Source organism: Silene latifolia, chromosome 4 (genome assembly GCF_048544455.1).
Source record: "Silene latifolia isolate original U9 population chromosome 4, ASM4854445v1, whole genome shotgun sequence".
Classification (NCBI taxonomy): domain Eukaryota; kingdom Viridiplantae; phylum Streptophyta; class Magnoliopsida; order Caryophyllales; family Caryophyllaceae; genus Silene; species Silene latifolia.
Window position 1 is genome coordinate 15413024 of NC_133529.1, and position 70638 is coordinate 15483661.

Consider the following 70638-nt stretch of genomic DNA (forward strand, 5'->3'; position numbering starts at 1 on the left):
CAGCAACATTGACGAGTAATTTCATCCTACTTCCAGGTCATTTTCAGTCACTTTGGCTATGGTCAAGTCGTTTTGTCATGGAGTCTAAGTATAATAATTTCATGATGCATTTGAAGTCAGAAGCAATAAATGAGACAACTAATATCACAATTCCCCATGAATCTTATAAACTTGAGTTATCATTAAAATTCGGTTAATCGGACTTTTCCCCAAATATTCTACCAGAACCCTAAACTTACAAACAAAATGGCCACAAAAATCTAGGAGATTAGTTTAGATTAGTGTAGAATCCAAGTTACTCTAGCAAGCATTAAACCTTACAATAGATTACACCCACTAAAGACCAAATTGCTCGGAATCACAATGGCGTACGCTGCAAATAACATCAGAAAATAAATTTTCAGGAGACATATAGCCAGGTAGTCTGCCCTAGAGCAGTATTATGAAAAAATAAAATTTCACGTGACGGAGTTACGAAACATAACAATTACAGTCTCAAAGGCCAAGTATAGTTACTCTAATTGGTAAGTTCTCCAATCATGGATGCAAACAATACGGCTAGAGCGATAATAATAAGATAAAGGGATTACTTGAATTGCAGGGACACATCCCGATCAAGCTCACTAATGTGACAAGCGGGAGGGAACCTCCTCCTTTGCCTTTGCTAACTTCTTTTTCAAAAATTCATGCAATTGAAATTTTCACACAGATCGTAAGATTGTGTTGACAGTAAGACTCTTACAATAGTCCAGCTAGCTAGCAGTGTAAACCAGAATATAAACTGAAACTGGCGGAAAGAACCAACTTCAACCAAGCATAGAAGTTAGGGTGAGATTATCAGTAAGACTCTGCCATATCAGCTTTCCACTAACTTTTATTGTTTCTTTATTATTCAGACCCACCTCAGACTCACCTCAGACTTTATACGTAAGAAATATGCGTACCTTAATAGCGGAATAGGTACGATGATCGACGTGCCGCTTTCTGCCCACGAACTGAAACCGAGACCGATACCGGTGGCTACTAGAGTCACCGTATGTGTTCACACCCCAAGTTCCAAAGCTCCAATTTGATGGAGAGCTTAACCGTAGCGATAGTATATCTTTCTATTTGTTGTGTATTGTCATTGTATGTCGATTCACATAGAATCAATCCAATTTATAAAGCTCTAAAAGAGCAGTTACAAGAGGATGAATTAAGAGAAATAATGACCATTAATATCTGATTTAATGGCTCATTACTCACGTCTTAATCTCACCTTATTATCACATAGATAATGTAGTAACAACCACAACTAATGTGGCCGTTTATTACTTGAATTTCAATACTCCCACTCGGCCACACATCCAAGTAAGAAGCTCCCACTTGGCCACCCAACCAAGCACATAAAAAAAACACAACTCAATAAGAACTATCAACCACGTCTCATACAGGAAAATGGGGCGTGCGACCAATATGTAACAAGTAGTGTTATATTAAGCCTCCATCAAACTGACATAACACTTTCACAATAATGATTCCCCAGATCCTTCAAACAACACCGTAGCATACACTGTCCCTTTATGCTATGACATGTCACGTAGTTATATACACAATATAACCGCCGGCCGGGCTTAACATGGTGTAGTTGAATTGATCATTCCTTAGACACTAATGAAAATCCATCTCAACTAGACTGCTTTCCTAACATGACCCGTTGAACCAACAACTTTATAATTCTCCGAAATCACGCTAAAGTAGCAACATCAAATCTCAATTTCATCTCACAGCTCCAAGTCAAAGGGATTCGTACCAAAATAGGACACACAAGTCCAAAAGGGCTCACACAGCAACAGATTAGGGAATCATCTGTCACTCCTTACGGTCGACAAAACACACATAGTATGATATATGTGTCACAACATAGCTCCCACTATGATGGGCATATCACGCTTCTATGTCGTGCGAATCATAAGTCTAGATACTACTCAGGTATCTAACCCAAGCCACTAGATTGATATACTCAATATTCAATCTGAAACTTGTGATTCGGTTCAAAACTTTAGTATGAAAATAGGGTGTCTTCTCATACTTCGACTACAAAAGTCTCATCTTAGACTTACTAAGGCGACTCTATAACGAGTCAATATCTTTTCCATACAACTTATGTACAAAGATAATCTCAACACTTACTAAGTGTTAAGTGACCCAGTCTCATCTTGCCCACTACATAAGTGTCAAGGCGATTACCTGTGTGACTAGGCAATCTAAAAGCTTGGTGATATCTTATATGTGCCTTATCATGCAACGAATGCATATGAACATTTTTCAAAAGATACAAAATCTTAATCCAAAAATGTCCATTATCAAACACGTCCACAACTCAACAAGATTAAAACTTAAGTTGACTATTTCACATAATTAGCTCGACACATGAACTAATTAAGAACACATCTTATAAAATAATGCGCCAACCATCTTGTTAGTTAACCTTACTTGATGACAACACTTAGTCCTACACAAGAACTAATCTACTCTTACCACAAAGGTAAAAGTTAAAATCACTTGATTACATATCATTGTAGTGTATAGGATCGATTTCGTAACAAAGTACTTATCAATCATAAAAGTTGACGTTCAACTATGTACTAAACAAGGTACACATCAAAATAACAACTGCACTAGAACAAGAAATAATACTCTAATTATTTCTTGCGCTTAATCGTAGGTTTAGACATAACCAAAATATTATTTTCTTCTAAATACCAAATCGTCATCAATTAACAAAGAGAACTTATTCTCCTTTATAATTTGACATAACCATATTAATTCCACCATTCCAACTAAATCATCACACAAATGACTTATGAAATTTGAATATATATGAAAGATCATTCAACGTATGAATAAGCTTAAAGGACACTAAGATTTCTCATCTTAATCATTTGAGATAAACTCAATTGACATATCCACATATATAGGTTTCTCGAGAACCTTGATTCGAGAAAATAGTCCTTACATCTATTTGAAAACAAAATCCAAATAGATGACCAAAACTTAGAAGAAAAGGCGGAACAGATCCGAACATTTGAGAACATATCTCATAATAGTCTTAAACCTTACTGTCATAAACACACATTGTCACAATGTCTATATGCTCTCAGAATAACCATCCATTTTTATTACTTGATGAAGACTCTCACTTACTAAAAGTGATAGCTCCCACTTACTAAAAGTGGTAACAACAACTGAATAGTTAGGACAACTCCCACTATCATAATGAGCAAAATATCTTAAGGATCGACCTTATGTTAATCCTTATAACTTGACATACAAGTTAATGTTTACTCTTTAGTAGACAAACTCTCATCTTTACCTTGGATCATGGGACTACTCCCACTATCCAAAACTGAAGAGAAGTTAAACTATCCTTGGTGTCTCAGTTAGATCACAAATTCTCCCACTCACCAAAAGATAGTTTTTGCATTGTAACGAATACAAGACAAAAGTCTACTAATCTTCACCGAACACTTAGGAACACATCCAAGTGAATATATATTGTGGGTCACTTAAACACAAAGTCTAACAAATGTTAAGACATGAATGACCAACCTCTATATTATCCAAAACTTATTTTGGAGCGAATAAAATTCCCTTAAAACACATTTAAGGAATCCTCCTATAAACCAAAAGAAGGAAAACTTGATCAATGTCATACTTCACTTAATTAACCATGTCAAGTGATGTACAATTCCTCAATTAAAACAACCTCTTGTCATAGCGATTAGGAATTGTAAGATCAAAGCACGTATTTTTCCTCATTTACACTTTGAACATATCAAAGAGTTATTCACAACCAACATATTTACTAAGAGTTCTGACTCTAAATTCAAAGTCGGTTTTTCACTATTATAAAATGTTTGAACATATCAAACACGTTATAAAATGATAGAACAATGAATACACGGCCATATGGCATGAATCATCTCAAATTTAGAGGTAAAAAAAATGGTCTCATGATGCTCCTTAACATTTAATTACCCACAAATAAAATAAAAATAGATTGAAATATAAAGTTAAAGACAATAAACGTATATTAACATGTAATCAAAACAGATAAACAAAGTAAAGCGGTGAACATATACATTATGACCAAACACATAGCCATAATGAACTATTAACAAGAGGTTAAATAAAAATCCGGTGATTTCCAATAAACTAATTATTGAAAAATAATCATGCACTCCAAATGCATAGAGAATTAACATATCAAAGTAGCACAAAGCTTCTTTGAAACACAGTTTAGCATAACTAAAACTGAATAATCCATCGACAAACAATAGATTAAATTACTACGAGTTATAAATATTCCCGCTCTGTTTCTAAATCCACAAAGGACAAGAATTAGCAGTAGATGCAAGAATCAAAACATGTAACTCGAATTGATGGAAATGATGTCATTTAGCTCGAATCTATCATGAACCAAATTAATATTATATCCACATTATTCTCTTGTCGACACTAAGTCAAACATATTTAACAATACCGCATATTTGTCTTTAATAGTAAGAAAAAAAAAATAGACCATTAATAATCATTTTGGGAGTCATTAACGCCAAGACAAATTCTTCTCCCATTTTAATAAGTTTGAGACTTTATTAAGGATTGAGTATACTGACAACGAAACATCAAGAGTTTTCCATTTTTCCTTATCCCATAATCAAATGGCAAACGAATCGCCATGAGAAAATAACTCCTTATGTCAGTTAATCCCGTGTTTAAAAGGTTCATCGTTATCTCACGTAAGAAAAAAAACGACGACAATCCTTAAAACACTTTTGGGTCAAGACACACAGTCTTGTTGTACCCCACATCAAAACGAAATTGACTTACACCTAGTCTTACGCTACATAAGCTGTAAGGCACATCTCAAAACTAATTTAATTGGTCTACATACAAAATACACAATTTTGCATGGATCAAGCTTACTATATTTGAACAAATACTGGAAAAAAAACATAGATTTTCATAATCCTACTTATTAGTAAGATACTTAACCTCGATCATGTAATAGTGATCACAATTTCTCCAAATTGTGATTATTAATAAGATACAAAATCTTATCACTCTATTTATCAAAAGTTCAAACCGCATCACTATGGTGAACAAATCACCAAAAACACTTGTTGTCAAACACAAGTATACGGATTAAGGCAAAAATCCAAATTAAATTATTAAAACCCCATCATTTATATTGTTCATTCGAAAATTTCGCTAAGCTCATAATCATCACAAACGCCATAAACGAGAAATTTCAATAATTTAATTAACAGCTTAAGATTAAATGAAACTAAATCACTTAATCCTTAAAAAAAACAGCTAAACAAAATTAGCTATTCACCCTTATAATATCGGCTAAACACATTAGCACGAATAATAATATCACATAGATATTGGACAAACACTGTGCAAAACAAATTTGCGTGTCGTTAAAACAAACTTGATCATAACACATATGATAGTTTTAATGACTTATTGATACACAACTACTATGTATTCAATTCTTTCTCATCTCACATGTAAAACTAAATTTACACGTTATTATATATCACGAATATATAAATCATTTATGTAAGACACATTTACATAAACTAATAATCTAATATATCACGAAGATATAAGTTATTTCGTAAAATAAATTTACAAGAACCCTATATCAGAAAGATATAAGTCATTTTGTAAAACAAATTTACAATAATTATCATATCACTAAAATATGAGCCTTGTATGTAAGTTATAAAATATCACCAACAACAAATGTCAATAAGATATTTATTTTTCTATGTAATACAAAATTACACAATTTCACAAGATAAATAAACGAAACAGATTCGCAAGTTCTAACTTTATCTTGCAAAACACAATATAGAGATAGTAATGAGTAGCATTTACTAAATTGAACACGGAGTCGAATAATAGTATTTCTCATACCCATAAATCTGCTAGCCAAAAAACTCAAAACAGAAAATGTCACTAAGACAACTAAAATTTACAAACAAGGATAAAATTACGTGACTTGTAAAATATCACTTAGATATTTACCATTTATACGTAAGATAAATTTTATGAAACACACTCATAAAATATATTTAACATCACGAAAGATATTATTACCCACATAAAACAAATTTACGTGGTCCAAACCCAAATATATAAACGGAGTATGAAACACATTCATAAAATATCGGGTGTAACTAAAATCATGTAAAACAAATTTATATGACTCACGTTTAACTTTGTAAGGAACATATCCACACATTTATAAATCTAGCTAAACAAATTAGCAAAATTTAATATCATTATGATTATAATATGTAAAACGAATTTACATAATCTAAAAAAAAATTAAGACTAAACAAATTAGTATTATTTAATGTCACTGAGACATTAACAATGGTATGTAAAACAAATTTACATTACCCAATTATTGATGAAACATATTCACCATAATTATAAATATATACGGTCTTACGTTGTGCAACAGACGCCACAACTCAGAAAACATAATAATATTCAAATGCAAATAGTACCCATGACACATTACCGACTACACAAAGTAGTCATAATCAAATAGCCTTATAACACCTTACAAGAACACAAGCAAGCAAAGGCAGTGTACTATGCATATAAATATACTTCGTACATACTATACGGGTTACCAATTTGTAAAACCATAGGACAATAAAATTATGTCTAACTGGCAACAATATTCCCATGTTATCTTACACAGTCATAAACAATAAAGCAAATGGAGTAAGAGTTCCACAAATATTTATATAAAAAAAAACACATGACTCCACCTATACAACATCAGAAACAAAAGTGATGAGTAAAACTTCACCCCTACCAAAATGAAAACGAGAAAACAGAAAAAAAACACCCCTTTTTGTTTCCTCTGTAAACAACTAAAACAAGGATTTCTTTCCTTAAAAAAAACGAAGAACCAATCTCCATTTTTTACACAAATATTGAGAACTCCACATAGAAGCCAATATTGGTGATTCATAGCCACGATCACAAAGATCGTTCATAACCAGAATTATTAACTCAAATCTGACGCCATCTCAAAAACTTAATCGACAACCACCATCACATAGATCGGTGCTAGACAAGTCGATTGAGCCGACTAACGCGCTCAACGCGTCTTTGCCGGTGTGGGCGCGTGACACATACGCGCCTCTGCGCAGCATCAATGGTGGTCCGTGAAATACACGAAGCCTGATCATGAGTAAATTTATCACATGAGTCAGAAATGTAATTCAACATATGAATTATAGATATGTACACATTCTTAACGAATTCAACATATGATTCATAGATGTCGGTTTACAAAAGTAACATGGTCGGAGAAACATGATACGAATTTTAATTTAATCATGTTATTAAGAATCGGGACAGAAGCCAAACACGATCGGCTCTGATACCACTGTAAGAAATATGCGTACCTTAATAGCGGAATAGGTACGATGATCGACGTGCCGCTTTCTGCCCACGAACTGAAACCGAGACCGATACCGGTGGCTACTAGAGTCACCGTATGTGTTCACACCCCAAGTTCCAAAGCTCCAATTTGATGGAGAGCTTAACCGTAGCGATAGTATATCTTTCTATTTGTTGTGTATTGTCATTGTATGTCGATTCACATAGAATCAATCCAATTTATAAAGCTCTAAAAGAGCAGTTACAAGAGGATGAATTAAGAGAAATAATGACCATTAATATCTGATTTAATGGCTCATTACTCACGTCTTAATCTCACCTTATTATCACATAGATAATGTAGTAACAACCACAACTAATGTGGCCGTTTATTACTTGAATTTCAATAATACATTATCCGTCAGACTCACCTCAGACTCTACTTTTCCACTTTACTCCTTTTTTTTCTCAAAAAATAAATGACACATAGAATTTACTCATTGGTTAATTTTACTTTACGGTAGGGTCAAGACTCACCCAAAGTCTTAAGTTGAGTCTTGGATTTCCAAGACTTAACTTAAGACTTTGTTAAGACTTTGGTAGATTATTGGTAGTTTTGAGTGAGTCTTGTCTTAAGACTTAGCAAAGTCTTGTCTCAAGACTACCAATAATCTTACCCTTAAAATATAATAATGACCGCCTAAAGTTTGTCCATGTAAAAGGCCCGGCCAGGAACCTACCACACTACACTGGGCATATGTACATTTTTCATAGTTTGGTTAGCAACTTAGGTCCCTTTGACCAAAAAAAAAAAAATCTGAAGACAATTGGAATTTTTTAAAAGGAAAAGACCGTAACTCCATTCCTCTCCTATCCCTTACTCCTACAAATTTGTTCAATCAATCCCTTAAATGCTCCACAATCTAAAACAAGAATGTCAAACCGTTTTACTCTGACTCTTTCTTTTTGTTATTACTATTCCTAATGAACAGTAACGAGCCATGTTACTATGCTCATTTTCCCTTTGAAACTCTACGTTTTATCCCCTCATATACAACTTACCTCTCCCCTCAATTATTCTCAAGAAGGACATGAGTTTTCAATTAAGGTGCCCCATTTCAATACAGTGAAGGTTTCTCTCACCTCTAACTCCTCATCTCCATCTTTGCTCCTTCCTTTGTCCTTTCTATTTCCATATCCATTCTAACCCACCTTATTCCCTTAATTATTCTCACTCTCAAACTAATTCCCCCTCTCAAAACTTAAACTATATCTACACACCTTACTACAGAAGGTCAAGATCCTCAAGATCCCATCCTCCCTCTCCACCTTTGGGAACTCTATCCTCTTCGTCTAAGCCGGACAATTCATCTCCGTTACCCTCGACATCCAAAGGTTCAAAGAAGGCGTCGGATCAATTGATTGTATTTTTTTACACATTTACACAACTAATAAAAGTGGCTAAGGGGGGCACTATTCAAATGAATAGTGTTCTCGTGATGAATAGTTGAACTCAATTGGGCGGGTAATGGTCTTGTGTTGGCGGGTCTGTGCGATGAATTGCTTTTTAGCCCGTTTTCGAATTGTCATTAGCTTTGGGATTCCTTTTCTTTTCAACCTAATGCTCAACGAACTACACACTGTCATTCTTCACCCTATCCTAATTTCTCAGCCATTCATTAGCCATTCATTCTCCTTCTGAGTCCTCTCTTCGTCTCTCCATTTCCCTCCTTCCTGTTTTACCACTCATTCACCTCTCCATTCCCTCACTTACCAACCCCTTTCCCCTTTCTCCCTTGAACATCACAATTTGAATCTTATTTATCATGCTATTATTAAAGTTAAGCGTATATATAATATTAATGAAGAAAAGAGGAAGTGCAAAGGAGATTTACTTGCTTCACATCAACTTCCTGAACAGCGCCCATAGCCATCTTCAATCAAGAACTTTGTTGCTTCATCAAGTGAGATCAGCTCGACCTTAAAGTGAGATGACAATACTTGAGGCATATAATAATATAATATATTATTCAAGTACTACATAAAAATATAGTTCTAATCATATTATTAGAACAGATGAACAACTTGACAAAGTTATGTGTCAGAAACACCAAAGACTTTTCCTTTCTCTTATCCGCCCAACTATCAATCAAGAAGCCATTGTTTCTATGAGCTAAACTTCAAGAAATAAGTGCAGATTCACTTGCTAAAGAACAGTGTAATGAATTCCTCCTTCCATCCATTATTGTCTTCCAACATTAGTGTCAAAGTTAGGTACTGTTGTAATTCTATCTTAATATATACTACAACTGCATCAAAAAGCTAAAGCAAAAATATTTGCTTTGAATTCAAATAGTACAAATTAATACCTCAAGGTGAAAGAAAATAATGTCCATATCAGGACTAACCCAAGCATTTGATTCTCACTACTTTAGCGCTTCGCCGATGAGGCAATGAGTGTGAATGTCACCCAGCATGTTATGCGTAACTCTATCCCTCCCTAGAAAATGATAAAAAGAATGAGTCATTCGCAACAAATCTAAATGAGATTATTAATGATCCATAAAACACGAGAGAGCATTTATTCTAAAACACGAGACAAACTATATCTTCTTCTGTGTACAACTCACCAAAAATATGAAACAATTTAACTACCCAACAAATGCATGGATTAGTTTTATAGCAAGGTGAGTAGGTGCCTTTGTTAGTTTGTTCCGTAATCCTTGCCGATCAGTTCCCAACCTATCATTTAAAACATGCTCAACAATATCATTTAGAACGGAAAACTAAATCACTGAATCCTTAATCTTTTGTAAGGGAACACGCACAACATATGCCTCTCGACATATTAATTCCACTCAAGTCTACATTAGAAGAGCACCATGAAATCAGGGTCAAAGTGGCCATAATAAACCTGACATACTAAGCAGACTTTATCCCAAGACCCACCCAAGACCAAAGTTGGGACTGAGCATCATACACAAGCCTTATGCTATGACAACGGATAAAGTAGGGGAATTTTTTTGGGCCTTCGAAATCCAGACCTCAACTTGAGACTCGTGGAATAGTGAAATGTGAGTGGTAAAGTGGATGCTACATATTGTTATAGTCTATGGAGATTTTTTTAGTCTTAAAGGGGTACCGTGGAGGAATAAAGATAGTAACAACATAGGATCCTATCTATTAAACGAACAACCACAGAGCTGGCGTGTCAGCCTGTGGTTGAAAGTGCATTCTTTTATTTATCTAAAAAATGGCCCCCACCCACGTTGCCTCAACCTCTTTCATTTCTTTATTTTTCATTTACATAGAGATATGACGGCGGAGAATTGCTAATGCTATATTCGGTATTTATTTGTAACATGAATATGCTATACAAAATATAAGAATAAAAAACAACAAATAAATGGCTGAAAAAAATCCAATTAAATTAGAATACAATTAATGTTACAATTAATATACACAAATTATTATAGTAGTATACTACGATCGCAAAATAGGGTAATAGATCAACAAAAAAATGACAAAACTAGAAAAAAATGACAAAAAGCTTATGATTGAACATTCACATAAAAATTTCTGAAATTAAGGTCTAAAATAATTAAAAAGTGTTCAATTTGTACGAAATGAAAAAATCAAAGTCTGGACAAATTGGTAGAATTAAAAAAAGGCAAAATTAAAATTAAAATGATCCAAAAAAGGTGTTAATGAAAAATATGCATATACAAAAATATCAATTACTAATGTGGGATTATCGTCTTTAATAGCCTCACATCGTCTGCAATAAGATCCATCAATTTTTTCTTCGAAATCCTTATAATCTACCCTTGATGAGTTGATGTATGAAGATCAAATGATTTAACGGAGGCCTTGACGGTGATATGGAGTAAGGAAGAAAGAGGTCTATAGAATTTTGTATATTATAAAGAGTAAACGTGAGAGCGGCGGAAGGGTGTGAGACTGTGAGAGAGATTGATGGTTCATGTTGGGTAATGGGATTTTGAGCCATAGGGGGATGAAACAACGAGGTTATTTGGAGAGAATGGTCCATGTGTTTATAATGGGTTGAGGTTTAGGTTTCTTATATGGGCTAAATAGGTAGGTTAAAATATAGAGTACTTATTTTTACACAAATTCTCATTTAAGACGGTTATTTCATCTTAAACTTAAGATACGTCAAATAATTAAAATAAAATAAAAGCAGAAGACATGGGTAAAAGCTGGGATGATACCTGAAACATTTTATTATTAGGGCACACATTAATAACCCATATATGATAAGATTAACAACATATTCTCATTAAATATGGTAAAAATGAGAATATACTTGAGTATCTCAAGTGAATTTGTTGTTAATCTTACCATAAATGGGTTATTAATGTGTGCCCTTAGGGCACACGTTAGAAAAACCCTTAGGGCACACGAGTTTTTGAATTGATGTGGTTTCTGATAAAAAAAACCATATCAAATACGGTTTTTAATTATTTTTTAGTTTTTTTTACAATAACAAATTTTCAAATATTAAACCCGTACAATTGATAGTACATTTTTTTATTAAGCACCATAAATAATAACGTTATTTATAGTGCATTCTAATAAAATCTATGAACTATGTAACAATATTGTTTACTTTTTATTTATTATATATTTGTATAATAATTTAACGGGTTTGAATAATTAACCATTTGACTAAATCTTTCAAAATTTGCACAGGTCACAATTTTCATTTCGTCCTGTTTCACTAATTAACATGTACCAAATGAACGGGTGAAAATTATCATTTTAAACGTGCACGGGTTGAAATATCCATGATTTGTGGTGCACGATTTATACAAACGTGAATGCGTTTGACTAAATAAAAACAGGTTTAACAATTTGCACGGGCACTCAAATTTAGTTAAACTATAGGACATACTGGATTACAACAATACTCGACAAATTGACCCTCATGCATCAATTACGCTAATTACAAATGAAATTTATAATTCAATTTTGAAGACTTAGATAAAACATTGTAAAAAGTAAAACAATTTTATTGCTTTATTTTAAAACATTATTTAAAAGGAGATGATATAGCCAGTTCCCGACGAAATTAAAGCAATTATTGTTAAAATATCGTGCCCACATAAATGTCGAATGGTGTAATCAAGCTCGATCAATCAAGTATTTGTTCAAGTACATAAATAAGGGGCCTGATCGAGCCACAATGCAATCTTCTTATCGTCGTCGAAACGAGGAGAATTCCGACCAAATAGATGAGATACAGAGGTTCCATGATTGTCGTTATATCTCAGCATGCGAAGCCGTGTGGAGAATCTTTGGCTTTGAAATACATTATAGGACTCCTCCGGTTGAAAGATTGCGCTTTCACCTTCCTGATGAGCAAAGCGTTGTTTTTAACGACGAAGACCCTATTGATTCAGTCATCGATAATCCCACAATCGGTATGACAAAGTTCTTGGCTTGGATGGATTGTAATAAATCTAGCGAGGAAGCACAACAACTATTATATAGCCAGTTCCCGACGAAATTCGTGTGGAAACAAGAAGAACGTGCTTGGCATCCTAGAAAAAGTGGTTTTGCTCTTGGAAGAATGCATAATGTTTCCCCTAATTGTGGTGAACTATATTATATGAGAACTCTATTAAATTTCGTCAAGGGTCCTAAATCTTATGAGGATTTAAGGTGGTTTGATGATGTTTTGCATCCTACATTCAGAGGTGCATGTTATGCGCGTGGGCTGCTTGGAGATGATAAGGAGTACATTGATGTTATAGAGGAAGCAAGCCGTTGGGGTTCCGGGTCTTATTTAAGAAACCTCTTTGTCACTTTATTGTTGTCTGCTGCTATAGCGATGCCAAGTAAAGTGTGGGAGAAAACTTGGAAGCATCTTTCAGATGACATCCTATATCAACAACGTAATGCGCTTCAAAACCAAGGTTAGTTGTTAAATGAGCATTTTGTGATTTTGTAAATTCATATAATATTATACTAACTCCCCTTTTATTTAAGCACTACCGTGTAATAATTGCTTAATATACTTTTAAAATGGTGTGCGCCTATTAAATTCACAGCGTTGCGATTAACGGAGGATGAACTTAAGAATTATGCATTGCTAGATATTGAAGCATGTCTTCAACGTGCGATAGCTTACGTAGGTTTGAAGACATGCCTTTTCCCGAATCATCCACACCTCATCCCGTGAACACGTTAGTATCCGACGAGCTATCTTATGACAGAGTTTCCTTAGGGGAAGAACATGTGCACCTTTTATCTTCCATGACTAACGAGCAAATGGGTTGTCTAATGAGATAATGGACGCAGATCCATAATAATCATGAGAGGTGTTTTTTGTATATGGATATGGAGGGACGGGTAAAACTTTTATTTGGCGAACCTTATGTGTGGCATTGAGAAGTAGAGGACAAATTGTGCTTCTGTAGTAGCATCCGGCGGAATTGCGGCTACCTTACTTCCGGTGGAATAAGCGCTCATTCGAGACTTAGTATCCCACTCAATGTAGTTGAAAATTCTACGTGTTCAAGGATTAAACCAGGAAGTGATTTAGCCGAACTCTTAATTAGGACAAAGCTTATTATATGGGACGAAGCACCAATGACGCACAAATATGCTTTCGAGGCTGTTGACGGGAGTTTAAGAGATGTCATGCGTTTTTCGAACGACGGAGATATCAATCAACCATTTGGTGGTAAGGTTGTCGTATTTGGAGGTGATTTTCGACAAATACTTCCCGTTATCCCTAAAGGCAGCAGATCGGAAATCGTGAATGCGTCACTATGTGCTTCAAATTTGTGGCCTGCTTGCAAGGTACGAAAAAAAATGCACGTTTTGAATTAACTATTCCATATGTAACGGTTAAAAATTTATTTACTCTATATAACCTCAGAAATTACATATTTGTTTATTCATACAAGGTGCTGAAATTGACAAAAAACATGCTCCTTCGAGGCGGAGATTCGTGTTCCGAACTTGCTCAGATAAAAGAGTTTTCAGAATGGATACTAAAAGTTGGAGACGGGGAAGCTGGAGATCCGAATGATGGGGAAGTTGAATTAGAGTTGCCGAATGACATTTTGATTCAAAGAGCGTCGGAGATCCTATCGCTTCGATTGTAGATGCCATTTACCCATCCCTCGAGAATCAACTATCGAATCCCGAGTATCTTCAGGAGAGGGCCATTCTTGCACCTACACATGAGATCGTTGATTTGGTTAACGACTACGTATTATCTCGAATAGATGCAACAGAGAAAATTTACTTCAGCTCAGACGAGGTTAGTAAAGATGAGAGTAATATTGGGGTCCGTGATTTGTACACCACAGAATTTCTTAACTCTATTAAGTGCTCGGGGCTTCCAAATCACGAATTAAGGCTGAAGGTTGGTGCTATAGTTATGCTTCTTCGAAACATTGACCAATCTCACGGATTGTGCAATGGCACTCGACTGATAGTGACAGATTTGGGATCACGTGTGATTTGAGCAACAGTTTTATCGGGTAGTCATAAGGGCGATAAAGTGCATATTGCCCGTATTACACTTACTTCATCCGATTCGTAAGTTCCGTACGGTTTGAAGACAATTCCCTGTTGCGGTGTGTTTTGCAATGACGATAAATAAGAGCCAAGGACAGTCACTAGCACATGTTGGGCTTTATCTTCCAAGGTCGGTGTTTACGCACGGTCAGCTCTATGTCGCTATTTCAAGAGTGACAAGCAAAAAGGGATTGAAGGTTCTGATTTGCGATAATGATAAACGCGTGTCCACTAGAACAAACAACGTAGTGTATAAAGAAGTTTTTGAGAAGCTATAGTTCAATTAACTTATGATTGTACCCCGTAACAACTTTTTGTTGTACTTATTTCTTTGCAATTTGTCTACTTTTGTTAACTCTTAGAATTTTGAGATTTTTTTTTTCTGTAATTCTAGAATTCCAAAATTAATACTACCATGAAAGAACATCTCCTATTAACAACCCTACTTCTCAACCCTAAACTACAACCCCGTGCAATTTGCACGGGCATAAAACTAGTAAAGATGAGAAAAAGAACCTTAATCGCATCATTTAATACATTTATGCTGCTCCGATATAGAACCTTTCACATTGTAGACAGATGTAGCACGTAAAAAAATTATATTACTACACCACCAATACGAAAAAGTTCAGTGATATATAGCTCACCACTTTGGTATAACTTCCCAGGCCCAATCTTACACTCTTCCTGGAAATGTAAAAAACTGAATTAAATTAAAAACCAATAAAAAGGCAGATAAATGAACAAGATCCAACACATATTTTCACTTAATGCATAACTAAAACAAATATCGTCGTTTGCACTATCAAACATGACAGTTTGACATTTTGAGCACATTGTCACAAGGTATAAGAAGCAAAAGTTATGAACACAATATCTTCAATAATATTTGATGTTGCTCTCGTGAAAGCTATGGGTCTCCTCCATGTATGAACCTCACCAAAGGCATAAATAGTTGGTCGAGGGATCAAATTATTATTATTATTAAACGTGTGGGTAAAACCGTAAAAACATTCTTATCATTGCAGATTTCCCATAAAAGTAAGACCCGGAAATCAGCCAAAGAAAGACTACTATTGTGAGTTTGTGGGTAGCTAGAAAGGTACATAACAAAACATTCGCGACTGCAATTGTGTTCCTAGATTATACATTTACACAACATAAACTCAACAATAACACAACTTCTTGTGTTCCCCATCCCACATTCAATGTTCAACTCGTCTAGCTGTCACACCGACAATCTAAAGAACCACTCTTTTAGTTGAATTTTCTATTGTCCGTTTATAAACTATTCTTATCGCACATTTTTTTCCAACTTACTTTTACTCCCCACAACTCCCCTAATAACTTCGAATCCTAGCTCCGCCACTAATCCAAAACCATTTACATCACTTTGCTCAACAAAAATTACAGCTCTCAACAAATCCATACAATACTAAACCATAACTAACAATTCAATACAAAATTAACCCAGTAAAATCAATAAATTAGAAATCATAAGTCATGATGTAAGACAATTAAGAAAGATATATGGCATCTCATATTCTCATAGCATCATAACTAAAAAAATCAATAAATCAGAAATCATACCATCATCAATTACTGGTAAGAATGGGCGAACTGAAGCATAAATTCTCCTTTTCCGTAACTTGTCGGCAATTCTCACATCTCAACTACACAATTAAAGGTCATAAGGACCCATCAATTAGAAGACAAAATAAAAACTACCAGTCAATTTAAATCAGACGATGATAAAAATAGATTACAAACTATCCTGCTATCTTAAAATCAAAAGGTACCAAATCAAAAGTGACAAACATTAACCGTTATTGTTGCCGCCTGTCCTCTCCGCCATTGATTTGGTGTCTCTTCTAAAGCATAGTTTAGGATGTGGCGTCATCGTAATTAGGGTTTGCGTAAGTGAAAGCAATCGGAAAACGTATGGTATGTGTGGGAAGAGATCGGAGAAAGTAAAGAGATGAGAAAAGGTGTGGGTAGTATGGGGAGAGGAATAAGACGGAAATGAATAAAAAAAAGAGTTCAGTGTAGGCGAGAAGAGTGTTTGAAGTTTGAACTGCAGGTGGAATAACTAATAAGGCCAATGGGTAACTTGTATTAAGGCCCAAATTGTAAAACCCAGCACCATTAAAGGCCCAGCAATATCGGGAAGTTGAAACGACAGAGTTTAAGTCGTTTAGTACTGTTCATTTGAATAGTGTTAGGCCTTGGTGACTTTTAGTGTAAGGTGGGTAGATTTGAGTCCTTTCCTACCATGAAACTGGTTTCTTAATGAGAAAACACGTTCAAATAAAGAGCTTGTTATTACGTACTCCCTTCTATTCACTTATTACTTCCCTCTTTCCGTTTTCATGATAGTTGGATTTTTTTTCTCTCTTTCCTTTTTTGGAAGGTTTTGTGTGGTCCCAATTCAATTATATGTGAGGCAGAGTGTTTTGTGTGTTCCAAAATCATTTTCTTATTTTTTTTGAGTTCCAATCATTTTAAAAAAAAAACTAGATTAAGACCATGTTCTTTTGGATTAAAACTGTCCGAACTGAATTTAATAGAACTGAAATGAACTGAACTAAATTGAACTGAAATAAACTAAGAGTTAATTTGTGAAGAAAAAACCTGAATTGAACTAAATAAAACCAAACAGAACTGAAATCGGCTGAAATTAAGTAAAAAAGAATATGGCTTAAGATATTTTGGGTATATAAAATTTACCAAAAGCTTGATCAAATAAAAGTGGAAGCTTAACGGGTAGACAACTTGGAGAGCAAGACGGTTGTTTAAAAGCTTCCGATTCCCAACTCTACTCTAATACTCTCTCTAGTCTCTACACAATCTACTTCTATATCTCACACTAATATTTCCTTGTAATTTCAATTCTCCTCAATTCTCTCCTTAATCCAACTAACCCTAATCTTCTCATCATATATATATATATAAATATAACTAATTAAATTATACTAATATTTAGATTTCTCTCGCTTTTCATCCATGGCTTCTCTCGTTATCAAGGTTAATTCTTCGAAAACCTCAATTTTTCGCTTCTTAGGTTTTTTTTTTTTTTTGCTTTGATTAATTAATTGCACAATTAATCAAACTTATGATTCAAATTTTAATGTACTTCGTCGTAATCGTAATTTAGTTTACGTGATTATTACTTGCAATTTAATCTTAGTATTACTGATTATTGATCAATTGTTTGAATTTACGTAATTTGAGATTGAGATTGCATGTTCTGTTGTATAATTTACTATTTCCGTTGCGTTCTCGTAATTAGATGATGAAATTAGCGTCAACTTCGTTGATTTTTGTTTTTGTTTCCGCTTCCGTTTCCGTTCTCGTTTCCGTTTCGTTCGTAGTTGCTTGTTTTGTAGTTAGTAGTTAATTGTTACCTTTGAGGCGTTGCAATTACTCCCTCCGTTCCAATCGATTTTTATTTTCGTTTCGTCAAAGTTCGCATCTTTACCTCGTCATAATCACAATTTAGTTTGTAGTCTGCTTGATTATTACTTGCAGTTTTATCTTTGTAATACTGATCATTGATCAATTGTTGAATTTCAAATTTGTGTGGTAGATTTGTATGATTAGATGTGGTGATGCACAATTTACTATTTCCATCGTGTTTTCGTAATTAGATGATGAAATTAGTGTATTTAAACTCAGTAATGTGTCGATTCACTTGATTCACTTCATACATACGTATTTACTCCCCCTATCCCGTTTATTTGTTCTCCTTTTTCATATTGGGTGTCTAAGTCAATTGTTATCCTTTCTATTTTAAGTATGAATTTGATGACCAATTTAATAATTTAGACTCAATTTGTTCCACTTGTCACTTATTAATTGACCCCTTCCTCTTTTCTTGGTCTTTGTGCCAAAACTAAAGGACAACAATTGACCGGGACGAGGAGTACTTGTTTATACTCCGAATGTTCATAAATTACCCAGTTCAAGCCAATTTCATACGTTTGTTCAATATATGTAAGGTGTATTTACCAAACATATGGAATTGGCTTGAACGGAGGTAGTAGTTAGTACTTTAGTAGTTACCTTTAATTTGAGGCGTTGCAGTTACTCCCCTAGTCCAGTCAATTGTTTACTTCTTATGAGAACTTTGAACAAAGGATGAAAGATTATGTTGTTAGCATGCGTCTGCGTAAGACTGGAGTTTGCTATTGGTATGTTATTATATACTCCATTGTCTAATGTTATCTTATGCCAGGTTAAGTATGAGGAGACGCTCAGGCGTTTCAATGTTGCTATTAATGGAGACCGGCGGTTAGACCTTAGCGTGGAGGGTCTGAGGCTGAAGATATGTTCTCTTTTCAACTTACCATCAGACTCTCAATTCCGTCTTACATACAAAGATGAAGATGATGACTTGGTTGCTCTAGTAGATGATGATGATCTTCATGATGTAGTGAGGCAAGGTCTTGATCCTGTTAGGATTACTGTTCACCTCATCTCAGACCAGAAACCTCATTCTTCTTCTGCTCATCCTAGTGGAAGTTCTCTAAATCATAATGGCATCAAAACCGTGAACTCTGACGAGAATGGGTCAATCCGTAGTGATATTCCCGAAAGTGTGACCTTGAGATTTTTCAAAAAACCCCAGCCAGAACCTATCAAATGTTATGGGTCGTCAAAAGTGGGAGTTTTACACGAGAACGCAATTCTTTCTAATTTTAGTGTTGGCAATGATACCAAGCCTAGCTCAGATGGCAGGAAACATGAAGGTGTAAAGTCCGATGGCACTGAAAAGAGAAGCCAAGTGACTGGAGTAGGGGTGTCTGTTAAGGCTCCATCTAACTCTTCCATCCCCCTTTATTCGAGCTATAAGTCTTCTTCTAGCAAGTGGTCTAAAAGTGCTCATGGAAATAAGAACAAGGATGATAGAGCTGCGGGATTTCAATCGTATCCTGCATTTCAACAGTCGTTTAAGCAAATTCATCCGCCCAATAGAAACATGAACAAGACTGATAATATGACCTCCATAGTTCACACAGGTATCACCTGTGATGGTTGTGGGCTTCATCCTATTTCTGGACCAAGGTTCAAGTCGAAAGTGTAAGATTAATGCTTATATTCGCTTTTTGGGACTTGACTATAACATAATTTTACCCCAAGTTTTTGATTGATTCTAGCTGTTTTTTTGCTTGCAGGAGGTATGATTATGACTTGTGCCGCGGCTGTTTCTTACGCGTAGGAAATGAAATGGATTACAGTCGAATTGATTTGCCCTTGGGCTACAAACCTCCTCAGTTTGTCAAGGCTTCTGATGTATGATTCGAAATTTACATTTTTTTTCTTGTTTTTCCTAGTTCTGTGTTTTTGGAAACAGTGCTTACCTAATACACAATTGTAGGCTGACAATTCGGGCTCCATATTCCACAACGGTATCACCTGTGATGGGTGTGGAGTTGTTCCCATCTCCGGACCAAGGTTCAAGTCTAAAGTGTAAGCTTACTTTTACGATTCTCTTTTCAGCACTTTACTTAAAACAAAATTATTGGGGCTAGGCTACTTTAGGTTACTGATTGAATTTTTAATTTTGTATTGCAGGAAATATAATTATGACTTGTGCAGAATCTGTTTTTCACAGACGGGAAATATTTTAGAGTATGCTAGGATTGATATCCCCTTGACATACAGCCACCTTGACAGGGCTCCTGATGTAATAATACTCCTAGCTTTCTTTTATTTTCTTGTTTATCTCGATTATGTATTGTTGGAAATCTTTCTTACTTTTGATACTCATTTGTAGGTTGATCATCTGGGCGTCATAATCCACAACGGTGTCAGTTGTGATCGGTGTGGGGTTCTTCCTATCCGTGGATCAAGGTTCAAGTCTAAAGTGTAAGATTGATGTTTATTATTCGCATTCAGACCTTGACTAAGCTAGATTTTATTTTGGGCCGAGGCTTAATTTACTTTCTTCTTTCTTGCAGAAGATATGATTATGACTTGTGCAGCGCCTGTTTTACATGGATGGGAAATTATAACGATTACATTAAGATCACTAGGATTGGATCCCCCACGGCATACACACATCCTCGGTCTATTTGTGTCCCTGATCTGGTAATCATAATGTTCCTTTCTTTTCCTCTTTTTCTCAATTGCTTATTGTTGGAAACATCTCTTACTTAGATACTGTTTGTAGAAGAGCCCCCACCCATATATGACGGCGCCGTGGAAGTATCCTATCCCCAAACTCGACAGTTGCTTTATTAAGGATGTTAGTATTCCGAATGGGACAACAATGGCTCCATTAACACCTTTTACTAAAATATGGCGGATGCGTAACAATGGCACACTTTCTTGGTTTCGTGGAGTGCATCTTATCTGGGTTGGTGGAGACCGATTCCACCAATTCAGTCCTTCTGACTCAGTTGAGATACAGGTATGTGAATGTCATTTTAGTAACCTTTAATTTGTTAGGTTGTCAGATACTTGCCCAGTGTTCCATTTATTTTCTTCCAATTATGTTAGGTTCCCGCTTTTGGTGTGCATAGCGGCCAAGAACTCAACATAGCTGTTGGTTTCATTGCTCCTGAATTCCCTGGGCAGTACACCTCTTTTTGGAGGATGGTGTCGGGTCAAATGTTTGGACAGAAAGTGTCGGTCAAGATTCAGGTTTGTTTCTATATTCACAGTTTGTTCCATCCTGACTTGTTCGAGTTTCCTTTTGGCACATAGATCCACCACTGTAGCGAGAATGTTTTCAGGAATATAAAAAAAAGGGCAGCCCGGTGCACGATGGCGTCCCCGCTAGGCGAGGGTCCGGGGAAGGGTCCCACCACAAGGGTGTGCAAATTGCTATCAGATAAAGGGCACACCAATAACACGTGTTGTGCAGTAAAATAGATGGCAAATATGTCATTGCTCCTGAATTAACTTGGAATCTTGGACGGAAGAAGTATTTTGTTAGTTGCTCTGTTGCTCATATAGATGGATCTTTGATTGCTTCCATTTTAACCCATTCTATTGTATTTCTCGTTCAGGTGGATCATTCTGTAGACTTGACCCGTGAAACCTTGCGGACATTGGACCTGAATCTTCCACCCAGTAGCAGCAAAACCGTGTTTCCTGAGGTTGCTAATGTAAAGGCTGAACCTGGGTTGGACATTGAAGTTACTAACTCTAGTGCGCCATCCATTGTTGACCAGAACCGTAAGATTCAGATGATTGCCCTGAATTTCGAGATCAATGATGACTTGCCACCTGTTGCTAATTCAGACGGGCCTGGATCTCCTGTAGGACCCTCATCCGTCTCTTATCCTGAGGCTGATGCCTCTTCCTACAGCATTCCAGAAGCTTCTACTCCTATACAGTCAGATCCCACCAGTGATAATCATGGAGAACTTTTACCATCATCTGTCTCTTATCCCGAGGCTGATGCCTCTTCCTACAGCATTCCAGAAGCTTCTACCCCTATACAGTCAGATCCCACCAGTGATAATCATGGAGAACTTTTACCTTCATCCGTCTCTTATCCCGAGGCTGATGCCTCTTCCGACAGCATTCCAGAAGCTTCTACCCCTATACAGTCAGATCCCACCAGTGATAATCATGGAGAACTTTTACCCTCATCCGTCTCTTATCCCGAGGCTGATGCCTCTTCCGACAGCATTCCAGAAGCTTCTATCCCTGTACAGTCAGATCCTACCAATGATGGAGAATTTTTGGCGGCCGGTTTAGATGCAGGAAATCTTGTATGAATCCTTGTGTATTACTCATTTAATTTATAGGAACAATGGGTTGGTGTGTGAGTCCCTCTCATGTAAGCTTTTGTGCTTCAAATGTGCAGGATAACAATGCCACCCTCGACAAGAACATCAACCTTGAGCAAGTAAATGAGAAGACTGAAACCGCGGAGAAATTGGTGGAGGAACTAGAGCAAATGGGTTTTAAACAAATTGAGTTGGAGAAAGAGGACGACTCAGAGCAATCTGTGGACGATCTATCTGATGATTCTGATTCTGATTGGGACCCGATCCTTGAGGAACTGATGGAGATGGTAAGTACACTTCCAGTAGCGTTCCTATCTGTGTTATTACAACGATTTGTCTTATTACCTTGCATAGCCGAGTCTGAAACTCAACACTTGGATATAGCTAAAAAACATGAAGTTGCGTAGTTAAACTGATCATTGAGATTGTTTAGAGGTCTTGACGGAGTATGATTTTGCTTGCAGGGTTTTGAAGACAAAGACGCAAACAAGAAGCTGTTGGCAAAGAATAATGGCAGCATTACTCGTGTGGTTATGGATCTCATTGCTGAAGAGAAAGCTTAGTTCAAGCATAAATGGCTCCATCTGTATATATAGCGTTTTATCTATTTTAAACTATCGGTTAGAATTTCTTATGAATAATTGGTTCCTAGCATGCGGATTTTTCTGAACCTTTTTTGGTTGTGAGACTGGAGCCGGACCTGTGTGTTATTTAATTTTACCCGTGTTATTTACACGTCACCAAATTTTGTCATTTTAGATTGCCACTATAGTATGTTATCATCTAAATGACCGAAACATCATCAGTTTCTATCATTTTTTTCTCCCAAGTTGATTAAATTCCACCCATTTTCAAGTCGAGTCATTTTCTGGTCTACCAAACTCGGTCATGTCTGCATCAACTCGTGCCATATTTATTTGGGTCATACAAAAAAGTGACGGAGGAGAACATAAACCAAAATGACTATATTCTCACAATAGACTGATGATCGATGCCAATACGAAATCAATACTCCTTTTGCTTTTAAACTAGTTGCTCGGGATCAAACTGAAGGATACATCATAGAAAAGGAATGATAATAGATCACAAGAATGATGCAGATACATTACAAGATACATGGATCGCTGTAAATATTAATCTTTCAATAACTAAAACAAATTTTCACTCCTAAATCCCTCCAGCTAAATGTAGAGGTTGAATACATGCTAGAATTTTATACATACAAATCAAAATAAACAGTTAAAATGTTAATGTTTAGAACCGCTACTTTTATCGCTCATTTTGAACACGGGCTTTCAGTATTCCAGGAAGCGGAGGAGATGTTGGAGTCCTCGTTGATGTACTCGGCTGTGAAGATGGCAAAAGACATGCAGGAGGATGTGAGTTTAATGGTGTTGGCGAGGGGGAAAGTTGAGGATGATATGGTCTAGGTGGTGATGAAGGATGAGAAGAGACTTGAGCGTGATGATTTGAAATTGGTGATGCTGGCTGAGGACGATATCCATTTGACATGCTGGGATTTTCACCTACACTAGTTGGAGGATCTGAAGTTCCGTTGTCCAATTGCCGTCTTTCACAAAATTTCATTTGCTTTAAAACATAGTTGTCATCATGCAACTCGAAAGGGGTACTGCAAAGAAAAAATAAATAATTAAGCAAACAATACCGACTAGGAATAAGTTGCAGAATGAACGTAAGAAACTTTTCCCTGTTAAAATGTTTTTTTTTTTTTGAAGAAACCCTGTTAAAGTGTTAATAATACAAGGTTTCACAAATTTCAGTCAGATGACCTAACGTTTGGTGACTTGAGGTTGAACAATTTCTCATTTTGCTGTGATGTCTTGTGCTTTTTAATTATGCTCAAAATGTGTTACTTCTAATTTTGATGACTTAAAACATTAAGTCACCAGAGAGGGAATCGGGCATACGGAAAAATTATATGATAAACTGTCATACATATTTCAAGGATTTACCTATTGAAATCAAAATGCACAAGCTGCATATCTTCTGATATTTCCACCTCAACGGTCGCATTAGGCCTAGTCTGTGTTTTAAATCACACAGTCAACCGCCTATGACTGAAAGAACAAAAGAGAAAAAATAAACAAATAATGTGCTCTTCGTAGCATAGCAATACCTGCACCAGAATAAAAGGCAAAGCAACACCACCGGTAGGAGTATTTCCATTGCCATACATTTCTTGATTGCGCTGAATAAGGTTTTGATATCCTACAAACTTTAGAACGAGGAAAAAAACCAGAATAGGTAAGGTAATAGCTGTTCATCCAATAAGAAAGGAGAAAGTAGTATAAGGGCCATAACATCAACTAAGAATCAGTGGAAGGGAACCCTTACTTGCTCCTCCAGTTCCCGCAAGTATGCAGCTTTCTTTTCTATCCTGTTTTTCAGTCCTGCTCTCTCAGTCTGCATTTTTTAGATAAAAATTCTTGTCAATCTCTCAGAAAAAATCATGCGGAACTTTGTATAGATTACTGAACTGAAAAAACACTATTAGAAAAGCAGATTAACTCACCTTCAACTCTTCAATATCATTTATGCTAGTTCGAGGCAGACCTTTCCATTGTATTTCCTTTTTATCCTTGGAAATAATATCCATTGCCATCAGAACGTTCAAGGCATCATATACTCTCCGGCGAATGTTTTTCTCGTCATACCCTTGCTCATTGTTTCCAAGAGCGTTACTTGCATCCGCATATTCAGCAACTAATTCATCTGCAACCTGAAAGAAAAGAAATAGTCAAGCTCAAGCGATAGGTATGACTAGTGAGAGGTCTATCCATCTATCAAAACAACAAAAATAACTGACAGCACGAATTGATGACCTACTTGTATATTTAACGACGACCATAAAGATCAAACAACAATTTACTGCTGAAAACTTAATTAAACCAAGTAACAATCTGAAGGACAAGTCCAGAAAAGTGAGATTAGTAGGTCAAAACATATGCACGCAATGCTTGCAACACAAACTGTACATAGCAACAACATTATCCTAGTGTCAAGCTGGCTCCGGTAACTCCGCAAGTAGTGGGGTAAAGGGGATCAAGTGTAGGCAACCTTACATCTGTGATAACAGCACAAAGAGGTTGTACACATAGTGCAGCCAAAATAATCTCCATCTGTACATAAATACATACTCATCTTTCTTTCTTACATGATACTGTTTCATACTTTTATACAAGAGCCTCTAGTTGCCACATTGAACATAATATGTATGATTTTCAACGGCATTAGAGAAGCATTTGAACAACTCTGGGCCGGGAATTCGGATTCAGATTCCAATTGATGTTTTGTGGTAGGAACTAGGAAGCACAAAACTAAAAGAGTGAAAAAAACAAGGGAAAATCACATGTCGTGCGACCTGCAATTTTAGGACTACCAGCGTTCTATCCTGCCTCTCATAAAGGCGTCTCTAGCCCAAAGCAACCATAGTAACACGGTGAACAATGGAGAGCATCTTATGATGACTTGCAAGCAAAGGGGTGGAATCAATGGAAACTCGTAAGACACACGATGCTCGCCAATTTGTCTCAGCTTTTCCACCCTTACAGTTCCTACCACAAAAACCTCTCATAAAGACATCTCCAGCCCAAAGCAACCATGGTTTTGTGCTTCCTAGTTCCTACCACAAAACATCAATTGGAATCTGATGCTCTAGTAACACGGTGAACAATGGTTTTGCTCGCAAGTCATCATATGATGCTCTAGTTATCAATTGATGTAGGAATCTAAGCTCATGCTCGCAGGTCATCTATGATGCTCTAGTTATCAATTGATGTAGGAATCTAAGCTCATGCTCGCAAGTCATCAATTGATGCTCTAGAGCCTGAGGTAACTAGGAGTTGCGAGCAAAAGGTAGTAATCTGAATGCAAGTCATCAATTGATGCTCTGCATTTGTTCATCGAGTTACAAATGCAATCTTCATATCAGAAACAAATACTCCTACTAGACAAAGTCTTTTTATATAACATGACATAGAAAAAGGTAATCCTTCTCAGACACAACTCAGAAGCTTTAGTGGTTCAACATGAGCTTAGAGCCTGAGATAACTAGAACTGGGTCATATGCAAATGCACAAGCTGAAAGTTTTACAAGATCCATGTCAATATCCACCTGTTAAGAGGGAAGTCTACTCTTGTAGTATAAAAATTTTACTTGAAACAAATGGCATTAATTAACACTGCAGCCTCTGTATTAAAAAATCCAGAGACCATCTATTTTAAATGATTCTCCTTACACATCGACTCCTAAATTTCCGAGTGTTTCTTATAATTGGACAAACTACATGGAAATACAAACACATCAGTTTGACAAAACATCTTACCTCATTGTATGTTGTCCTTCCCTTGCTCTCCACTTTCTCGCACACTAATGATGTTAAACGAAAGTTAGCAATGAAGACAGCAACAAATGGGGATATTTCAAACTAGAACCAAGAGTTTAAGAAAGCCAATTTTGTTGTTCGTGGTTATCTTGGAAACTGCAGAAAATGAAGATTTGTTAACCTTTCATGCTGAATTGCCGAAGTCCACGGCCACTTTTATCAGTTCCAGTTGCACGTTGACCTCTTTTTTTCTTCTTGCTCCTGAAAAGAGGTTTAAAAAGTATCACAGAGAGATACAATTATAGAGCAGAAGCAGTGAAGATAAAACACAAGATAAAGCACTGATGATTAAGTTGAAGTACACTGCACACCAAAACCCAAAACATTTTATAACACTTCAGTCTAAATAAATTCAATATTGAATACTGCAAACAGGTTGAAAAAGATGATAGCATTTCGAGTATTAGGAAAACAAATGACATGACTGCAAATCAAGGCTGTAAGACTTACGCTACAGCACCCTGAGAAGCAGAATCCTCAGCCTGAATCTCAAGATGGCCTAATCTAAGAATAGTATTATCACGAGCTGGTGTTGCCATACCAGCTTCACTTCTGCTTGATGGTGAACCGCCACTTCCACTGGTTGACACAGACTGACCTGAAACAGCTGTACCCCATGACCGAGTAACTCCTTTCGGTTTCCTGTCCTCGTCTTCTTGGGAATTGCCAGTTACCATATTGCTACCTGAAAACTGCAAACTGCAAACTGAGATGTATCATAGAGTATCCACTATTCAGTTTTTAGCTAGCTCTTTTGATCTCCATGCATTCAAAGTATGAGAAGAGAAGTGAGCAGACCATGACCTAGTACAAGCCAGTATATGTTGGTCTATAACGAACCAAGCATACAAAGGCAACAAAGCGGATTTTTGCCAACTTTATGATGAACCAGATATACCCCAATTCTTAACAAAACAAAATTCATAAAATCGTACGGAACTCGGAAGAAGCAAAAAGAGTAAGCTAATTAAATCGAATTCTTAAGTACCATTAGGTAGTATTTGATCTTCATGTATTCAAACTTAGGAGATTAAGAAGCTCATGACCTAGTACAACTGTACAAGCCAGTTTCATGTTGGTCTATTGCCAGTTGAGTATGGAAAGTAGATGTTTCCCAAAGAGACATTTTCTTCTTCATTTCGAAACAAGTCATGTAAATAAAATACAGAAAACTAACATCTGATGCGCGAAATCCCGTTTTCTATTTTTCAAATTAAAAAATGAGAAAATGATTCTAAATTAGCATCCAAATTTATTCAATTCCAAGTCTGAATCCACATGTTTTATACACAGTCCCCGTGAGAATTTAGCCATATCCTAGAATTACAAGTACATAGCCAAGTTGTAAATGAAAAAACACAAATAGTAGGTCTAACGTTTACACTATCTTCACAAATTCTTGTTTGTGACGGCACATATCCGTCACTCTTGAGTGACGGATACCATTTTACCTCACAAAGTACCCACTTTTTCTCTCTCTGCAACACTATTCATGTGGTCCCCTTTCTCCACTAACCCATTTTGTAACCATTTTAACTCACAAAATATCCGCCACAAATGGTAACCCGTCACAAGGGAGACCAATTGCACTATCTTATTAGAGCTTAGGTCTAGTTCTTTAGGAGTTAATTTTTCCGAACTTTTCAAAACCGAATTTACATGAGTTGAACTTTACTGAACTGAATTTATAGGAGCTTACCTGAAACTAATAAGAGCTTAACTTTTTTGAACTAAAATTATAGGAGCTGAATTAAACTTATAGGAGCTGAACTTTTCTAATTAAACTTATAGAAAAATGGGTATGAATTGAACTGAACTTTTGTGAAAACTTATAATAGCTGAATTGAACTTATAGGAGCTTAAATTTTCTAAACTGAACTTATAAGAGCTTAACTAAACTTGTAGGAGCTGAACATTTAAACTAAACTTATAGGAGCTGAACAGAATATAAAGGGAGTGGATTTAAGTCCAAAAGAAAAGGGCCTTAGCCGTATTGCATACCTCATTTCGCCTAGAAATGGATACAAATGCTTCAGAGTTTGGAGAGAAAAACGTCAACATGTAGCAAACAAAAGAACTTGCTACTACCTGATCTACCACTATTACGAATCTTGTATCAAGATAATATCACTACCAAATTCCTGAATTAAAAACCCATATGATCGAAACACCTCTAATTCAGACCGACAACCAACATGCCTTAATAATAAAAGCATCACATTACCTCAATCAAATGCAAAGCTCAACCCCAGCAAACCAAACAGCGACAAACAGTACACCTAACAGTCTGAACAAGTAATGACACCATCAATTCAAACATTTAACAGAAATTTCACCTTTAATCAAACAATCAAAATGAAACAATCACAAGTATAGCTCACTCACCAAACCAACCACAATAAACTGTACATCAAATAGTTAATTCAACCAATTACACTATAAATTCAATCATAAAACCCTAATGTTACCTTCAATCAAACAATCAAAATCAAACAATCACAAGTGCAGCTCACTCACCAAACCAACCAAGATAAACCCAAAACACTTCCACTAACTCTCAATCGAACTGGAAATCAGTAACCCAATAATAATCAAATGCGAATTTTGGGGATTTATAGAGGTCCAATTGCGTCCCTAAAATTTTTATAACAACATAAAATGATTAAAATCGAACGATTAAGCAAGAGGAATTGAAGACATTTAGAATTAGAAGTTAATAGAAGAGCGATCGATGATTACCGGCTATTGATATGCTGATTTTTGCGATCTACAGCTGTTGTTCTTCGAATTTGGGGATTGAATTTTCTAGGGTTTTGGAGTAATTGCCTAATTGGTCCTGCGAATTTGGGGGTGGAGTGGGGAAGAGCGTCTATAGAGTATAGGATACTTGGAGTAACATTCAAGTGAAGATGACCAACTTTTTCTTAACAAATTTATTTGGATTTACCTTTGTCAAAAAAAAAAATTATTTGGATTTTGTTTTAGAAATAAAAAATTTATCGAACTTTGGACGTAAATATTTTGGAGAATAAATTATACATGTCTAAAAGCCTAAAGCAAGCATTTTTATTTATATTTATCATGAAAATTAACCAAAAAATGTATCGAGAAAAATATGGTCAAGACTTAAAAGCAATGTATGTATGTTTCTTAATTCTTATCACCATGCAAAAGTACTTAAAGGAAAATAGAAAGTAATTTTCGGCTAAATACTCCCTGCTTTTCAAGAATTAGTTTGTTTTGTGTGTGAGTGTCGACGTGGTAAAATGTAACGAAGTTATTAAGTAGGTGAGATGTCAAATTTCTCGTGTATAAATAATATGAAATCGATTGGTTTTATACATGTAATAATTTCATGATATTCACGTTGTATATGTTACGACTTAGGAGTATTGTCTAATAACACGAGTTAGAAAATGATCGGAAACGAATCAAGGATGTATAATGTATTGGTGGAGCATGGGTTTTAGCTTGATCTCACAATCTTCATATAATTAGCATGATTACCTTTATTTCCTTTTTTACAATTTAATCTAACTCTTACAAGTAAGTTACGATTAGAAATTGCAAAATGGACGGATACTTTCACCCGTCACAAATCACTAGAATAGAGAAAGTATAAGCGGAAGAAATTAACATATGCGGAGTAATTTATATTTACTAATGGATATTTGTGTAGGGTTCATTCTATCGATTTGGATTTATGCTTCATTATTCTACATTTTTGTTATCGATGAGGCCGGCCTACACATATTTTGTTGATACTCTACTCCGTATAAATTATAGAATTTCAATTGTGTTCAATAGTTCATTTGTATGATCAATAAAACTTATTCCATACTCTTGATTATGTAGGTTGGAGAATAATTTATCCAAGTCTATAAACAATTTTCACTACTTGCTTCTGTGTTACAGGCTTACGTTGGCAGAGCCAGGAATTGACCCTAGCGAGGACGAACGAGTAATAGTGTAAGGAACACTCGAAAAAAGTTTGAAAATTTTAACTAATAAAAACTTTAAAATTTTCGACCGACAACGGGGAGGCGAACGCCTCTGCTAACCCCTTAGATCCACAGCATGTTACTACAATAGATTATGTTACCAAGCTTACGGCGATGCAAAAGCAAAACTCAATTACAACAAAATTTCTAAAAAGTAACATCGCCTTCTTCTCTGTGAAAGTATATACAAGAACAAAAATTCTACCGTCCTCCCGGAGGACAGTAGAATTACTCATATACAAGAATACTTGCAACATTAATGCTTCTTTTTTCTTTTGGGGAAATAGTCGTAATACCACGCAGTTTAGTCTGAATTCGGCTAGGATCACAAAGAAAGTAAAACATTCCCTCACGAATTTAACCAGTTACATTCCAAAACTCGAATCCCAACCCTCAGGTTAATCTAGAACAACCAACATAAACGTATCTAGAACTCTAGCTAGGAGCAATATGATTTAAATTTTAAAGAAGAGCTTCAAAATCATCTTGATTCATGACAAGAAGATTCAACATCATTAAACCTCCTAGAAGACATACCATTGAACAAATTCCTAAGACTATTCTTACTCTCCCTTCTCTTCCTAAACACCTTATTACTCTCCCCAATTTTCTCAAAATCACATGAATCGTAACTCATAATCAACCCTGTTTCCAACTTTTTCGATACAGACACAATCTCATACGAATCCCAAAGCGACTCATTAAAATACCATTCACCCTTCTTTTCATCTTCCTTCTCTTTACTCATAGCCTCGAGTTTAAACCTTGAGAACGTACTCTGAAAATTCCGTCTTCTAATATCAAACTCACATGTAGCAAACTTATCATTGTTGAAATGACTATGCCATGCTTGTGCAACTGCCTTGTAAATCTCATGTAATTTTTCATCACAAATTTTGTCATTTTGAGGCTCATTTTCTACTTGTTTGAGTTTTTTCTTCATGATATGGTTAGTTTTTGTTATGTTGGTTTACTAGGGAAGGACCTAAGGGGGCCATTGTTATCAAAATTGAACCAATAATGTCCTTTCATTTGGTAATTTTATACTCCCTCCATTCAACTCCACTTTGCAACATTGCTTTTTGCGCGGGTATTAAGAAACGGATTAAAAAAACTATTAAAAGTACATAGGGAAAGGGAATGGTGGGGTTAAAGATATTAAAAAAATATAAAGGTGAGTTTTATGGTGGATTTGTGTGGGGTATGAATGACATTTTTTGTAAATATAGATTTTCAATAAGGATAGAAAGGTCTTTTACATATCTAAATAAGGAAACATGTAAAGTGGAGTTGAATGGACGGAAATAGAATACTTGTAAAGTGGAGTTGAATGGAGGGAGTAGGGGATAATGACATAGAGTGTGATATATTGGTGGGTGGGAATTATTATTCGCATTGTTTGCTTTGAAAAATATGGGCCGTCATTTAAGTTGGGACATAAATATATAGACGTAAATTCTTGTTTCAAACTGCTATTTTTCGTCTGAAGTTTTAGACAGACATATATTACTATTTTATGGTTAAATATTTAAATGTAATTATAATGATACAGTTAGTGTTATAGTTTATAGCAACTTGTTTTTCAATAGTGATCACATTTAGCTGTAAATTAGTTGTAAAATTTCGTTTTATTGATTTAAACTAAAATGATCCGTCTGAAATAAGACCAAATGATGATATAGAGATTTTGGCATGTTTCGTACGTTAGGCATGCAAAGTGGATGAGAAATGTGAGATTGTAATGCTTTTACGTGTTTGGATAACTAGCCCAAATCTCATTAGTTAGTGTGCATGGACCATGTAACACCATGTACGGAAAATAACAATGCAAAATGTTCTAGTTTAATGGTTAAGAAAGAGGTACAGTAAATAATAATTTATGGGTTTAAATTTCCTCTTATTTTTGTTACTGTTATCTGTACTGTTTCAATGGCTCATTTGACAAAATAAAATAAAATATGTATTAATAACAACACAAAATCTCAAATAAAACTGTTATACGGTGATTGAGTATATGACCTTACAAATTTATAGTCCCGTCCAAATTATTTGTTTACCTTTACTTTTAGTACACTGATAAGAAGAGAGGAAGGAACCATTTGTGAACGTAGTTGATTAATGACAAGTAGACAATAGAATAATTTCGACAATTTATTATCCAATATATCAAACATTCTTTCCCAAAATATTAATTTTGATTATAAAAACGTGTCGAAAATACGGTTAAAATTCCGTTTTGGAGACTGTGCAAAAGAAAATGGGAAGAAACAACAAAATAGATGGAGTAGGTGTCGTAAGATTATAATATGATTTTTCTAGCATGTGCCCTTATAACACACGCTACAAACCTAATTTAAAAAGAACAAATATGATAAAAATGACTTGATACTTCAATTCTTTTATAACGGATGCCCTTAGAACATACATTAATATTCTAATTAAAGAAATATTTACTCCGTATAAAATTATTTCATTAATTAATCATGGTAAAAAATGAGTTTTGTTCTTTAGAATATTTTTTTTAAAATTAAGTCCTTAATGCGTGCTCTAAAGAGACCACAAATAATACTATACAACCAGTTGTATAATAAGCATTGTATAACCCTATACATTAATCCGAGCTTATGTGTAATTTTTATGAGTTTTATAAGAGTTTATTTTTTATATGTTTAAGTGTGTGAGTTCAAAAAATTTACAGCATAACTTAGATTCTTTTAAACAAAACTCGAAAACTTTAGTACACAGCTCGAATTATGCGTCATACAACTGCATACAACAGGTTGTATAATCTACTCATTGCTAAAGAGACACGCTCAAAAAACCGTTTTTTAATTAGTTTCTTAAGTTTAACACAAATTCTTATTTAAGACAGGTCGAATAAATAACCCATCTACATAGATACGAGTTAGGACAAACATCTTGTTATTCCTTATCCATTTTATTTTTGTCTTATTTGTACAAGTGGGATACTACTTAACCGGTTTTAACTTAAGACGGACTCCTTAGAAAAACGGATAATCCAGATTTGTTGGCTTTCTGTAAAAGTATCCGTTTCACATGGCATTTCATTCCCGCCCAATTTAAAACCTCAAACCCCAAAACCCTCGAATTTGAGTTCTAGGGTTCCACCTCAAAATCCCCAAATTCACACTTTTCTCGCACTAAATTTCACTCGATTTTCTCTCATTCTACCAAACACAAGATGAGCACTCCAATGGAGATCGCGATTTCAGTTCCGGAACCAAACGCCGACGCCATTGGAGCTCAGGATACCAGCTCCCAAAACGGCGTCGTACACAATCCAGTTGTTCCTCCTTCGCCAGTAATCCCCGACACATTCACAGTTTCTTCCCCGATTGTATCGAAATCACCAGCTGCTGCTTCTCCGTCTTTCGCTGTCGTCGAAGATAAATTCCTCGTCTCAGGTTCACTCTTACCTCTCACTTTCATTAATTTTTACTACAGTGTCTAAAATTTGGTCATTAATTTTAATCTAATTGTGATTACAGTTGAAGTGAGCTTAAAACCGTCGAGTACGGCTTCAATTGACGATATCCGATCACGTGTTGAAAGGTTAATCTTATTTCTCTTAGTGCTTTATTTATTTTGGGAATTTAATTGATTCTGCATTTGTGATTACTGTGGAATTATTAGATTTTTATTTGTTTGTTCAAAATTGTTCGGTTGTTTGTGTGAGGATCGACATTTTACAGAGTCGTACTCTAAATCGTTGTAATACTGGTAAAGTGAGGGTTTCTTATTCTTGTACCGTGTCTTGTTTGTCAGAATGCTTGAACAAAGAAGTTTGAGCTACACAAACGGTCCCATTGACGTCCCTCACAACGATCAATATCTAGTTGAAAATGTTGAGAGGGTTTGTATATGTGACACTGGTATGCTTCATTAGTGCTTTTTAAAGTTTTTATATATGTTTAGGGCTCTCTTGGTTTAGCTATGTTCTACGAGTAATATAAACGACATGCTACTTGTTTCATCAGATGAATGGGTAAAGAATGGCGAAGTTCTTTTATTCTGGCAAGTTAAACCAGTTGTGCACGTGTATCAGGTACTTTATGCTATAGGCATTTGTAACTTGCAAGTATTTTGATTGCATCGATAGTTCTGTAATGGTATGAGAACTTGTGGTTGATTTCCTAGCTTAGTGAGGAAGGACCTTGCGAAGAATTAGGTGGTGACGGGCAACACTCTAGCTTTAACGAATGGGTTTTACCAGCCAAGGAATTCGATGGAATGTGGGAAAGGTGTGTACACTCTAATGTTGTGTAGGCTTTTATGATTCCCTCTTCTCCTTATTCTTTATTCTGTATGGTTTTGACTCAATGATGGTGTAATTTCAGTTTGATCTACGAATCTGGACTTAAAGAGAGACTGCTACGCTACGCAGCTAGTGCATTGCTTTTCAGTGAAAAGGGTGTTAATCCCTTTCTCGTGTCCTGGAACAGGTAACTGAGCAGTCTGCTTTCCTTCCATCAATCATCATTTAGCCTTCTCTTGTTCTTTTCTTCTTATCTGTGTCATTAATTTAAAAGCTATCTACATACAGTTACATTTCTGGCAAGCTTTCGCAGTCTGTTTAGGACCATCTCCATATTCCTTTACTAATTTTCTTGTTTTGCTATTATTTCAAATAATGCGTGCTTAATGAAGACTATAGAAAGACTAGTTTACGGATTATCATTTTGCTTTTATTTTTTTTTCCTATGACAGAATCATTCTTTTACATGGACCCCCTGGTACTGGAAAGACGTCACTATGTAAAGCATTGGCTCAGAAACTATCAATACGGTTCAGCTCTAGGTTGGGAATGTTTTCAAACTAATTTCCTTATTTCAGCAATTTTAATGCTTTGAAACACACATTTCTAGTCGGCGCACTTATTGTTGTTTTTCCGTATGATGCCAGATATCCTCAATCCCAGTTGATTGAAGTCAATGCCCATTCTTTGTTCAGCAAATGGTTTTCAGAGAGTGGCAAGTTGGTATGTGCCCTTCTATAACTTAAGCTTTAGTGTAGTCCATTATTTCCTCAAGCATCCTACACCATAGTGTTTTGTTCTTTGTGAAAATGGTGTCTTGGATGTTGCTTTGGGAGCAAAAAACCTCAGTCGCATATTGTTTCGTTATTTGTAAAAGATGGTGTCTTGGAAATTGCTTTTAGAGCAATGTAAGAGTAGCCTGATTAAGAAATACTGCACTATCAACCAGTTTCAGTCACCATGGTGTTTGTTTAGGCATTTCATTGTATTTTCAATTTAAATAAATCGATGCCCCAGTCCCCACTATCAGTAAGGTTATCTACTCATGTCTTTCCGTGACTAAGATATCTGGCATATACTTATGTTAGGTTGCTAAGCTCTTCCAAAATATACAAGAGATGGTAGAGGATGAAAACAATCTGGTATTTGTTTTGATTGGTGAGTTTATTAGCTCGAAAACCAGTCCTTTCTCATACTCTTTTCTTTTCTCCAACACTACTTTTAACATCCATGAACTTGCAGATGAAGTTGAAAGCCTTGCAGCTGCTAGAAAAGCTGCGTTGTCTGGTTCTGAACCTTCGGATTCTATTCGGGTACCTAGTTGCTACTGCTAAAAGAACAAATTTCTTGGTGGGAATGATCTGCTGGTTGAAACGTTTTCAAAATTGCCTGATCCAAAAGTCTCTTTGCAGGTTGTGAATGCTTTATTGACCCAGTTGGACAAGTTAAAGAGCTCACCTAATGTGATAATCATGACAACTTCCAATATAACTGCAGCTATAGGTAGGCTACCTTTTTCGTTTTACAACTTTAATACAGTATAACTTGAATAATTTTTTTTTTTGTAATTCTGGATTTTATTATTTTATATGCTTGTGCACGGTTTAGACCACGACATCAAAGGATAAACTTCCTCTTAAACAACTCGATTAGCCTCCTGGTTTGTGATTACAGAAGATGTAACTACTGTAGGCTAAATCATGTTATGATTTTGCAGCTATGCTAGTGTATGGAAAAACCATGTCATGACTAAATGTAATTTGATTTACAATGTAAAATCTATAAATAACTTGAAGGGCTACGATGCTAACTTGTATTATTCTTTCTGAGTTCTGCCGTTGTCTGGTTTTATCCTCTGTTCTTTGAACAAACAGCAGAATTTGAATTCTCCCTTGGCTTGCAGATATTGCTTTTGTTGATAGGGCAGATATCAAAGCTTATGTCGGTCCTCCTACCTTACAAGCACGCTACGAAATACTGAGATCGTGTATGCAGGAGCTTATAAGAACAGGAATACTGAAGAATCTCCAGGTGACTGGCTTTGTTTACCTTCTACTGACATTCAGATCTCAGTTAGCATTATATCATTTTTTATGCTTATTGCAATGCAGAATGAGCCCCTCGAGATTCAGACATTTACAGCTCTCAACGAAAAGTTGCAGCCATGTCAAATGCAAGATGTTCAGTTTTCATTGACATTGTCTAGGCAATTACTTGAAGCTGCAGAAGCATGTGAGGTGTGACTACTCTTTTACCAAGTTACTCACACTTTTTTAGATGTATATGATGTGGGTGCATTAAAATAAAGTGTCTAGGTGTCATTACCTGTATCCGAGTGTTGAACACGGGTATGAAAGGTAAAGTGATGAATCAGAATGATGAAGCTCTAGTTCCAACATTTACATCATACTCCCTCCTATTCACAATAAACTTTTCCTTTTATTTTGACATAAAAAATTAAGTAAACACACTACTCCACCATATAATTAAATTTGGACCACACAAATACACTACCCCACCATACAATTAAATTTGGATCACACAAACACTTACTAAAAAAGGAAATAGGGGAGTTATTGTGAATAGACGGAAAAGGAAATAGGGAAGTTTATTGTGAATAGGTTTTCTTCTTCTTAGTTTATTGTGAATAGGTTTCTCCTATTCACAATAAACTTCCCCTTGAGTCGTTGACCGTAATCAGTTTCTTCTTCTCAGTTGATTAGTCCCTTGTAAATACTTCTGTTGCAGGGTTTGAGCGGAAGAGCGTTGAGAAAGCTTCCATTTTTGGCTCACGCGGCTGTGACCCATAACTTCAATTATGAGCCTGACAAGTTTCTGTGTGCAATGGTTAATACAGCTAAAAGAGAACGTTCCGAGCTACCGGTCTGAGTTTTACTGTAATTAGTTGTATAAGAAACTTCTGTTGTATTAAGTCCATTGTAGTTTCTCGAGACAAGACATGTCCTTTTTAGATATAACACGGAAACAAGTCTTTGCAAGTGATGGAACCAAAGAAACTTCGAAATTCATAGTGTATACAAGTAAGCTGGAAAAAGTCGAGGCATTTCCAATTTTGCTCTATATTGGCAAACAGTAGCACTTCGTAGTTTAGAATGGTAATGTGCCATATCTGAGGATACGCAAATCAAAATCTCCGAGTATTTTCAGATTCCGGCATGAATCCGATTGAATTCCAAATATATACATCAACTTTAAGCGTAAGAAACAATGTCGCAAAATTTTGCAAATTAAACGATTTGATTTCTAGTAAACGCTAAATCAGCGTACAAGGGTTTCGACTAAAAAAATAAAAACACAAATTTCGATCATAATACTCTGCAATAGAGAGTTCTAGACCTTTATTCTTCGATAAAAGCTACCTCTTGTTTTGGGCGGGTACCTCTCTCCTGTCTCGGGAATTTGGCCTGTCCCCAGCCAAACAGATTGCGAATTTCTGAAAGAGTACGAACATGGTAAGGACTACTATAAAGCAAATCCTGGGCCTCAGATACTCGACCTTTTTCAAAAAAAGCTCTTATAACCCGAACATAAGCTGCACTTGTAGGAGTTTGAGTTTTCTTGGATGATAGTAAACTAAGGAGTTTCTTGGCATCATCAACAGTTCCTGACTCGGAAATGTACTCAACTATTGGATTGGGATAAGCCGGATGATCATGCTTCTTCATCATACTAAGTAGTTGAAAAGCTTCTTCGAGTTTTCCATCTTCTGCCAGTTTCTCAATCATAAGCTTGTATGTAGATTGCCAAGGCTTTATACTATACTTGTCGACCATCCCGATTAGAAATTTAAAAGCACCAACCACTTTGTTCTTGGAGAGAAAACCATAAATTAAAACTTCCAAGGTTTCAGCATCTGGTTCGACATTTTTATCTTTCATTTTAAGCAAACAGTTTAGCGCCTCGTCCACTTGATCAGCTGTACAATAACCTTGAATCAATATTGTCCAAGTCTTGATGTCGGGAACACAGCCTTCGGCCTCCATTTGGTCAAGCAAGTTACATGCTTCTTCAAACCTTTTCTGACTACAAAGTCCAAAGACCTCTTGGCTATAAGTGATATTGTCGGGCTCGTAGCCTGCATCCCTCATTTGCTGAATAATCTCCTTGGCTTCGTCAAACTTCCCTATTTTACAGAGAATTCTATGCATACCATCATACACCTGTTTCGTTAACACATTTCCTTCAGCCACACACCTGTTAACGACCCTATTTGCCAATTCCATATCCGGATCAGATTCTCGAGTGATGTTTCTCAATAGCAAAATACATTCGGGAAGTGATGGTTTATAAGGTCCGTCCATCATAGTCTCAAAAAGCTTAACAGCGTCTCCAATTGGTAGAGTCCTTAACATCTTTATAAATGAATCATAATCGACACCAAACCCTTCACTTTTCATCTCGTCCAACAACTCCCAAAATTCCTGAACCGATCCAGGCTTACCCAAAACCCTAAGCATTGCATTATACGTCACACTATTATGTTCATACCCTCCACAACTACTAACCCATTTGAAAAATTTCAATGCTTTCAACGGCGTCTCCCATAATTCTCCCAAAACCCTAAACACGAAATACTCCGACAAAGGAAACTCAAGCTTCTTCTCTAACTTACCCTCCACCTCCTCGCTCCAATCCGAACCTTTAATCAACTCCAACACATAATTCACCTCCTCATTTCCAGCAGCAACACCACACATATTTTTATAAAATTTAATCCAATCAGTGATGGCCTTATCCAAATTATGTTTTCTTAGATTACTCAAAACATTAAAATAAAGCCGATTATCGATAACAAACCCTTTCTCCTGCATTTCTGAAGCAATAACCCAAAATTCCTCCACAAAATCTTTACAAGCTAAACACTTAAGCATTAATCCATAAGGCACAAAACTTGGATCAAACCCTTTTCTAACACAAACCCATTTCCAAAAATCCAAACTTTTTTTAGGGTTTCCAATTAATTTCATCAAAGCATAAACAACAGATTCATGGGTCAATTCTGGGATCAATTTTTCCAATTCAATCTCAGTTTCTTCAGACCAATCACTGGACAATATTACATCAACAAATGAACCCGGTTCCGGTTTCGATGAAAAGAACGCATTTTGATGCAAATTAGAGTGATTAAAATAAGTCTGGGGTTTTACATCGGGTGAAAAGGGAGGGGATTGAGTGAGTAAAGAGAAACGATTCACCTGAGTCAAGGCGAGTGAGTGGAGACCGAGTTGACGAGTTGAGGTGAGTGAAGTGGCGAGTCGGATGGAGATATTGAGGATCTTATTAGCTCTGTTCATGGCGGTTGAGAGAGAAATTGAGGGTTTTTCAAGGGTTTATGTTTTGTTTTGATTGAAATACGACATTTTTGTTGGGGGAAATCGGAAATGTGTGTTTTGAGGTGGATATGGGCTGCGAAACTGGGTTACATGTGGTGGGCTAGTGAAACTTGTTAGGTCATGTAATTACGGATTTTTATGAAAGCGTCTCGTATTTAAAAGACTATTCGTCTCATATTTGTAGGGCTGTAAATGAGCTCAGCTCGAGCGCGAGATCGCTCGGCTCAAATTTTTTAGCTCGAGCTTGGACTCGGCTTGAAACTCGTCGAGCCAGAAAAAATTGAAGCTCGAGCTCGTTTTGCCTTTATATTATTTTCACTTTCTCACCTTTTGAATTTAACTAAATATAAATATTTTTAAAAATAAATAAAATTATAAAATAGTAAAAAATATTATATTATAATATACTTATAAATGGCTATATAACATAATTTAAAATAAAATTAATACTCCCTCCTATTCATTCATTTTGTCCCTCTTTCCTTATCGAAACTAGTCGGATTTTTGTCCCTCTTTCCTTTTTTGGTAACTTTTGTGTGGTCCAAATTTAATTAAATGTGGGGTAGAGTGGAATAGAGTGTTTTGTGTGGTCCAAAATCATTTTCTTAATTCTTGTGCAAAATAGAAGGGGGACAAAATGAATGAATAGGAGGGAGTATTAAGGTGTAAAAATTATAAATAAAAAATATAAACGGGCCTAAACGAGCTTTAGAGCCGAGCCTCGATGAACACGGGCTCAGCTCCTATTTAGCCAAGCTCGGCTCGAGCTCGAGCTCAGTTTGACCGAGCACGAGCCGATTTCGAGGGATATACGAGACGGCTCAGATCACTTAAAGCTCTACATATTTGAAAAAGGAATAGGAGATTGGAGAGCTAGGACGTAGTAGATGAAAATAAAAGATCATCTTGCTAAATGAGTATCAGTCTCATGTGGGAGGGTCAAGTCCGGGTCGGGTTATTCGAGTCATGTCTGAAGATGGAACAGGTCAAATACTGGTTAAGTCATCCAGATCACGGGTTAGAAGAAGATTAAATTATTTTGGTATTATTATGAGTGTAATACAATTCTAATACAGTATGATTAAGCAATGAATGAAGCTGAATGATTATTCCATGTGAATTAGAAGAAGTATAGTATAGTACTAACTACTAATAAGAATGGTCAATAATACGGAGTATGAATTAATCTCCTTCTTTTGACATCTAAACGGCCAATTAATAGCCATATGCATTACTTCAACTACTCTTCTAGCTCTTGCATTATTCGTCAAATTGTCAAACTTTAACAAGAAACTTTACATTTCATAAAAATCACTTATTGTTTCTAGATATAAACCAAACAAAATCAATCAATTATTAATTCTTTCGTTTACATAATAATTGCTTAATGAATCCTCGAAATGTAGAAGAGGTTCTAATGGATTTCAAGGGTAGAAGGGCAGGAATAATCAAAGCTCTTACTAAAGACGCAGAATTATTCTACAAATTATGTGATCCTAACCACCCAGATTTATGTTTGCATGGACTTCCTAATCAACAATGGGAAGTCAAACCGTCGCCACCATCGCCACCACCATCAGAGCTCCCAAAGCCCTTGTCAGGCATTAACATAGTTAGGGACGCCACGTCAAAGGAGGAATGGTTATCTATGGTGGCTTTGCATAGTGATGCATGGTTGCACGCCCTTGCATCTTCTTTTTCTGCGAAGTGTAAGTTTGTTCAAGCCGATAGGAATCGTCTTTTTAAGAAAATCTCTGATATGCCTTCAATATTTGAGCTGATCATGGGTGGGACGACTAAGAAAAGAGCCAAGGCCAGCAATGCTTCTTTGCCATAAGAGATGTTGGTTGAAGTTCTTGCAAGGCTTCTCGTAAAAGATCTTCTTACGTATAGATGTGTATGTACGAGGTGGCGATATATAATTAATGATCCATACTTTATTTCAAATCATCTAGGGACTTACAAGGGTAATACCGCGAAAAACCAGTTATTAGTCATCATGGAAGGCCGAAAGACATGGCAAAATAAAGATCGGGTATTAGTTCGTTGTAACGACACATTTAGAAAAGTTAAGCAACTCGAAAAATTGGATGACATGTATTGAGTTATGTTAATGGTCTGGCCTTGGTTAGAGATGGGCCTTATAATTCATTTGATAGAGATGTTATATCATGGATCCCCTATGGTAATTATAGCTCATTAAGAGATATTTTACTTTGGAACCCTTCTATAAATAAGTGTATTAAGGTCCCTAGGCCTCAGGGGATATTAAGTGATCTTGAAATTTTATTCATTTAATCTATTTAATTGCTACTCGTATTTACTAAAATTTAATCAATGAAACTAGATATGCCACGGGTATTATGTTAGTATGATTCATATACATTATACCATTAAAGCTGTTATGGTATGTTAATTTCCCAATTCAAAGACAATGTTATTATATTGCCTATTGGCCTAACCATTTGAAATTCGATACGGCATACGCAGTATATCTCGGCTATTTGTCGATAGGCAGTAATAAGTGAAAAAGTTTGATCTGTAATTCTATTTGTCGATAGCCAGTAATAAGTGAAAAAGTTTGATCTGTAATTATGGTTTTAGTGACTTGGAGTTGCCAATTCGTGTCGTCGATGTACCAACCGAGGACAATTTTTTAACTGTTATGTATGGTTGTCTAGCTATCTTTTGTGATAGTCTTTCGGAACATGTTATATGGGTTATGAAAGATTACAGTAACTCAAATTCATGGATGAAATGTTACACGTTTTCATTAAAATACAGTAACCCGCCTTGTATTTCAAGGGTAATGGGGAGTTTTCGTATGCCAAAGATGGATTTGGCATCAAGTCATATGATGTGAAGAAGAATCGTGTTAGGGATTTTGCAAGAACGTACTGTAAAACTTCAAATTATGAGATCCATACGTATGTCGAGAGTTTAGTATTATCAAGTATCAAGTTTGATCGGTAATTATGGTTTTTGATTTTTTGACAGTATTTAATAGTGTGTTATTGCCATATACTTTATCATAATTGATTATTTAAACTCGTCTCAAGGGCATCCGAATTCGTCCAGTGTGGCTCATTTGATCATGTCATCTCTACCCGATGGCTGGTCTTTTTGGAAACGAATAAAAAACAAGGCAACAGTAGAAGTAAACCTTAACTGATTTGGAGAGGTGCGCCAGGCCCAAGCAGTAGTGCAACGCATGGGCGACGCGTGAAGGCCCAGGCAGCAAGCTACCTTGATGGACCTCCCCTCTTAAAAAATAAATTTAATATCGTGTGAACCAATGGTCCACATATCAGATATTAAACTGATAAGAACAGATACTACACTTGATCTTAGCCAAAAGGCCGAGAAAGGTATGATTTGTTCAATGGCCAGCTTTCGTTTATATAGTCTTTCTCCAGTTCAATAACCATATTTCTTAGATGTGGGATATAACATGGATAGTATTACTAATGTTGCTGTATTTACATCATGCGGTTGCATTGAATCAAGTCTTTCAACCTGTGATTTTTGAACTTTATGCTTGTAATGAGCAAATCGACATAACAGTATCAATTCCGTCATGCAATTATTCGATGCAAAATCGTAAATTCACTTCCCTACCGTCTAATACATATCCTGATATTAAGCTAGCAGCAATGCTCTTTGAATGTTTATTCCTTATGAAAATTTGAGGGTTTTTCAAGGGTTTATGTTTTGTTTAGATTAAAATACAACATTTTTGTTGGGGGAAATCGGATATGTGTGTGCTGTGGACCTGTGGTGGATGTGGGCTAGTGAAGCTTGTTAAGTCATGTAGTTACGGATTTTTATGAAACCGTCTCGTATTTAAAAGACTATTCATCTCATATTTGTAGGGTTGTAAACGAGCCGATTTGAGCTCGAGCTCGCTCGGCTTGAATTTTTTAGCTCGAGCTAGAAAAATTGAAGCCCGACCTCGTTTTGTCTTTATATTATTTACACTTTCTCACCTTTTAAATCTAACTAAATATAAATAATTTTAAAAAATAAATAAGATTATAAAATACTAAAAAATATTATATTATAATATATTTATAAATGACTGTATAACATGTTCAAAATAAAATTAATATTAAAGTGTAAAAATTATTAAAAAAAAAAATTAGACGAGCCTAAACGAGCTTGAGCGAGACACTATGAGCTCGGGCTGGAGTCGCATTTGGCCAAGCTCGGCTCGAGCGCGAGCTCAGTTTGACCGAGCACGAGCCGATTTCGAAGGATATACGAGGCGGCTAAGATCACTTACAACTCTACATATTTGAAAAAGGAATAGGATATTGGAGAGCTAGGACGTAGTAGATGAAAATAAAAGATCGTCTTTGTTCAATGAGTATCAGTTTCATGTGGGAGAGCCATGTCCGGGTCGGGTCGTTCGAGTCATGTTGTATACGGATCAGGTCAAATACTGGTTAAGCCATCCGGGTCACGGGTTAGAAGATTAAATTATTTTGGTATTATTATAAGTGTAATACAATTCTAATATGATTAAGCAATGAATGAAGTTGAATGATTATTCCATGTGAATTAGAAGAAGTATAGTGCTAATAAGAATGGTAATAATACGAATTAATCTTCATCTTTTGACATCTAAATGGCCAATTAATAGCCATATGCATTACTTCAACTACTCTTCTAACTTTAGCTTTTGAAATTGTCAACCTTTAACAAGAAACTTCACATTTCATAACAATCACTTATTGTTTCTACATATAAACCAAACATAATCAATCGTTACTAATTCTTTCGGTTACAAAATTATCGCGTAATGAATCCTTAAAATGTTGAAGAGGTTCTTATGGATTTCAAGGGTAGAAGGGTAGGTATAGTATAATCAAAGCTCTTACTAAAGATGCAGATGAATTATTCTACAAATTATGTGAACCTAATCACCCAAGTTTATGTTTACATGGATAGATGTCATGTTGTGAGTTATGTAATGGCCTGGCCTTGGTTAGAGATGGGCCTTATAATTCATTTGATATAGACTTTATATCACGGATCCACTATGGTAATTATAGCTCATTAATAGAGATTTTACTTTGGAACCCTTCTATAAACAAATTTATTAAAGTCGCTAGGCCCGAGGGGATAATAAGTGATCTTGATCTTGGTTTAGGATTCGATGCATCGAAAAACGATTATAAGTTAGTATTACTTATGTATCCTCCGATACAAATTCAAGCGATAATCAAGGTGGCTTAGTCCCGGGATTAGTGCAAGTTTATACATTGTACTAATTCATGGATTACCAAGCTATAATGTCCATCCTCCATCACGTTGCTTAGGCGCCTAAGATCACTTACAACACTACATATTTGAAAAAGGAATAGGATATTGGAGAGCTAGAGCGTAGTAGATGAAAATAAAAGATCATCTGGCTAAATGAGTATCGGTCTCGTGGGAGGGTCAAGTTCGGGTCGGGTCGTTTGAGTAATGTCTGAATACGAATCGGGTCAAATACTGGTTAAGTCATCTGGGTCACGGGTTAGAAGAAGATTAAATTATTTTGGTATTATTATAAGTGTAATACAATTCTAATATGATTAAGCAACGAATGAAGTTGAATGATTATTCCATGTGAAGAAGATTTTGAATCGCGTGGGAGAGGTTGCTTACCAGATAGCTTTTACCACCAATTTTGGATCGGGTGCATAATGTGTTTCATGTGTCTCAGTTACGAAAGTATGTTAGTGATCCTTCCTATGTGCTAGAGGCGGAGAACATCGAGTTGGATGAATCCTTGTCTTATCTTGAGGTACCAAAATAGATTCTTGATCGCAAGGTTCGGAAAACTAGGTCAGGGGAAACGGTGTTGCTTAAGATTATATGGTCTAATCACGAGGTTGAGGAAGCTACTTGGGAGGCGGAAGAGGCTATGAGTGAGCGGTATCCGTCTCTTTTTGATCAGGTATGTGTGGTTACGGGGACGTAACCATGTTTCTTTTAAGGGGGTAGAAGATGATCGCATAAGGGTTTGGTGTGGTTTTATGTTGGTTTTTGTATAGTTAGTAGTTGCTTTGAGTCGGTTTGAGTTGTGGTTGGGGTTTTGGTTTTGAGTTTTTGTTGCGTTGTTGTGTCATGGTTGAGTTAGTATATTTGTTTTTGAGTATGTGTTTGAACTTCAGGGAAGAAGTTCATTTTTAAGGAGGGAAGACTGTAATACTACGGTTTTCTGTACTGTTGGGTACTCTATCGAGTAAGTGAGTTTTGGTTTCTAAACAGTGTACTGCTGATGGGTACTCGAGCGAGCAAGGGGCACCCGATCGAGTAAGTGACGTACTCGATCGAGTAAGTCGGTTTTACGCATTATTTTGCCGGGTTTCGTTAGCAATGCGAGAAAGATATATAAACACTTCCGTCAGTTTCTTTTTCACTTTTACCTTTTTCTAAAAACTTCACAAAGCTTAAACAAGTTACGTTGCTTTCTTTTTCGCATTGCTATCGAATCCTAGAGGCTAGAGTCGTCGGATCGTTGTGTTCTCTGCGCCGTTGAGACCGTCGCATTGTGGGTAAGGTTCTAGTATGATTTTTATATCGTTTCATTGTTTTTGATTGAAACCCTAATTGTGTATTTTGGGGGATTTTGGGAGTTTGGTGATTGTTATATAGTAATGATGTGATTATAGAAGGTGGTTTCGTAGAGAAGCGGTTTTGAATAGCTGATTTGTGACTGTAACACCCCCTCATACCAAGGTAACTTACCAGGACTACCCTAACATGAAAGATTGTTACCATCTCGGTTGCCCGAGGTTAGTGTTATGGATAAAAATGTCATTTATTACCCGTGACATGGCAGAATATCATTGGCGAGAAAAAGTGACAAGGGATGCCAACGTGGCGCGCGACAATTGGAAGAAGAGGGGAGAGAGGGATTGCTGAGGTGGCGTATTGTGGACCATGGGATGGAAAGTAAACAAACACAAGTTGTCTAAGTTAAAAGCCCATGCGCGAGAAAGAATAAAAGACCCAGTCAACTAACAAACTCCTACTTTGTAGCATGTCGACCGTTATTCCGCAAATGTATGACGAAGCGACTTTCAAACCCTAGGTATTGACTTCAATGACTATAAAAGCAAGAGCAAAGCAACGTACAAAGGACATTGACAAGTATCATCAAGCAAAGAACTCGCCCAAAAAACAAATCACTAGCAATTGACGAGAATTATACAAAGAATATTATACTTGTATTTCCTTACTTGTTTCATAAAATCTCGATTATAGTGCAATAATTGGCGGGATTCCGACTCCCCCCGCGGTTGTTCCCACACCGGGTTTTCCGCGTCACCAAAAATCCTCCGTGTCCTTCTCTTCGTTTATCTTTATTTCGTCGTTCCTTTCGTTCGTACTTTAAACGTAATTGGCATTAAGGATAATCACTATCACTCACATAATTAATTCATAGTCGGTAAATTTTTACCAAAACAGTTTGGCGCCCACCGTGGGGCCTAATGATCATTTTCTATAGCCAAGCCTCGCAAAACCGAACCACCCATCGCAATGTCCGGAACCTGCCCGAGTCCTTCCAAGAGCGCAGTATGTCAGCCCTATCCTCTGCAGCAGGCCTCACTTCTGCATCTGCAGGATCAGTCAGTGCATCCCCTGCATCCAGTCAAATGATCCCTGCCAGCATGTCAACCAGAGCCATGCCCCAGCCTCAGAAACCACCGCAGATTCCCAAGGCAACGAACAGGTGCATCCAAATCGACCCAAATCCGGCGGGGAGAGCGGCCCAAAGCAGAGGAGGAGAAGCAAGATATCGTAAGCCCGACCAGAAAGCTCAGCGCAGGTTCTCCGGCGTAGGGTCCCAAAGACTCGATCCGATGGGGTGATGATTCAGGGATGGACATTCGTCGGGCCGTTGAGGATCCGAGGAAAGACAACCGTAACATGATGGCTCAAATCGTGACGGCAGTCCAGTCCAAACCAGCATCAACACCAGAGGCTCCAGCCAGAACCAGCAGTGGAGGATCGGGTCGACCAATTCCGTCAGAACTAGTTACAGCCGGATCTTGCGGGGAGTAGCACCCAAATAACCAATCGAGCCAAGAGGATTGGGGTGTCCGTCATTCGATAACCCACCCATCTGCAGCAGACAACAGGTAACGCTTTGTTTAGCACCCCTTCCGGATCGACCTTCCACCCTTTTCGGTACCCCCGCGCACAGGCACCAGGATGGCAACTGGACTGTTTCCCAATGCATAGTTCCATCCTGCAACCAATTCACCAGTGGAGCCTGGATCGGAGAATTACAGCAGACACCAGGATGGCAGCCTGGATCCACAATCAATGCAACACCAAGAACAAATCACCAAAGACCAGGCCAACTTTCGGAGCGCCCGGCTAGAGGTATACTGCGGTTCCTTCCCTTTGCTTTCTAACTCTCTTGAGAGCAGTAACTCACTGGAGCAAGAATACCGGAGCCGAGAGAGCTAATGTATAGGATACCAGGCGTAGCCCGCCCTACTGGAGAAAGCAGCCAAAGATAGCTACGCAGACTCACCTTTCGTGGATGACATAGCTCTAATCGGTGTTCCTAAAGGATGTGTGCCGCGACTATGACACTCTATGACGAGACCTCGAGATCCACTTGACCATATCAACCACTACAAGCAGAAAATGATGGTGATAACCGCAATTGGATCTCTAAAGGAAGTTTGCATGTGCAAAGGTTTCGGATCAACACCGAGCATCGGGAGCGACCCTGCAGCGTGGTTCGTAGGCTTACCGAACAAAAGCATATCCGCCTTCGCCGACCTAGTCAATGCCTTCAACCAAAGAGTTCACGGAGAAAACAGAGAAGCGGACCGGCGACCTCTATCGGCTGGTGCAAGGATTTGAGGAATCCACCCGTGATTACTTGAACCGGTTCAACAAAGAGAAGGTGTCAATTCCGAGGTGTGATATAGCAACCGCTATACAAGCCTTCCGCCGAGGGCTGCACCAGGATTCACAGTTATACAAGGAGTTAACCATGCACCCATGCACTACCTTTGAGGAGGTGAAATCGAAGGCAATCGCTGTCATGAGGCTAGAAGAAGACGCTGCACCTGTAAGAGGCACTTATGATTCAGACCCGGTATCCAGAAAGGCTCCTGTAGAGAAGAAAAGCGAAAGATCCAAACCCTACAGCAGGAACGTGAATAAAGTTTCTGGAAGCCCAGAAGGAAAGTCAGAAGCAGATCTGCCTCCGAAAGTAAGTGAGTATGGTTTCACTACCAATCTTGCAGGACTATTCAAAGCCTTGAAGGAGCTGGGACGCAGAGTCAGATGGCCAAAACTTCCTGAAGGAAACCCAAGCAGAGAGACACAGCAAAAAGTGTGAGTTCCACGGGCAAGAACACTCACAACACCGATGAATGCCACTCCCTCAGAAAGGAAGTCAAATTCCACTATGACCAAGGAAACCTGGATCACCTCCTCCCCTTAAACACAACAAGAGTAAATTCACAGACTGTGCCCCGCCTCCCCTCCTCCTCATTGTTCTAGAACCGTGAATGTCATTACGGGTGGATCGGAATTGTGTGGGCCGACCTACTCGGCAGCCTAAGAGGCACGCAATCGGGCTAAAGGAGAGACTGCAGAGCTCCCTGCAGGTTAACCACGAATCGCGTCGGTCGGTCACCTTCGACGAAACAGACGCAGGATCTACTCCTGAACAGCACCACGACGCCCTAATCATCACGCTTCCCATAGGAAATTGCAAAGTAAAAAAGATCCTAGTGGACACTGGAAGCTCCGTCAACTTGATCATGATGGAAACACTAAAAGGAATGGGATTCACCGATAAAGATCTAGCAAAGAAGGCAATTCCCTTGATTGGTTTCAGCGGCGAAACAAAGCACTCCTTAGGAGAAATCATCATACCGACCTACGCCGGAGGTGTAAACAAACAGGTAAGGTATCTGGTTATTGATGGGCCCTCTACTTACAATGTAATCCTTCAGTGCCCGGATCCATGAGATGAAAGCAATCCCCTCAACGTACCATCAGTGCCTGAAGTTTCCAACACCTTGGGGGGTGCAAGAAATACGTGGGGACCAGGAAGAAGCTAAGGATTGCTACAAGGTGGCTCTGAAGCCGACAACAAGTTCGCCTGCATAGCAATTACAGAGCCAGCGCATCCAGGACGAGTACATTGAACCTCAGCAGGCAGAACTAGACGAAGTCATCCTGGACTCGCTGCATCCAGAACGAACTATTCTCATTGGATCTGAATGTAGAGGTAAGATTCGTGAAGAACTCGTTCGGTTGTTGAGAACTAACATAGATTGCTTTGCTTGGTCACATGATGATATGATAGGGATAGACCCAAGTGTGATAACTCACAAGCTAAGTGTGGATCCAAGCTATAAACCTGTGCAGCAGAAAAGAAGAAAGTTTGCTTCTGAAAGAAACCAGGTCATAAATCAGGAAGTAGATAACCTGCTTGCAGCAGGAAAGATTCGTGAAGTAAAGTACCCAGAATGGTTATCTAATGTGGTAGTGGTCCCAAAGAAGAATGGCAAGTGGAGGGTCTGCGTCGATTTCACGGATTTAAACAAAGCTTGCCCAAAGGATCCATTCCCTCTGCCACATATAGACGCCATGGTGGATGCTACTGCAGGCCACGAGATGCTGACATTCCTGGATGCCTGGAGCGGATATAACCAGATAAAGATGCACCCCAGTGACCAGGAAAAGACAGCATTCAGATCCGAGAGAGGTATCTATTGTTATAATGTCATGCCTTTTGGACTAAAAAATGCAGGATCTACCTATCAGAGGCTGGTGAACATGATGTTTAAAGAACAAATAGGCCAAACTATGGAAGTATATATAGACGATATGGTCGTCAAATCAAAGCAGGCTTCACAGCACCACCAGCACCTGGAAGAAACTTTCAATACCCTTAGGAAATATCAAATGAAGCTGAATCCTACGAAGTGCACCTTCGGAGTATCCAGTGGAAAATTCCTAGGGTACATGGTGACCCAGAGGGGGATAGAGGCCAGCACCGAGCAAATAAGAGCTATTCTGCAGCTGGAATCACCACAGAAACCAAAAGACGCAAATACTTTGACGGAAGAGTGGCAGCTTTAAACAGATTTATATCCAGATCCTCGGACAGATGCAGGCTATTCTATGATATACTCAGAAAAAGCCAAAGATTTGAATGGACGGACGACCACGAGAAAGCATTTCAGGAGCTGAAGCGCTATCTCAGCACCCCACCTCTCCTGTCGAAACCAGAGCCAGGGGAGCCACTGTTCCTATATCTGTCAGTCACAGAAGCAGCAGTCAGTGCAGTGCTAGTGCGAGAGCAGGAAGGATCACAGCATCCGGTATACTACATCAGTAAGTCTCTGCTTTCGGCAGAGACCAGGTACACATCACTAGAAAAACTTGTCCTTGCACTTGTTACTGCATCCTATAAACTGCGTCCCTACTTTGAATCTCATACAATTTCTGTGATAACTAATTATCCTCTTAAAACTATCATGAGAAAACCAGAATTGTCAGGACGAATGGCTAAATGGTCCGTACATTTGAGCGGGTACGATTTGAAATTTGAACCACGTACGGCCATAAAGTCTGTGCTGCTCGCGCACTTTGTGTCGACTGCCTTCAAAGACTCCAGCACCCAGGCCGAACAGATATCCCGAACTGGAAGAAGACAAAGGAGAACAAGTGTGGGAGTTACATGTGGACGGAGCCTCAAACGCCAAAGGAGCAGGAGTAGGGCTGGTCCTCAAATCACCCCAAGGAGACCTCATAGTCCAGGCCGTACGATGTGAATTCAAAGCCACAAACAACGAAGCAGAATACGAGGCACTAATCCTGGGTCTGAAGCTGGCTCTGGATCTGAAAATCAGACACCTTCAGGTTTGCAGTGATTCTAAGCTTATAGTTAACCATGTGAATGACTGCTATGAAGCCAGGGACCCCAGGATGATGGCATATTTAGATGTAGCAAAAGAGCTGAAAGTCAAGTTCGTCACATTCAACATCAAGCAAATCCCCAGGGAGCAGAATGCAGAAGCAGACGCACTAGCCACCCTGGGGGCAACCTTCAAAACAGGAACTATCTCCACGATACCAATTGTCCACGTGCTGGAGCCAGCAACACTAAAATCTCACAGAAGCGAAAAAGTGTGAAGACCAAAAGTGAAGAAAGTACTCAGCATCGGAGGAAACCCTATCTAGGTAGACCGGTTGCAGAATGACGTCCTACCAAAGAGATAAAAAGGAGGTAAGGGGCTTTAAAATGAAAGCATCCAGATTCCTACTAATCGATAATGTTCTTTTCGGGAAATCCCACGCTGGACCCTACCTCAGATGCCTGGATCGGGAAGAGTCTCAGTCGTTTTTGCATGCTATCCACGGTGGAGAATGTGGAAACCATGCGGGGGAGGAGCTGTCCAACAAGGCACCGAGGCGGGGATACTTCGGCCCACAATGCGCAAAGATGCCATGGAACTCGCAAAAAGATGCGACGCTTGCCAGAGACACGCCCATGTTAGCCACCGGCCACAGAGCCCTCGCACCAGGTTATCTCACCATGGCCTTTCATGAAATGGGGAATGGATATCGTGGGACCATTACCCAGAGCACCAGGAAACAAAGTCTACATGCTCGCCATGACGGATTACTTTTCCAAATGGATAGAAGCAGAATCATCCTCCCAGTTACGTAAAACCAGGTGATATCTTTCATTAAACGCAATATCATATGCAGGTTTGGCATTCCATCCGAGATTATATGTGATAATGGGTCCCAATTCATTGGAAATAAGATAGAAGCTTTTTGTGCTAGGTGGAATATCTCGTTCTGTAAATCTACTCCCAGGAACCCCAATCCAACAGACAAGTGAGTCCAAGAATAAAATTATCATTGAAAACTTGAAAAAGAAACTAGAGGAAATTGGGGGCAAATGGGCGGGTAAGAGCTACCTCCTGGTTCTCTCGGGCCGACAGGACCACACCAAAGGTTGCAACGGGGCAAACCCCTTTAGCCTGGTGTTCTGAGCGAGACGAGTCATCCCATCAAGTCGTGGTCCCAACCCACAGATATGGATGCATCACAGAAGATCGGAACCAGGTAGAAATGGCAAGCCTGACACAATAGATGAACTCGAGAACCGGCGCCCGAGATCGGGATGGCTTCCTAAATGGATCGTGGCTAAAAGCTACAACAAGAACGTAAAAGTAAGAACTCGCGGGTGGGAGATCTGGTCCTAAGGAAAGTCTTCCAATACCAAGAACCAAAGAAGGGGAAATTTGCCTACAACTGGGAGGGGCCATACCAAGTAGAAAGCACAGTTGGAAATGGGGCCTACCGACTCATGACTATGGAAGGGCAAATGGTTCCCAGATCCTGGAATATCACCCACTTGAAAAAGTATTTTATTTAAAGTCACCAGCAAGGTCAACAACCGGCACTCAAATTTTCACCTACGGATACAGCCCAGCCAGGTTCTGGATATTGCCTTACATATTTTCTGGCTCTGAATATTTTTCTGTCTCTGAATACTTTTATGCCTCCAAAAATTCTTCTGGCCCTAAAAGATATTTTCCTATTTCTAAAACATTTTTCTATCTTTTATATGTTTATCTGGGTCTAGATATCTCATGAGTCTGAATGTTTCTGGCTCTAAAAAACGTTATTTTTGAATCCAACATTTCTGGTTCTAAAAGCCTTGCTCGTATTTTTTCTAACAAGCTTTAAAATTGCAAAACCACTGTGAATAATTTAAAATATTTTCAAGTAAGCCAAGGAAATAAAATGCAAACTAATCTGGCAGAGCCTGTATTCACTACAGAAGGCGTGTGTTTGTGGCTAAGCACGTACAACCGGGACAACCGGCCCCCGCGATGCATTAGCACCCACGCAAGCCTGGCTCCTCCGGACGAGTGGGCATACTAGACCCCTTAGCCAAAGAATCTAACAGCGATGGCCAAACCAACGACGTGCATGCACAAATCAAAGCACCAGAAACGGTACGACACAAAAAGATAACCAATAGAAAATACTTAAGTCACAAAGCAAAGTACGTCTGGCACCAGAGCCAGACCAAAAGTACACAAACTGTTCAAAATAAAGATGTCATGCCCCGTAGGGCCAAAAACTAACTAAGCATAGCATAAGTCTTTCGATGCGTAGAAAAATACTAATCCACGTCAATATGCACCACGCTGTTTCGAACCGCCGAGCATCGGGAGCAGGAGAATGACCTCTTCCTCGCCGCCTGGATCATCGCGAGAACAGTGCACAGGCTCCACCAAGCCAGCCAATATGTCCAAATTCAGACCATCAGGAAAAGTAGCAGCAAGCCTCCCCTCTTCAGCTCCTAAATCCCAGGCCGAATGCCCTCCCTTCTGGAACACCTTTATACAATCAATCTTCGTTTCCAGAGCAGCATAAGACAGAGCATCCACCAGAGTCCTTTTCAACTCCTGCACCTCAGAAACCTTCTCCTCCTGAATCTGGGCAACACGAGCCTCTGCATCAAAAGCACGCCTTTCAGCATCAGCAACCTTCTCCTTAGCATCAACAGCCTCCTTCTCAGCATCAGCAGCTTTCTTCTCAGCATCAGCAATTTTCTTCTCAGCACCAGAAACCCGCTCCTCAGCAAGAGAAAGACTGTTCTGCAAACTCTGCTTCTGAGTGGCCTCCTCCAGCAGCAAATCCTGGGACTTATTTAAATCAGCCTGAGTTTTCAGCCTATCCTCATTTGCCTCCTTTGCCGGCCTTAGGAGTTTCGCATTTTTCTGCTACGGAAGAGGCACCTTCTCCCGCAGAGATGCGGGGCCATCTCGAAAAGACCGGTGGACCGAACCAAGCGTCAAAAAAAAAAAAAAAAAAAAAAAATATATATATATATATATATATATATATATATATATATATATATATATATATATATATATATATATATATATATATATATATGCCAATGCCAACGAATGTTTACCTCAAAAGAATGCTCAGTAGCACGATCCACCAAGTCAGGCAAAGGACTGCTATCCAGCGTAGACCTAGGAACCGGAAGAAGCATCTGACTCATTAAGTCCAAGCTACTCGTAGACTTAACCCTACCAAAATCATCTGGAAGTGAAAAAACAATAACCCCCGGAGTAGATTTAGCCCTGAAGCGAGGAGCGATGCCGGAACCAGAAGCATGCCCCTGAAGGAGGAGCGATCTTGGAACCGAAGCGGCTCCGAAGTGGATAGCTCCGAGAGGGGGTGGCTCCAGACGTGGGAGTCGCACCAGACGCAGGCACAGCTGGGACAGAACCAGGAACAGCTTTGGAAATTAGAACATCTCCAGAAGCAGACGATCCATGCCCAGGTAATGGAGGCCTCACAGCCAGAGGCGTAGCTTCAATAGGAGTCTGCTCCTTAGCCCGTTCCGCAGCAGCAGACCTCCTTTTGGGACGAGGTCCAGAACCGGGGGCAGGAGTAGATTTTCTTTTCTCAGCAGGCTTGGGGACAGCCGTAACCTGCTCTTGCACTCTCTGAGCCAAAACATCTTGCAGTGAAATTCTAGATTTTGCAGAACCTAGAAGCAGCAAATATTAAGTCAGAACCAGATATACGAAGAATCCAGAAATAGAACCAAGTCAGAAAAGGGAAGAGCAACGCACTAGTCGACATTGAATCTTTTTCTTCACCACAGCAGCAGAATCCTGGATCAGATTGGGAAAGGTCCTATTCTCTGGAGGTGGACTGAATAACTTGGAAAGCGAGGCAGTCTTGTCAGGAGACAAAGGCAAGTGGCACAGAGACCTACTCACACAATAAACCAAGTAAGGAAATATAAGCGCAAAGAAAAATGCACAGAATAAGGGCATGCAAATACGTGTGTTGATCGCGGACACCGACGATATAGTCGTCGGAGCAGAAGAGTATCAATTTTCACGAAAATAAAGCGGAAAACCACTTGCTATCATCCGGTTTCACTGGGAAGATGATGCAATTCTTCTCCCGTCTCGAACCGAATAGTCACTTGACCCCGAGCAAGGGACCTGACCGAGAACAAGTGTGCAAGATCCGGGAGACCAATTTCATAACCAAAACGATTGTTCATAGCATCAATCGCAAGCAAGGTCCGCCAAGTGTATGGGGCCACTTGGCAAATAGCCAACTGATTCAAGTTCAGATACTCTTGGACCAAGGGAGGGAAAGGAAATCGCAGACCCAGACGAAAGGCGTATTCGTACAAACAAATTCACCCTTCCCTCACCGAGCCTGGCCGGCCAGAGTCGGAATGTGGAACACCACATCATCAGAAAAACCAAAGGTTTTCTTGATATAATCAAGATCCTCGGAGGTAAAGTCAGAATCACAGGAGTGCTTGGCGGAGAGCACACCGCCGGAAAGAAAGAGGTTAGGCGACATCGCCGGATCCGAGTCTGAGATTGAAGAAGCGGTTTTTTGTGACATAGTATGCAAAGAAACAGAAAGAGAGTGAAGGTGAAGACGAAGTACCTGTGAAACAAAGCAACCGGCGGAGAAGATGGGAAGTGATTGATGGTGATAGGAAGTGAGAAGTAATAATAGAGGGAGTTGGGGAATATAAAAAGAGGGAGGATACCGAGGGAGTGGCGTGAGAGGAAGAGTTTGAGGGCAAGTGGGGAAGTTAATGGGCGGTTGGGAAGAATTAAGTGAGGGAAGTTGTAGAAACCAAGATAACTGCTAAGGCTTCGTCAGTTCTCCGCGTCGCAACTGAAATTCCCGCCTAAAAAATATTTGAGACGGAAATTTGGGGGCAATTGTTATGGATAAAAATGTCATTTATTACCCGTGACATGGCAGAATATCATTGGCGAGAAAAAGTGACAAGGGATGCCAACGTGGCGCGCGACAATTGGAAGAAGAGGGGAGAGAGGGATTGCTGAGGTGGCGTATTGTGGACCATGGGATGGAAAGTAAACAAACACAAGTTGTCTAAGTTAAAAGCCCATGCGCGAGAAAGAATAAAAGACCCAGTCAACTAACAAACTCCTACTTTGTAGCATGATGACCCGTTATTCCGCAACAGAAGCAGAAGCAGCTTTCAAACCCTAGGTATTGACTTCAACAGCTATAAAAGCAAGAGCAAAGCAACGTACAAAGGACATTGACAAGTATCATCAAGCAGCAACTCCGCCCAAAAACAAATCACTAGCAATTGACGAGAATTATACAGTAATATTATACTTGTATTTCCTTACTTGTTTCATAAAATCTCGATTATAGTGCAATAATTGGCGGGATTCCGACTCCCCCCGCGGTTGTTCCCACACCGGGTTTTCCACGTCACCAAAAATCCTCCGTGTCCTTCTCTTCGTTTATCTTTATTTCGTCGTTCCTTTCGTTCGTACTTTAAACGTAATTGGCATTAAGGATAATCACTATCACTCACATAATTAATTCATAGTCGGTAAATTTTTACCAAAACAGTTAGTACATATCAAAAACAACTGTCCCAAACACATTTATTAAAGTACTGTAAATGTAATAAGGTTACAATGTTCCAAAAATCCAATAAATAATAATCCGACTGATAACAACTAAAAAACAGACACTAAGACTCGTGATGGTACTACTATATCTGGCGTGACGACTCTCGCATGACCGCCCCAAGCTCACCAAACGCAATACCTGTCACAGCCTACTCACCATCCCCGAATGGATCACCGCAGATATCACAAAACAACATCGGGGTCAGTACTGCTCAATTAAAACAAGACAAATGCACAAGTAACCAGCTGATCATCCTCCAACCCCAGTCTCCCGATATCATACAGTAACCGACTACACATCAAAGTGTGTAGCCCTGCCAGATTACCCATCGCAACAGGTAATCCTCGCCGCCAGTGGGGGACCGCAGCCAATCCCCACCTAAATCCCGCTCATCAACGAGCGATAACCATGTCCCTTAATGTGCACATCCCCTCCCGTGACGGGTTCCACGGAGGGCGAATTAGGGTGTGAAGCCACTCCCGCAAGTGACTCCACCGCAATCATCACAACACCACAATCATCACAACCACCACCACAACACCAATACTCCGATGATCAACAAATAACAATATACACAATACAATCACATCTTAATTCAATCAACAAAACCGAGTAGGAAAACCCTACCTTAGCAACAATCGGCAATGATGGAAATCAAGCACTAGAATGGCTCCTCTACGAAGTCCTCGCCTAAACAATAATCACATAACACAATTACAATTTGCAAAAACTCCATTCCCCCAATTCATAAATAAAGACAACCCTAGAATTAACCATCAACAACATAGGGATAAAGACTTACCGGCGAATGGATGAAGGATTGAATACGATTGGTAAAGTGTCCACACACACACAGAGAGAGGAGAGATTTGGGAGTGATTAGAGCGTCGTAGGTTTGATTAGGTTTTGTAAATGATGTTTTAGAAACTGATTATCGAATTATATAACTTCTAATTACTCCCGAATCAAACCGCCGAAATAATACACTATGCACCAGGATACTCGGTCGAGTATAGAGTATACTCGGCCGAGTATCCTCTACTCGGTCGAGTATTCATCATACTTGGTCGAGTGTTCCTCGGCAGTAGCCAAACAGACTACACAATCCACACTACTCGACCGAGTAGGCCATACTCGGTCGAGTACTAGCCTATAAAATCCGTAGTATTACAGTGACGATCTTGGTGATTTGCCTTTCCATGTAGGGTTTCCCTACTCGATTATTGTTAACATGGTATTTGATAGTTGGTTGGTGATGATTGTGATTGTTGTTGATCTTTATCATATTGGTATTGTAATTGGTGTTGTTGTATAATTGGTTGAATGTAATTATATGTGGTTTGCGAGGCGTGTCCTCGACTGAGTGGAGTCACTTGCGGGAGTGGCTTTACGGCCTTGATTCGCCGTCTGTGAAACCCACCACAAGAGGGGATGTGCACATTAAGAAACTTGGGTTTTCGCTCGGAATTGATGAGCGGGAATTTGGTGGGTACGGCTGCGGTCCCCACTGGCGGTGTGGAATATTTGTTGCGATGGATATTCAGTAGGCTACACACTTTAGCGTGTAGTCGGGTGTGTGGAGATGTGACGGAGTTGGATGATCATGTGTATTGTTATTCTGTTTATCTTATATTGTGTAATCAGTAACTGACCTCGATAATTGTTTTTAAAACTGTGGTGATCCATTCGGGAATGGTGAGCAGGTATTGAGCAGGTATGAGATCGATTGCGCGAAGGATAGCTGGGATGGAGTTACCACGAGTCATTAGAATCTTTCGTTGTGTCTTAGAACTCATTTTTATTTAGTTGGTTTTGGAATTGGAACATTTGTACTTCACTTTATAGTTTTGCGATTTCGTTATGTAATCACTTAAATTCATTTACTTAATTATGTTCTTTTATGGTCAATTTGATATATATTGCCTCGGGTAATCGAGATGGTAGCACTCCAATGCATTAGGTGGTCCTCCTTGGTGTATGAGAGTGTTAAAAATACAGCGAAAACCCAATTATTGGTTGTCATGGAAGGTCGAAAGACTTGGCAAAATAAAGATATAGTCTTAGTTTGTTGTGGCGAGACATTCAAAAAAGTTAAGCAAGTTGAAAAATTGGATAACATGAATAGATGTCATGTATTGAGTTATTTTAGTGGCCTGGCTTTGGTTAGAGATGGGCCTTATAATTCATTTGAAAAAGATGTTATATCATGGATCCACTATGGTAATTATAGCTCATTAAAAGAGATTTTATTTTGGAACCCTTCTATAAACAAGTGTATTAAGGTCCCTAGGCCTCAGGGGATATTAAGTGATCTTGATCTTAGTTTAGGGTTCGATGCATCGAAAAACAATTATAATTTAGTATTACTTGTGTATCCTCCGATACAAATTCAAACGGATAATCAAGGTGACTTAGTCTCGGGATTAGTGCAAGTTTGTACACTAAGTACCAATTCTTGGATTACCAAGCCTATTGTCCATCCTCCATCACGTTGCTTAATCGGGTCTCAAGTTTTCTTCAATGACACGATACATTGGAGGGCTTTCGGCACAAGTGTACTCGTAGATGGTTCACTTTCGATAATAAAAAATGATTGCTTTTATATTGTTATATTTGAGGTGGTCGACGAGGTGTTTAGTGACTTGGAGTTGCCAATTGGTGTCGTCGTGTAACAACCGAGGACAATTTTTTAACTGTTATTGATGGTTATCTAGCTATCTTTTGTGATAGTCTTTCAGAACATGATATATCGGTTATGAAAGATTACGGTAACTCAAATTCATGGATGAAATGTTACACGTTTTCATTAAAATACGGTAACCCCTTGTAATACAAGGGCAATGGGGGAGTTCTTCTATGCCAAAGATGGATTTGGCATCAAGCCATATGATGTGAAGAAGAATCGGGTTAGGGATCTTACAAGAACTTACTGTAAAACTTCAAATTATGAGATCTATACGTATGTCGAGAACTTAGTATTATCAAGTATCAAGTTGTCCCGTTAGGGCCCAGAGAACTTAGAAGCTCAAGACTAGTCATATCTATATCTGTATATCTATCTATATATCGATATAATAGAAGAACCACTTTAGATTAATATGTACACGTGTCAACTCCACAATGAAAATTTTCCCGCTCACAGATCAACTCAACACAAAAAGGGGGAAAAATAAACAAACAATATATATACTTAACCAAAAAATTAATAAATATGTTTATTTATGGAACCATATCACTGAATGTTCATTTGAAAAGGGGAATAAGCAATCCATACAAAGATGCTTCTTATTGACTACACTTTTGGTCATTACAATCTTTTCATTCGAATAATCTATCTATATCTATATTAAAATTATAAAAGAATAATCACTATGCCACATGTCCTATGGAAGTTCACTCCCCTATTGGTCCATACTAAATTGTTTAGGTTATTAAATTGAAGCACAATTACTCAAGTAGAAAACTTCGGAGAGACGGTGTCTCAATAACGTTATTAAGAGACCTCTAACATGATGTGGTGAGGAACCTACTGAATTTCTTTTTTCCTCTATTATATCTCCCACTAAATTAGTGAGAGACTGTAACGCCCCGTAATTTCGGACCGTTAATATATTTCGGAAATAATTTATTAATCAAATAAAAGTTGATATTTAAGTATTTAAAGTAAAAATAATTCAAAGAAATATAATTTTATTATATTTTGAAGAAAAGTATTTATTTTGATAGTTTTGAAATGTTTAAAAATAGTTTAAACCGTGTAAAATCTTTTATTTCGAAATAAGGGCGTATCGGGGGGAAAATGACAATTCGTTTGAACGTTGGGTAAACGAATTTGGAAATGGGTCGTATGAATATTCAATTTCATTGTAATCTCGTGTTTAAAGACTTTGGTCTTGACGGAATTTGCATTTGACTTACGGATTTAATTATTATTGAAACAAGTCAAACCCGACTCGTAAAAATCCCGACTAAAAATCCCGCACTTCCTTTTCCTCCTTTCCTTCTCCCTTACACGGCTCCCCTACCCCTTCTTTTCTTCATTTTTCTGATTTTCTTCCCCTTCATCGTTCTTCTTTTTCCAAAAACCAAAAAAAACACCATTTTCATCATAATTTCTTCGTTACTAGTCCTTTTTCGCAAAATTTATATTTCCGGAATCCTCTCGACGAGATCTACAACCTAGTATGTTTTAATTTCAGTTTTCTTGAAGTTGTTTTAAGACGATTTTTGGGTATAATTTCGGTTTTGGTGTCTTTTGTTGTGTTTTTGTTGTTTTTAATAGGTGAAGATTATGAGGATGATGTGGGGGACTCCTATGTAGTAGAGGATGATGGGTAGCTACTGTTTTTAGGGTTTTCTCAAGGGTTATGTTGCCTTTTTCTAGCTTAAGGTAACATATTTCGAGTTACTCGACGAAAGATCGTCACATGTATTTGATTTTTGTATGTTTGGTGATTTTTGTTGGTGTAGTAATTTTCACATGTTTAGGATGGTTGCATGCATGTCAATTGTTAGCTTAAATTATGCTTTTTTTTAGTTTAAATTAACAAAGTTGAATTGGGAACGATTAATTAATGTTCAGACGGTCTTATAATGTATAAAAATGAAAAAAAAAAAAGAGGAGAAATGGTGCGGCAGCGGCCCGGCAGCAAAGCCGGCATTCACTGCAGCCCGGCCGGTCTTGGGATTGGCCCGGGTTGGTCCGTGCTTGTTTTGCGGTTTTTCGTACAATATTGGTCATTTCGGGTTAATTAAGATTAGAATAGTATAAGGAACAAATGGGTAGTATTTTGATAGTAACAAAAATTATGTTATTGGTAAAATTGTGCTCATATTATTAGTTATCACATGTTAGGGTAGTTTACAAAAGGAAATTGTAATTAATAGGCTCAAAATGAATTTTATAGCTATAATTGTAATGTTTTGTTGATTGTCTTAAAACCGAGCCTTAGTCCCTTTGATCGATGCGATGTCGATTAATTGAGTGATTGGTCAGCCGCAATTTGACCTGCACTGCCGCAGGTGGGGTTGCGGGTAAAAATTCGGTTGAATGAATTAGATAATCGGCCTTTTTTCTTGTTTTAGGCCATTTATCAAGCTTTGGTTCACATGTATAGCTTATTGAATTTAATAGTGTCTTGTATTGTAGAAATGACCCTAGTTTCCCCTGAAGCCTTTAATATGGTTACTATTGTTAGAATTAGAAATTAGTATTGAATACTTATTGAGGATTCTGTTGGGATTGTATGCTGTAATTAGACATTATAAGCCTTTCACATGATAGAATGCTAGAATTTATATTGATAAGTAGGACTTTTTGCCCTCTTAAGGTTAAGTGGGTGTCTTACTTGACTTGTGTGGTGAGTCTTGTGTGGTGTGGGCTAAAGTATTCAAGCTGGGACTAGCTGGGACTAGGTCCTAGGTGAGTATTTCGGCCTTCATCATAGATAGGTCTTTATAGTCTCTGACGAGTATATGTTCACTGCTTGATAGCCTTTGTGTTCCTGACTAGTGGATTTATATCCAAGTTGGGGCATGACCTCGGTACTTATTTTGATAGTAAGTGGTCGGCTTAAGTACTAGCCAACCCTTCGGTGGTGTCCTTAGGGTACTCACTTCACTTTGTTTTAAAAAAAGTTGTGGGTCTTGGGTGCGGTGGTGTGTATCCGCATGTCTAGGTCTGCGCAGATTTTAGGCTAGGGTTGTGTTGTCTCTTGGCCATGTTTTCTTAATAGTAACCGCTGAGCCAAGATACCGGTTCGATTACCTTCCCTACCTCGTGGTATAGACTCGAGTTACAAAGTGACTATTGACCGTACTAAGAACTTATGCCTGTCTTTGATATATTGCCCTTTCTTGTATGGTGATTTTATGAACTGTAATAGGTGAGATGTAAGCGGTTCTGATTGATAAAGTTTGGATTACTATTTGTTATCCGATTCACATGATAGTTTAGTTTGGTCGGTTTAGGGGTCATTTGCTAGAATACATGATAAGTAAATGGTTTATCAAATTGTTTACATGTTACATTACATGTTACATTAATTTTGACGATTCGTGGCTGGGAGGACTCGAAGTTACTCCCCACTGAATTGTGGCTTTCGTGTTTGTATAAAATGCGATTGACAGGTTGTTGATGCTTTGTTTGGGGTCACAGACGGCTAGTGAGCAAGGAACCTTGGACCTAGTTTTGGCTATTCTATTAGTAAACCTTTTATACTTTTGGTTTGTATATAATTTGAAGGGACATATGTCTCCCTTTCTATTTTTGGTTTGTATCCTTATATTTCCGCGTCTTATGTTATGTATGTAAATTAGTTTATCAGTTGTTGCAGGGTTTTTTTGACACTCTTCTTGAGTTGGAATTGGTTGTGAATGGTTTAGTTAGAAAATTTTTGAAATTGCAGGTTTTTGGACTAGTTGAACCATTTACAAACATATCCTACCAGTTTTTCTGTAGAATTTACGTTTTTTTTTAGGCTAGAATTAAGGGTGTCACAGTTGGTATCAGAGCCTATTGCTCCCGACGCACGTTTGTGCACCCCACTTAAAAATCACTTGACCTCTAGATAATAAACTTGAGAGAAGGGTAGGATGGATAGAGTTAGGATTTTATGTGGTAGTCTGTTTGTGATTGCTAATTGTTAGGTACTAATTGATTTTCTCTTTTGTAAGATGGCTCTCCAATAGAGGTAGATAATGCAATCTTACCTTAGTTTTCCAATCTCGTTGTTTATTCGTCTTTCAAATTCCTCTTCTCTCGCTTTGGTAACTACCTTTCAATTCTTTCTCCCGATTCATCTTAGGTTCGTTTTCTTCTTATAATAAAGTCCATGTGGACACCTTCCTTTTATTCCGCAGGATAGTTCGCCCTTGTTCAAAGAGAACCCGATTTTGAGAGAATGTAACTTTGGAGGGCGTGAATGAGTTGAGAAATGGATTGGTTAAGGTTTGAGTGGTATAGGAGAATATAACTTGGGATCCTTTGGTTAGACTTGTTAGTTGTGCATGATATGAGAGCCTAGTGAGTTTAGGAACACCTTTGGATTTATGTCTATTGAGAGCTTATTTGTTATAGATGATTGAGCATGAGGTACTACCTTAGCACATAAGATGGTATGAACTTGAGCTACTTCATTAGAGAGTCTCGATGTTTCTTAAGGAGAATTAAAGGAATGATAGTCAGCCCTAATCCTTGTAGGCCTTGAAAGGAATACAATAGGACATTGACGTTGTTTAAAGGTTTGGTATCGTACTTTGGAATTAGTTAGTTTGTTAAACCTTTTGAGTTGACCAAATCTAGTATAGAGTAGCCTTTGTTGACCTTTTTAATCATATCTGCATTTGGGAATTTTGGTGGAAAGTTGTTCGATGTAGTTCGTGAGTTCAAGGATGTGATTTCAATTTATGGTATCGGAGACTAGAAGTATTAAGTGGTGAGATGATGGAGTAGACAAGCTATGGTACTTGGGGATGACATAGTAAGTGAAGTTCAATAACGAGAATTGTAAAGGAGATACTTTGGGACAGGGGTGGTAACAAATGAATTTGTGTGGTGAATTGATTTTGGCTCTTAAAACCAATTGAGTTGAGGAATACCTACCATTGTGGAGTCCTTGTTAGTCTTATAATTTGGTAGACTTTTGGGGCTTTGTTGAGCACCTTAGTGGTGTAACCTTATCATATCAATCTTAAGCTTTGATGAGTGTTTGGTAAGCGGTAACCCTTTCATTGTGCCGCTTCTATTCTCCTTTCCTTTTCTTTAACGTTCGTTGAACCTTGTTTTTATGCCAAATCCTACGTATCTTCTTCTTGCCCGAGATATCTTCTTAACTCGAATACCTCTTATTTAGGTCAACCGTTATCTTTACGGACCGACTCCTTAGTTTCCTAACTTGTCAGATTCATGCACCCTTCGGAAATGTTTCACCGTTTCTCTATTCCTTTATCACTTCTTATTCCCTTAGTATAGTTGGTACCTTATTGACCATGTTTACAGAGTTAGTGAGATGTGACTTGAGGATATAGGTTTGACTAAGTAATCGAGTTTGTGATTGGCTTCCATAATCACTTTGGAGATGAGAGTTTGATAATGTATATGTTACCGTGCGAGAAATGTTAAATGTAGGATTATTAGTTGATTTTAGTGAGTGATATTGATTACTACTTGAGGTATGGTATGAGAGTGAGAGTAAGCTACATTATTGGGAGGTTTTAGCACTTGTTTTGGTAACTAGAAAGGGTAATGGTATGGTTGACACCAATTGTTAGGCTAAGGAACATAATTTCAATTTATGGTTTTAGGAACTACGAGGTGATAAAATGTTGTTACAATTATGACCTTGTTCCTTGAGAAATTGAGGGTAAGTAAGTTTAGGATATCAAATTTGAAAGAATACTCCTTGGGGATGTTGATGACCAGAATGGATTGGTGATGTAATTTGGTATTAGTTGGCTCTTGTGAGTTCTGGAGTTGAGAGAGACTTAGTTTTGAGAAGAATTTGTTAATCCTATAGTTTTATAGACCTTGAGGTCGCATTGAGTACTTGAGATGATGGGACGGTGTTGTAGCTGAGTGTAGTTCCGCTTTTGGCAATCCTTAATAAATAAAAGGATAGAGGAACGTGAGATCCTATTAATTTTTCGGATTTTGGGGTTGGTATGTCACTGCCTTGTTTTGAAATGGAAACCTTGTAGAATTTGAGGAACCCATAGTTGTCACTAGTTGGATACGAATATAACTTTGTTGGAAGCCTTGACCTTAGGCTTGTGAAAGTTGTTTTGGAATGTTATTGTAAATTTGGACTTTATATCTAATCCTTTGAGGAATCTTTCTATTGGAATTGGAATATTGTTGGGAAATAGGATTGTGAACCTTTCTCGATGTACCGATCTTCCTAATTCCGATCTCTGACAATTGTATTCTTACTAATCTAGCTTGTTCCGTTGTGTTCGCCTTTATGGAACTCATTTGACCTCCTGAGTAAAGCGTCTTGTTCGTTGACATCTTTATTGACTTCATCCAAAAATTCCACCTTTAAAAGTTCAATTCCTTCTTGTCTGTTGGGTGTGAGTTCCCTATCGCGACTTGCACTTCTCATTCCCGAGTTGTTTTCCATCTTGCATAGATTCTATATAGTTTGAGTAAACTTTTGGTTCATTTACTTGGAGTAAATTTGCAAATTGACCTTTTTCTATAACATTTGAACATAATTTCTCACTCTCTTTCAATCCTAGTGTTCAATTGGATACCTAAGTTGTTTCTCGTTTTGTGTAATGATTCCTTTTTCTTACTCCTTTCCGCGGTACTAAGCCGTATTTAATCATAATTAGTAAAGATATTATTCTTATTATAGAACATTAAACTAAAATTTTGAAAATGCTTTTATGATTTTCGATGGTTTTAACATTAGTGAATGTTAAATCTCGTTGTTGGAGACGTCCCAATAATGGGTTTTCTCATTTATTGGTGTAGAAATATTTTTATATCTTGATATGAATATGGATGTTCTTGTCTGATCAACAAGAGTATCACCGTTTCATTGAAAAGATACCTATATTTTCTTATAACTATAATTTCTTCTTCTAAGTTTCGAGGACGAAACTTTTTAAAAGGAGGGGTGATTGTAACGCGCCCGTAATTTTAATCGATTAATATATTTCGGAAATAATTTATTAATCAAATAAAAGTTGATATTTAAGTATTTAAAGTAAAAATAATTCAAAGAAATATAATTTTATTATATTTTGAAGAAAAGTATTTATTTTGATAGTTTTGAAATGTTTAAAAATAGTTTAAACCGTGTAAAATCTTTTATTTCGAAATAAGGGCGTATCGGGGGGAAAATGACAATTCGTTTGAACGTTGGGTAAACGAATTTGGAAATGGGTCGTATGAATATTCAATTTTATTGTAATCTCGTGTTTAAAGACTTTGGTCTTGACGGAATTTGCATTTGACTTACGGATTTAATTATTATTGAAACAAGTCAAACCCGACTCGTAAAAATCCCGACTAAAAATCCCGCACTTCCTTTTCCTCCTTTCCTTCTCCCTTACACGGCTCCCCTACCCCTTCTTTTCTTCATTTTTCTGATTTTCTTCCCCTTCATCGTTCTTCTTTTTCCAAAAACCAAAAAAAACACCATTTTCATCATAATTTCTTCGTTACTAGTCCGTTTTTCGCAAAATTTATATTTCCGGAATCCTCTCGACGAGATCTACAACCTAGTATGTTTTAATTTCAGTTTTCTTGAAGTTGTTTTAAGACGATTTTTGGGTATAATTTCGGTTTTGGTGTCTTTTGTTGTGTTTTTGTTGTTTTTAATAGGTGAAGATTATGAGGATGATGTGGGGGACTCCTATGTAGTAGAGGATGATGGGTAGCTACTGTTTTTAGGGTTTTCTCAAGGGTTATGTTGCCTTTTTCTAGCTTAAGGTAACATATTTCGAGTTACTCGACGAAAGATCGTCACATGTATTTGATTTTTGTATGTTTGGTGATTTTTGTTGGTGTAGTAATTTTCACATGTTTAGGATGGTTGCATGTATGTCAATTGTTAGCTTAAATTATGCTTTTTTTTAGTTTAAATTAACAAAGTTGAATTGGGAACGATTAATTAATGTTCAGACGGTCTTATAATGTATAAAAATGAAAAAAAAAAAGAGGAGAAATGGTGCGGCAGCGGGCCCGGCAGCAGCCGGCAGGCCCACGGCAGCCCCGGCCGGTCTTGGGATTGGCCCGGGTTGGTCCGTGCTTGTTTTGCGGTTTTTCGTACAATATTGGTCATTTCGGGTTAATTAAGGTTAGAATAGTATAAGGAACAAATGGGTAGTATTTTGATAGTAACAAAAATTATGTTATTGGTAAAATTGTGCTCATATTATTAGTTATCACATGTTAGGGTAGTTTACAAAAGGAAATTGTAATTAATAGGCTCAAAATGAATTTTATAGCTATAATTGTAATGTTTTGTTGATTGTCTCAAAACCGAGTCTTAGTCCCTTTGGATCGATGCGATGTCAGTTAATTGAGTGATTGGTCAGCCGCAATTTGACCCGTACCTGTCGCAGGGCTGGGGTTGCGGGTAAAAATTCGGTTGAATGAATTAGATAATCGGCCTTTTTTCTTGTTTTAGGCCATTTATCAAGCTTTGGTTCACATGTATAGCTTATTGAATTTAATAGTGTCTTGTATTGTAGAAATGACCTTAGTTTCCCCTGAAGCCTTTAATATGGTTACTATTGTTAGAATTAGAAATTAGTATTGAATACTTATTGAGGATTCTGTTGGGATTGTATGCTGTAATTAGACATTATAAGCCTTTCACATGATAGAATGCTAGAATTTATATTGATAAGTAGGACTTTTTGCCCTCTTAAGGTTAAGTGGGTGTCTTACTTGACTTGTGTGGTGAGTCTTGTGTGGTGTGGGCTAAAGTATTCAAGCTGGGACTAGCTGGGACTAGGTCCTAGGTGAGTATTTCGGCCTTCATCATAGATAGGTCTTTATAGTCTCTGACGAGTATATGTTCCTTTGCTTGATAGCCTTTGTGTTCCTGACTAGTGGATTTATATCCAAGTTGGGGCATGACCTCAGGTACTAATTTTGATAGTATGGGGTCAGCTTAAGTACTAGTCAACCCTTCGGTGGTGTCCTTAGGGTACTCACTTCACTTTGTTTTAAAAAAAGTTGTGGGTCTTGGGTGCGGTGGTGTGTATCCGCATGTCTAGGTCTGCGCAGATTTTAGGCTAGGGTTGTGTTGTCTCTTGGCCATGTTTTCTTAATAGTAACACGAGCCAAGATACCGGTTCGATTACCTTCCCTACCTCGTGGTATAGACTCGAGTTACAAAGTGACTATTGACCGTACTAAGAACTTATGCCTGTCTTTGATATATTGCCCTTTCTTGTATGGTGATTTTATGAATTGTAATAGGTGAGATGTAAGCGGTTACAGATTGATAAAGTTTGGATTACTATTTGTTATCCGATTCACATGATAGTTTAGTTTGGTCAGTTTAGGGGTCATTTGCTAGAATACATGATAAGTAAATGGTTTATCAAATTGTTTACATGTTACATTACATGTTACATTAATTTTGACGATTCGTGGCTGGGAGGACTCGAAGTTACTCCCCACTGAATTGTGGCTTTCGTGTTTGTATAAAATGCGATTGACGGGTTGATGATGCTTTGTTGGGGTCACAGACGGCTAGTGAGCAAGGAACCTTGGACCTAGTTTTGGCTATTCTATTAGTAAACCTTTTATACTTTTGGTTTGTATATAATTTGAAGGGACATATGTCTCCCTTTCTATTTTTGGTT

The 70638-nt window shown here is 37.7% G+C and overlaps 7 protein-coding genes, 1 long non-coding RNA gene and 1 other non-coding gene across 20 annotated transcripts; 5 read left to right on the forward strand and 4 right to left on the reverse strand.

The window, feature by feature from the left end:
- The first annotated feature begins 12664 nt into the window (after nucleotides 1-12664).
- Nucleotides 12665-14959, forward strand: LOC141651111 (uncharacterized). The gene is made up of 4 exons (XM_074458834.1): nucleotides 12665-13397; nucleotides 13533-13616; nucleotides 13982-14286; nucleotides 14564-14959. Exons 1-4 carry the CDS (start codon nucleotides 12665-12667, stop codon nucleotides 14957-14959), a joined length of 1518 nt encoding a protein of 505 aa, XP_074314935.1.
- A 2803-nt stretch (nucleotides 14960-17762) lies between these two features.
- LOC141653094 (protein NBR1 homolog) lies at nucleotides 17763-23569 on the forward strand. 2 transcript variants are annotated; one of them, XM_074460735.1, is made up of 12 exons: nucleotides 17763-18036; nucleotides 19247-20091; nucleotides 20187-20304; nucleotides 20390-20481; nucleotides 20587-20698; nucleotides 20789-20880; nucleotides 20973-21102; nucleotides 21185-21424; nucleotides 21514-21657; nucleotides 22026-22736; nucleotides 22832-23041; nucleotides 23219-23569. In XM_074460735.1, exons 1-12 carry the CDS (start codon nucleotides 18016-18018, stop codon nucleotides 23315-23317), a joined length of 2814 nt encoding a protein of 937 aa, XP_074316836.1. In that variant the 5' UTR covers nucleotides 17763-18015; the 3' UTR covers nucleotides 23318-23569. The 2 variants fall into 2 exon arrangements, with proteins under 2 accessions (XP_074316836.1, XP_074316837.1); XM_074460736.1 differs by having other exon boundaries at nucleotides 21188-21424.
- A 244-nt stretch (nucleotides 23570-23813) lies between these two features.
- Nucleotides 23814-30273, reverse strand: LOC141653097 (transcription factor-like protein DPB). 11 transcript variants are annotated; one of them, XM_074460743.1, is made up of 11 exons: nucleotides 29900-30067; nucleotides 29678-29794; nucleotides 29385-29447; nucleotides 27611-27859; nucleotides 27282-27361; nucleotides 27101-27144; nucleotides 25288-25494; nucleotides 25110-25178; nucleotides 24892-24990; nucleotides 24728-24798; nucleotides 23814-24384 (listed from the first exon to the last, which is right to left on the reverse strand). In XM_074460743.1, the coding sequence occupies exons 4-11, from the start codon at nucleotides 27835-27837 to the stop codon at nucleotides 24024-24026; spliced, it is 1158 nt and encodes a 385-aa protein (XP_074316844.1). In that variant the 5' UTR covers nucleotides 27838-27859; nucleotides 29385-29447; nucleotides 29678-29794; nucleotides 29900-30067; the 3' UTR covers nucleotides 23814-24023. The 11 variants fall into 11 exon arrangements, with proteins under 11 accessions (XP_074316844.1, XP_074316846.1, XP_074316847.1 ...); XM_074460745.1 differs by having other exon boundaries at nucleotides 27611-27852; nucleotides 29900-30033; XM_074460746.1 differs by lacking the exon at nucleotides 29385-29447 and having other exon boundaries at nucleotides 27611-27852; nucleotides 29900-30075.
- A 1369-nt stretch (nucleotides 30274-31642) lies between these two features.
- LOC141651112 (uncharacterized) lies at nucleotides 31643-32104 on the reverse strand. The gene has a single exon (XM_074458836.1). The coding sequence runs from the start codon at nucleotides 32102-32104 to the stop codon at nucleotides 31643-31645; it is 462 nt and encodes a 153-aa protein (XP_074314937.1).
- Nucleotides 32105-34228: 2124 nt separating this feature from the next.
- On the forward strand, nucleotides 34229-38492 carry LOC141653100 (pachytene checkpoint protein 2 homolog). Its single transcript, XM_074460752.1, has 14 exons — nucleotides 34229-34586; nucleotides 34671-34734; nucleotides 34948-35054; nucleotides 35160-35227; nucleotides 35320-35423; nucleotides 35520-35624; nucleotides 35890-35979; nucleotides 36085-36160; nucleotides 36526-36595; nucleotides 36680-36750; nucleotides 36850-36940; nucleotides 37341-37468; nucleotides 37549-37674; nucleotides 38186-38492. Exons 1-14 carry the CDS (start codon nucleotides 34364-34366, stop codon nucleotides 38324-38326), a joined length of 1464 nt encoding a protein of 487 aa, XP_074316853.1. The 5' UTR covers nucleotides 34229-34363; the 3' UTR covers nucleotides 38327-38492.
- A 176-nt stretch (nucleotides 38493-38668) lies between these two features.
- LOC141653099 (pentatricopeptide repeat-containing protein At3g48250, chloroplastic-like) lies at nucleotides 38669-40848 on the reverse strand. Its single transcript, XM_074460751.1, has one exon. The coding sequence runs from the start codon at nucleotides 40750-40752 to the stop codon at nucleotides 38797-38799; it is 1956 nt and encodes a 651-aa protein (XP_074316852.1). The 5' UTR covers nucleotides 40753-40848; the 3' UTR covers nucleotides 38669-38796.
- A 1330-nt stretch (nucleotides 40849-42178) lies between these two features.
- LOC141651113 (PHD finger protein ALFIN-LIKE 4-like) lies at nucleotides 42179-42628 on the forward strand. The gene has a single exon (XM_074458837.1). It carries the CDS (start codon nucleotides 42179-42181, stop codon nucleotides 42626-42628), a length of 450 nt encoding a protein of 149 aa, XP_074314938.1.
- A 1339-nt stretch (nucleotides 42629-43967) lies between these two features.
- On the reverse strand, nucleotides 43968-44163 carry LOC141654263 (U2 spliceosomal RNA). The gene has a single exon (XR_012547825.1). It is a non-coding gene; the product is annotated as a U2 spliceosomal RNA (small nuclear RNA).
- Nucleotides 44164-62256: 18093 nt separating this feature from the next.
- LOC141652106 (uncharacterized) lies at nucleotides 62257-64645 on the forward strand. The gene is made up of 3 exons (XR_012546972.1): nucleotides 62257-62493; nucleotides 62594-62701; nucleotides 64441-64645. It is a non-coding gene; the product is annotated as an uncharacterized LOC141652106 (long non-coding RNA).
- The last annotated feature ends 5993 nt before the right edge of the window (nucleotides 64646-70638 follow it).

What these genes read in the sequence shown, in the direction of transcription:
- LOC141651111 (XM_074458834.1), top strand. Translation starts at nt 12,665, where the DNA reads ATGCAATCTTCTTATCGTCGTCGAAACGAGGAGAATTCCGACCAAATA. An exon ending in TAATGCGCTTCAAAACCAAG is followed by an intron (nt 13,398 to 13,532) that starts GTTAGTTGTTAA and finishes TTAAATTCACAG; the next exon opens with CGTTGCGATTAACGGAGGAT. An exon ending in ATTTGTGGCCTGCTTGCAAG is followed by an intron (nt 14,287 to 14,563) that starts GTACGAAAAAAA and finishes TTTGATTCAAAG; the next exon opens with AGCGTCGGAGATCCTATCGC.
- LOC141653094 (XM_074460735.1), top strand. Translation starts at nt 18,016, where the DNA reads ATGGCTTCTCTCGTTATCAAG. An exon ending in CTATTTGTGTCCCTGATCTG is followed by an intron (nt 21,103 to 21,184) that starts GTAATCATAATG and finishes TACTGTTTGTAG; the next exon opens with AAGAGCCCCCACCCATATAT. An exon ending in AAGTGTCGGTCAAGATTCAG is followed by an intron (nt 21,658 to 22,025) that starts GTTTGTTTCTAT and finishes TTTCTCGTTCAG; the next exon opens with GTGGATCATTCTGTAGACTT.
- LOC141653097 (XM_074460740.1), bottom strand. Translation starts at nt 27,837, where the DNA reads ATGGTAACTGGCAATTCCCAAGAAGACGAGGACAGGAAACCGAAAGGA. An exon ending in TCGGCAATTCAGCATGAAAG is followed by an intron (nt 27,145 to 27,281) that starts GTTAACAAATCT and finishes TAACATCATTAG; the next exon opens with TGTGCGAGAAAGTGGAGAGC. An exon ending in TGCGGGAACTGGAGGAGCAA is followed by an intron (nt 24,991 to 25,109) that starts GTAAGGGTTCCC and finishes CTCGTTCTAAAG; the next exon opens with TTTGTAGGATATCAAAACCT.
- LOC141651112 (XM_074458836.1), bottom strand. Translation starts at nt 32,104, where the DNA reads ATGAAGAAAAAACTCAAACAAGTAGAAAATGAGCCTCAAAATGACAAA.
- LOC141653100 (XM_074460752.1), top strand. Translation starts at nt 34,364, where the DNA reads ATGAGCACTCCAATGGAGATCGCGATTTCAGTTCCGGAACCAAACGCC. An exon ending in CAGTTGTGCACGTGTATCAG is followed by an intron (nt 35,228 to 35,319) that starts GTACTTTATGCT and finishes TTGATTTCCTAG; the next exon opens with CTTAGTGAGGAAGGACCTTG. An exon ending in TTTCTCGTGTCCTGGAACAG is followed by an intron (nt 35,625 to 35,889) that starts GTAACTGAGCAG and finishes TTCCTATGACAG; the next exon opens with AATCATTCTTTTACATGGAC.
- LOC141653099 (XM_074460751.1), bottom strand. Translation starts at nt 40,752, where the DNA reads ATGAACAGAGCTAATAAGATCCTCAATATCTCCATCCGACTCGCCACT.
- LOC141651113 (XM_074458837.1), top strand. Translation starts at nt 42,179, where the DNA reads ATGAATCCTCGAAATGTAGAAGAGGTTCTAATGGATTTCAAGGGTAGA.